Source organism: Lithobates pipiens, unplaced genomic scaffold (assembly GCF_037356315.1).
Source record: "Lithobates pipiens isolate NorthernLeopardFrog02 unplaced genomic scaffold, aLitPip1_a1.2 Scaffold_23, whole genome shotgun sequence".
Taxonomy (NCBI): Eukaryota; Metazoa; Chordata; class Amphibia; order Anura; family Ranidae; genus Lithobates; species Lithobates pipiens.
The window spans coordinates 185,337,965-185,410,053 of NW_027507785.1; positions in this window are offsets into that span (position 1 = coordinate 185,337,965).

Genomic DNA, 72,089 nt, shown 5'->3' on the forward strand with positions numbered 1-72,089 from the left:
TCCTCGGGCAACAAAGCAGGTACATTCCTAGCTCGTAGATTGAAAGCCAAGAAATTACACTCCAAAATAGAATACTTAATAGACCCCCGCTCAAATGCCAAAACGTTAGACCCGAAGGGCATTGCCAATGCCTTCGCGGCTTATTATAGCAAGCTATATAACTTAAAAGATGACCCTGAGACTGTGAAACCAAGGCCAGATGAGATACTGTCTTTTCTGTCCTCTCTTCAGCTCCCTGAACTAACTGAAGACCAATTACTGGATCTGAATGCCCCAATCTTCCCCTCAGAAATTTGCAAAGCGATTAAATTGCTACCCTCAGGGAAATCCCCAGGACCTGATGGTCTATCGCATGATTACTACAAACAGTTTCATGAGACACTTAGTGCGAATCTCTCTCCGGTGTTCGCAGCGGCTGCAGCCTCGGCCTCCTTCCCAGCATAAATGCTACAGGCCCATGTTGTAACTATTCCTAAACCTGGTAAAGATCCAGCCTGTCCAGCTAACTACAGGCCTATATCCTTGCTCAATACTGATGTCAAGCTATATGCAAAAATCATCGCTCATAGGTTATCGTCTATATTGCCCACCCTCATTAACCCTGATCAAACGGGTTTTTTGAAAGGGCGCCAAGCCTCTGATGCAACCAGACGGGTCATTAATCTGATACAATATGCTGGGTCCGGTCGGGTGCCTTCTCTGCTCCTCTCCTTGGATGCGGAGAAGGCATTCGACCGTATTCACTGGGGGTATATGAAAGCTACGCACGAAAAGTTTGGTTTTAAGGGTTCTATCTTGACAACCATACTGGCACTATACTCCGCTCCCTCAGCACGGGTCTACACATCCAACACGTTGTCCTCCCCCTTCCCGATCACAAATGGAACCCGCCAGGGCTGCCCGTTGTCCCCAAGTATCTTTAATCTATTGATAGAGCCCTTGGCACAGGCAATAAGATCTACGGACGAGATTACAGGCTTCAATCTGGACACCGACTCCCATGTTATCAATTTGTTCGCGGATGACATTATCATCTTTCTGACAGAACCTAAAACGTCCCTAGCTGCAACACACCAACTTCTTAGCACCTTCAGTAGAATCTCTTACTATAAAGTTAATTGTAGCAAATCTCTTATCCTCAATATAGGTGTTGACCCTGATTTATGTAAAAGCCTGCAGAACTCTTTTGCCTACACATGGAGTGCAGGAGAGATCCCTTACTTAGAGATCCAACTGACTGCTGATGTTAATCAATTAGCTGACATTAACTACTCCTCCCTGATTAAAAAACTTTCCAGAGAAATCCAAAGTTCCACCAGATATGAACTCTCTTGGATGGGCCGCCTTGCGGCTTTTAAAATGTTTACACTTCCACAAATTCTATACCTGTTCAGAACATTGCCTATTCTCCCTAAACGTTCCCATTTCGTGGCGCTCAACAGGTTGATGAGGGCTCAGATATGGAAGGGCATGAAATCTAGAAGTTCCCATGCTCAGCTGCTAAAACACAAATTTGCTGGTGGTATGGGTATGGTTGACCTAAAAGACTACTGGACAGCCTCACAGCTGGCCCAAATTAGAAGCTGGTTCCGATCAGAGGTATCCAATAGATGGACCAATATTGAATTAGCAGCTACTTCCACCTCGGCCCTGCTAAACCTACTGATAGCCGACTCATGGAAACCAGGCCTGATCACTAAACCGCTCCTCTCTATCCAGGCCTCTCTGGAAGCCTGGAAAAGCTTTATAGCAACTAGCCCACCTCCGACACAACAACACCTTGTCTCAACCCCGATAGAGGTTTTAGAGTTACTGATCTCCAACATGTCTCTTCGAACATGGAGGGATCAGGGCATTCTGACTCTGGATCAACTATTCCTAAACCACTCCCCTAAAACATTCCAATCACTCCAAACGGAATTTGGCATACCCAACACGGACCATTACAAATACATCCGCATCCTACATTGTATCTCTTCTTTGGGCTCGACAAAACTGCCAGTATACGCCCCTGGTTGGCAATACTTCACAAGTATAGAACATCCCAAAGCAAAGGGAACTTCGCTTTTTTACAATTTTTTACAGAACAAACTTGTTTTCCAGAAAGCCACTCCACACTAAAAATGGGAGTCGGAGTTGGGGTCCTCGTTTACCAGAGCCCAATGGGTTGCAGCCTCTAAATCGGTTTACCAGGCCTCAAAATGTGCTAACCACTGGGAGTTATCCCATAAAATTACTTTGCGGTGGTATCTTACCCCTTATAGACTGTCCAAGTTTCTCCCGTCGCAGTCCCCACTATGTTGGAGGGAGTGTGGGGGAGTGGGACAGATCATGCACATCTTCTGGACCTGCAAACACCTGACGAGCTTTTGGAACAAGTTGTTTCGTGTCATCTCAGAGATAACTTGTATTCTCACCCCCCCTACTGCTGCCCTAGCCATTCTTAACATAGGTATAGAACAATTCCCACCCGACTGTCGTAAAATAGTAACCCATATCCTCCTAGCAGCCAAATTACTTATCACTAGAAAGTGGAAAACAAATCAGGCTCCTAGTGTCCTTGAGGTGGTTAATATGGTATGATATAACTATGTATTTGAGCGTATACTGGCGTGTAGACAAGGACATGTTCGTACATTCGAACTACATTGGAAACTATGGAATGATTGGATCCAGAAAGGCACTGGCCCATAGCCTCGGGTAGTATGTATGATGATGACCCCGACTACCAATTTCTGATGGTATAATTATACCCACATGCTCCGTATTGTAACAATGTGGATTTGTACTGGTGGCTCTCTTCTAGGCTCACTTTCTCTTCTTTCTTTTCTCTCCCCTCTATCTCCTCTCTCTTTACCTTCTCCGTCTTCTTTTCCCCCTCCTCCTTTTCTCTTCCCTTCTCCCCCAATGTTAGCTGCGGTAAGCACATTTTCCTCCTGCTACCTATTACCTCGCTCCAGGGAGTTCCTTGACATACCAAGTTGCCACCCAGAAACAGAGTAATGGTCCTGGAACTACCTGCCTGATCACTGATGTGCCTAAGACATGCTATGACATATACATGTTCTTACTTTGTATGTTTTGATACTTCTTTTTCTGTTATAAGTATGTTCTAATACCTGCATACTATGCAATGTATGTTATTTTCCCTTTATTTCAATAAAAACGAATTAAACAAAAAAAAAGTAGAAGCCATAGCCAGCTTCCAATTGGACAAGGGGGAGTCCCAAGCTTTTCTTAGAAAGGAATCTGCCATCTTGTCCATTGCATCCTTGTGCACCCCCATGTCTCCAAAAGCTAAATCAGTACGCCTTGATACCTGGCAGAAGGCTGCATCAATTTTTGTTTTTTTTGTTCCAAACGAAAGACTCGTCCTCTTCTGGGTCCAGTTACACTCCTTTTTTATCATCTCTGTTAATACCTTGGCTGGGAATGCTCTGTGCTTAGTCCTTTCTAGCCCTTAATAATTTTTTTAATTTCATTGATTTTTATTTATATAAACAATACATGCGTATGTAAGAGGTTGAATGTTGTCTGATATAGAAAAACATTTACGATAAGTGACAATAACCGTTACAGTGTAGAGTAACAGTATCAAGCATATCTGAACTAAATACAGTATGCAATGATGTTTGTCTGGTGCATTGTATTGTCTACCTTCCTCAGACACCCCATCTGGGAACTAACTGTTTCATAAGGGGGGGAAACAACACACCCAGTTTGTAGTTTGCGTTATGTATGGTTTAATTGGAATTTCAGTTATAGAAAAGGAAACAGCAAACAGAGAGCAGTGACAGAACAGTGTATAAAAGATCATTATTGACTAGGAGATACAGTCTAGCAAACTTTGTGTTACTTTGAAAATAGCAAGCGAACATTCAAAGAGATCATATTTTGTTATTTTTGCCTTTATTCCTATATGGGTGGCTTATGCTGTTTTTTAGTTTGAAGCCAGGGCTTCCAGGCATTGTTGTATTTCATAACAGTATTCTTTTGTAGAGCGGAGCTAAATTCAAATTCTTTAACTAGAGTAAGTTGAAACTTGACATCTGTAATATTTGGAGTTAGGTAGCTTCTCCGTTTGCACATAATAAGCAATCTAACTCCAAATAATATGTGCATTACCAGTGTTCTGAACTTTTTTGGATAAGAGTCTATTCCTAGGCTGAGAATGGCTAGGGATGCAGAGGGGTTGGAATTGTGTCAGTGATGTCTGAGATAAAGGCAAATACCTTTTCCCAAAATGGGTAGATGTGAGGACAGGCCCATAGGATATGAATTAGGGATCCTTTAGAGGAGCAGCCCCTCCAACATTGATTGTCATCCAAATCTGCAAACTTGTACATTTGGACTGGGGTAAGGTGCCATCTATGGTGGAGTTTTTGTGAGAGTTCCCAATAGTTGATGCACTTAGAGGTTTTCTGGTTGTATTGTATGGCTTTGCACAGGGGTGGACTGACCATTGGGCCACTCGGGCACTGCCCGAGGGCCCCATGCCACTAGGGGGCCCCATCAGGGCTGCCAGTCTCAGTAAAACCAGGGACAATATGTAAAAATTTGTGTTTTTTTTACATCTGTCTCTGAAATGTCCCTTACCAACATCCTTTTGGTCTAAAAATCCAGAGATTATAGCTGCCCCACCTCTCCAGTACCTTCTGAGGCAATAGAAACATGTCTGTGTATACTGTGTGATTGTATACTGTGTGTGTGTGTGTGTGTGTGTGTGTGTGTGTGTGTGTGTGTGTGTGTGTGTGTGTGTGTGTGTGTGTGTGTGTGTGTGTGTGTGTGTGTGTGTGTGTGTGTGTGTGTGTGTGTGTGTGTGTGTGTGTGTGTGTGTGTGTGTGTGTGTGTGTGTGTTTGTGTATATGTATACTGTGTGGCCCCATAATCTCCTATTGCCGGGGGCCCCATGAGTTGTCAGTCCGTCCCCGGCTTTGAACCGCCGATAATCAGAAAACATGGTTTGTAGATCTCTTTCCCATCTTTTATATGTTAATGTTTTAGCAAACTGGTCTTTGTTATGTAAGATGTTATACATAAGAGTGATCCCTTTAGCTTTGAGGGAGGTAAATGACCAAAACTACCACACTTTGTGTGGTATTTTACCATATGGGTAGAGTTTTTTGTAGATAGGAAGATATTTGCCTGTACATTAGCACTCCCTGTGGATGTATATTATGTCTTTTTTGTAGATCTGAGAATGTTAGAGGTTGATTGCTGTGCAACAATGAAGTTAGTGGTTGGTATCTTATGTGAGACCAGTGATTTAAGGATAGATCAGGTATTAGGAATTTGAGGGCTTCCATCGGAATGGGTATGGTTTGGTCATCATCTGGTGATGGGGAGTTCAAGGATAAAGACTTTCATGCTGCTACAGCAGCTGAAATTGTGGGATAATTTATGTCCTTGGGTTTAATTGGGAAGGTCTGGGCTAAAAGGAGAGAGCACAGTTTGCCCTCAGCAATAAACAATTGTTCTATGTGTTGTCATTGTTTGTTGCAGGTGGATGTAAACCAATGTCTGATTTGGTCAAGAGTCACTGCAGAATGGTAATCTTTTATGTCAGGGAAGCCCATTCCTCCTATAGATTTGTGTTTAATGATGGAAGCATACGGACAACAGGGTTTCTGATCTTGCCAAAAAAAGAATCTCAGGGATCTTTTGAAGGTGGTAAAGAATATATCGAGTAAGACAATAGGCAAAGCTCTGGATAGATAAAGAAGTTTTGGTAAAGTGAGCATTTTTTTTAAAAGCAGCTGTTCTGCCTGCCCAAGAAAGATATTGTTTAGTAATTAATTGGAGGTCTTTCTTGCAAGTCTGCAGAAAGGAAATATAGTTGTATGTAAACAAGTTGGAGGAGGGAGACACCCAAGTAGGGCATGGAGGTAGTCACCCATTAAAAGGGGGCTATGGATTTTACATGGGGTTTAATAGCATCAGGTACCATTACACTTAGAATATTTGACTTGGTCTGGTTTACTTTATAAAATGAACAAGAGTTAAAAACGTTCAGGATTTCTTGTATGTGAACCAGGGAATAAGCCGGGTCTGTTAGTGTTAGATTTGAGTCATCTGCGAATAGGGTCATTTCGTATTCTTTAACGCAAATTCCCATTATGAGATTTGAGAAGCACATTTTTTAAAATAAGAGTTCCATAAATAGCATAAAAATTAGTGGGGAGAGGGGCAACCTTACCTAGTGCTGTTAGTGATGGTAAATGGGTCGGAGAAGGTTACATCTGAAAGGACCCGGGCAGAGGGTTTTGAATATAAGGCTAATATGGCTGATACAATATTGCCCTGAAAACCAAATTTACTCAGGGTGTGCCGCATATAGCCCCATTGGATCCTATCAAACTCTTTCTCTGTGTTTAACATTATGAATAGAGATGGGATACGATTGGTCTCAGCGCAGTAAAGAAAATTTGTTATTTTGCGTGTGGCATCAGGGGCTTGTCTACACATTGGGAAGCTGATCTGATCTGGGTATATGAGATGGAGCATGATTGGAGCTAGTGTTTGGGCTACAAATTTTGCATATAGTTTGAGGTCAGTATTAAAGAGATGGGGCGGAATTTGGATGGGATGACCGGCTCCTTCTGCAGTTTAGGTAAGGTCACAATATTTTCAGGTAACATTTCGTCAGAAAAGTCGCCTGAGGACACAGCAGCATTGAACACCTGACATATGTATGGAGCTAGGATGTTGTCAAACAATTTATAATATTCGGCCGAAAATCCATCTAGGCCAGGGGTTTTGCCAGTGGGGAGTGTCGATATGGCTCGTGTGATTTCTGTAGCTGTGAATGGGCTATTTAGAGATGTAAGTTGGTCAGGAGATAATTTGGGGAGCTTCAGTGGGTCTAGGAAGTTTTTAATGTTGGCTTTGGTAGGTTGTGTGGTTCAGGGGTTGTCTTTTAGGTTGTATAGTGCCTGGTAATATGCTAGAAAGGCGTTGGCTATGTCCTGATGGTATAGTTTGCCACCACTAGTGGGATGTACAATGTAATGCCCCATACACATGAGTGGAATTTCCGTTGGAAAAATCTTGGATGGTTTTCCAATGGAATTCCGCTCAAGCTTGGCTTGCAAACACACGGTCACACAAAAGTTCTCTGAACTTTCGACCGTCTAGAACACGGTGACGTACAACACTATGACGAGCCGAGAAAATTAAGTTCAATGATTCCGAGCATGCATTGAATTATTTCCAGCTTTATTTACGGCCGCATAAAAGGTGGTGCGTAATTTCAACATAAATTTAGCATGTTTGGTATTTAGGAAGGTTCAAGGGTCATTTCTGGCTTGGAATATTTTATCACTAATTGTTGGCATGGGTACATATGAGTGGAATTTCTGTTGGAAAAATCTTGGATGGTTTTTCCAATGGAATTCCGCTCAAGCTTGGCTTGCAAACACACGGTCACACAAAAGTTCTCTGAACTTTCGACCGTCTAGAACACGGTGACATACAACACTACGACGAGCCGAGAAAATTAAGTTCAATGATTCCGAGCATGCGTTGAATTATTTCCAGCTTTATTTCCGGCCGCATAAAAGGTGGTGCGTAATTTCAACATAAATTTAGCATGTTTGGTATTTAGAAAGGTTCAAGGGTCATTTCTGGCTTGGAATATTTTATCACTAATTGTTGGCATGGGTTTGGTTTTAGTTATCAGTTCTAATTTGGTTATTTTGTCTAGTAATTCTGTTAGCTGCTGTGTCTTTTGATGCTTGGCTTGAGAGCTTAGTTTAATGAGTATACCGCGTATATATGCCTTATGGGCTGATACTGCAGTAGATGGGCTTGAGACTGAAGGTTCTTTTAACTCAAAATTCTTTCAGCCAGCTTTAAATGAGAGTGGTATTGGTGGGGATTGCCATTAGATGTGTATCGTTCCTCCAATTGGTGGCAAAGGAATTTGTAGGTTTGTCCCCAAGTGTCAGTGAGACAGGTGCATGGTCTGACCATGTTATGTGTTGGATGTCTGTTTCAGTGGCATCTTGGAGAATTTGTTTGTCCCCTACAAATAAATAAATTCTGAAATAGGTGCAATGGAGTTTTGAGAAAAATGTGAAGTTCCTTTCCATGGTGTGTTGGCATCTCCAGGTATCGAACAGGTAGTTGGCATAGAGAAATTCGGTCATAGTCGCTGGACGAGGTTTCTTGGTAGACTGAACTTTAATGTCAATGGAGGGATCTGGTGCTATGTTAAAGTCTCCACATATAAAAGTCTACCCTTGTTTAAGGTTACTCACTTTTTTCCACAGTTTGTGGAGGAATCGTAGTTGACCCAAGTTTGGTGCATAGATGTTTACCATAGTGTATATGGTATTGTTAAAGCGGAGTTCCACTCTAAAGTGGAACTTCCGCTCATCATAACCATCCCCTCTCCGGGGGCCACAATTGGCACCTTTCAGGGGGGGGGGTACAGATACCTGTATAATACAAGTATCTGCACCCACTTCCAGGCATAGATAGCCGCAGAATCTGCGGATATTTATGCCACTTCCTGCAGGGCCCCCGCTGTCTGCTGGGAAACATGCAAATCAAAGAGACAGCAAGCGCAATAGGGAACCTTGCGGCTTCACTTTCTGATTCCCATACCCAAGATGGCGGCAGCAGTACCCGAGAGCCGATCGACAGATCGGCTTCAGGTGCAGACATCACGGGCGTGCTGGACAGGTAAGTGTTCATATTTTAAAAGTCAGCAGCTGCAGTATTTGTAGCTGCTGACTTAAAAAAAAAAAAACGGCGGAACTCCCACTTTAATTTCACTGATTAGGATGATTTATCTTCCTTGAGGGTCAGGAGTAACAGAAATTAGTTTCAATGTTACTGTGTTTTGATACCTATGAGTACTCCTTTAATTTTGTTTTGGGAGTTAGCAAAAAACATGTGCAGGAAGTTTTTTGTGAGACATGGTGGGAGTTTTAGCCTGGCAGAAGTGGGTCTCTTGTAGACATAGAATGTCACAATTAAGTTTGCATGCTTCTAACCAAAGAGTGTACCTTTTCCCAGGGTGATTTAGGTCCTTAACATTTAAGGACGTAATTTTGATCGGCATGGTAGGAATGTTTGAGCTGTAAAGGTAGAGGAACAGATAATGGTTCCGATGAGGATCTCTCTGCTGAAACGGGACTAAGTTGTATGAGTCCCAGTGTGGTGTTGTTTGGGTGTTGGTGTGATGTAGTAGTCAACTTACTCTTTGAAGAGATGAATTGGTTGCTTCCAGTAGAGGCAGGTTAAGACAGATCTGACTTTAAATTCCACTGCTGATGAAGAATAGGTTTAAATTGTAGGCTGTAAGAGAGTCGAAATCAAGGCAATATAAGGATAAACAGTGTTATAACAGTAGGAGAACAACAGTGTTACCATACACATCAAATTAGGAAGAGTAATATATCTTTGTGTGAGCGGTGTATATCACAACTTATATTGGAGTTATAAGGCTACAAAAAGAAAAAGGGCTCTGGTGGGCATCCCAGGTCTTGCATGTAAGCCTGGGGTTGTAGAGGCAATTCAGGTAGTCTTATCATCAGAAAGTTCGAAGTCATCCCAATCGCCAGTGTTATGAATGCGATGGTTGCGGTTATGTTGACGTTGTTCCAATGGTTCCAAAATGCGCCACTGGCACAGCAGCAAGAGGCCTTCACCCAGGTTGCAGACTGAGTAGGACTTGCTGTCCTTGGTGATAAGTTTAACCGAGTGACCCCACTTGTAAATTTATTTGGTGATTACGGAGGGTTTTAGTGAGAGAGGACAGATTATTGCGCTGCAACATGGTGTATTTGGATAAATCTGCAAAGAAAGCCAGAGTGCTATATGGCTGGGGGTATTCATCTGGATTTCACGGGGCGTGCATACATTTTTCCATTATGTGGAAAAAATATATCTGTACAATAGTGTCTCTAGGTATAATATCTGAGTGGTGCTTTGGTTTTGGCAGGTGGTGTATGCGATCAACAATCAGTTCCCCCAGAGCGGTATCAGGGAGGAAAGCAGAGAGTAGCTGTGTGAAGTATTCTTTTATTGCAGATTGTTGGACGGATTCTGGTATGCATCTTATCTTCAAATTGTTCCTTCTGGAACTATCCTCCAAATCTGCTATTTTGGCTTTCATGCACGCTATGTCCTCTAAATCTTCCCCCTGTGCATCAACTAAGCTATTAAAAGAGGAATGTCACTTCTTTCATTTTGGTTTCTATGGTAGTGACTCTTTCACCTAGATATGATACTTCAGATGTAAAGTTATGCATCATCTTAGTGATTCCAGAGTGGGTAGAGTTTTGCAGTGTGAGAAGCAATTGAACTGGTGTTTACATGGCTCAGAGGGTGTTTACATGGCTTAATCATGGCTGATTAATAAGGTTCACCTCATTTGGATGTTCTCCGTCCTGGTTCAGCTTAATTTTGGATTTAGCAGGACTCGCTGAGGGGGTGGAAGCTGAAGAGAAGCTGCCTGTGTGCTGCAAGCGAGTATGCGCTCCCTCTGCCGGAATCCCCTTTGAGTTTGTGCAGGACAAGCCAATGCATTATGTGCCTGCATTTCTGCAGGCACCATCTTGGAGTTCTTTCCTGCTGAGTGGTGGGTAAAACTCGGTGAGCGGTATTGCTTCCTTTTGTACATGCTGATGGAGGTCCTGGGATTTGGATAAGGTGCTGGTCGGTGTAGTTGCTGTTATCTGCTCTTCGCTATTGCCCTGGATAGTTGCCGTTCCCTGGAGCAGATTCAGAAAGTAGCCATCATGGTCGGCTTCCAGCCACGCCCCCCACCCTTGATACATTTTATAGTGTACCGATAATTAGTTTTTTTCCTCTTATATATCCAGGGTGGTATAAACTGCCTTTAATAGGTCCTCTACTTCTTCCAATATAAGTTTGTACCTGTAGGCCCTTGTCTCCTCCTCTACATCCTCCTCTGAATCCCATGTTGAGGGGGGACACTGTCTCACTCCTCCTCTGACTCACTTTCCATCTGTTTTGAAGTAGAGGGCAGAGGATTGGAATGGGAGGTCTGGCTTTGAGCGGACCTCTGACCCTGCTTCTTCAAAAGGGAGTGTACTGTCCTTAAAGTTTCTGCAAGTTCCTTTCTTACAAAAGAGAAAAGTCCCTTGCATTCTTGCATCAACTCTTCTTTCACAAGTCCTGCAATGCAAGACCTGCAGAGTGGCTTGGGCCAGGGCCAGGAGGCTTGGGCCAGGAGGCCTGGAAGACACAATAACAAAAACATGCCTTACTAGGGGCAAGGCTCTGTGCTACCGCCACCATACATCCTGAAGAGGGAAAGAAAGAGAAGGGAGGAGAACCTAGACTTATATAGAGCTCCCCATCCCTGCTTAACTGTAAAGAACCATCTTAAAACAGTGAGCTGCAGGCTTCTTTAAAGAAAGGCAAACTAATACAAAAAATGCCCAGCATGTAAAGATAAGAGGTATTACTGTACCTCTTCTACTTGGCTTAGCTGGGGTTCTAGGCACCTGCATCCACCATCCCCACTGACGGCTCCATCTCCTCCATCGCAGCACAGCGACAGCTCCAATTCCTGGGCTTTTTCAAGTTTAAATCCTTCCGATGTCCCCGTGCTCGAAGGCCGGAAGGAAGTCCCAGCCAGAAGACCCACCTCTTCCTCTTGCATTCCAGTGGCTGGAAAATACTCGCCGCTACATGTTTCCGGAAGACCCACCCGTCAGAAGTGAAGTCACCCAGCGACTGGGTCTCAGAGCCATCATGCTGAGAGCTAGGCACACCCATGGCCCCCCGAGTACCTGGAGTGAGTGCTTTCCGACAGGCCATGAAGAGGTGGAGCTGCGCTCTCTCCATGGTTCAGATAAAATGTATGTCAAGGGCGCTCAGAATATCAGGACCAAGTAGATAGTCTAGGCAGATGTTACTAAGCCATTGGGGATGGTAGCAGCTTTTATAGTGAAGAAAAGAGACAGATGGAGGGTATCGTGCGGAAGCATTGGCCTTTGCTGCTTCAGGACGAGCATCTTCTTCCTGTCCTATCTAATAAGCCCAAATTTGCCTATAGAAAGGCCCCTAATATTAAAAGTAAGGTGGCACCTAGTAAACTTAAGGGTAAGCCATTACCCCCAGGTTATTCTCTTCCAGCCTTTCTTGCCATCTTGGGCATATATCAATGCTGCAAGCCGCTATGTAAGACCTGTCGGTTTGTTAAACATGGCCAGAAGGATTTTTGTGTGAAAGGTAAAACATACCCTACCAAGGGTTTCCACGCTTGCTCCTCTGACCATGTAGTCTATTGTTTGACATGCCCATGCAGCCTTCTTTATGTTGGGTGAACTATCAGACCATTATGTAAGCGATTTGGCAAACATTGCCGTTTCATTACTGATGGATTAGACACTCATAGTGTCCCCAGGTACTACCTTGAATACCATAACAAATCCACTGATGGTCTAATGTTTTGGGTTATTGAGGTGATGCCTAGAGACCCCCCCCCCCCCCCCCCAGCTGAATGTATGGTTAAATGAGGATTTTTAAATCAGTGCCATACTTTAGAATTTCATTCACCATTACATCCTCATTTTCACATGTATGCTCATTATACAGTGACCATATTCCCCTTAGGTATGTCCTCTGTTGGCCAATTGTATTCTGTTTTTCCTATAGGTGTGTGTGTGTGTGTGTGTGTGTGTGTGTGTGTGTGTGTGTGTGTGTGTGTGTGTGTGTGTGTGTGTGTATGCGTGTGCACATAGTGATTCATCCAACGGACATTTGTGTTTTTTTTTTTTTTTTGCATCTATGCATTTTTTTTTCATCTATGCTTTTTTTGCATCTGCGTTTTTGTATCTATGCGGTTTTTTTTTCATCTATGCATTTTTTTTGCATCTATGCTTTTTTTTTTCTTTTACGTCCGTTGTCATTGTTCTTGTGTGCACATGCAAGCACACACATGTATACTTATGTACTTTATGATGTCAACCTTATATGAATTTTACATAAACCACATATATATATTTTTAGCATTGAAGATCTTAGCATTTTATATGTAATATGACTGAAATATTCCATCAACTCCCCCTTAGTGGCACCTGCTATTGAGGAGCAATGTACGGTTTGACCATTTTATATTTTTCCATTGATTTTAAGTTCCTGTCCTTATATGTACTTTTGTAATGTCCTGCTGTATTTGTCTTGCCGTTTTTCGTGTGTGGGCTGTATCCCGCACTGTCTTTGTTTACTGTGCAGTTCTATGCCCATGGATCATACTACTTCCTGGGCTGCTGCAGCATTGTTTTTCTTCCCTCATCACCGCCCATAGCCTCACCCACAGCTCCGCCCATAGACTATAAGAAGCTTAGCTTCTACAAACCTGTTGTCATTGGCTTAAAGAAGGAACCAATCAGTAGTTCCGAAACGCTTCTCATTTTTATGACATATTTCCTGTTTGCGGTTCATGCTGGTTGTCGTCCCCTCCCGCTGATGCCATTTCTGAGATTCCTGCTCCACACTGACTCAGACGGTGCAATTGCTTCACCAGTTTTGCCAGAACCTGGGGTGTTCACCTGCTGGTTATCCTGGGACCTTCTGCTGCTGCATATCATTATCCCTGGAAAGCTGTGATTATACACTTGGACCCCCTGATGCCGGATCACCTGCTTCATACATCCACGTTTTGCCTCTTCTTATCCTTGATTCTGTAAGTGTTTTTAATCTTGTTTGGGGATATTAAAAGTTTTAATTCTGCACTTAGAGTCACCTTTTTTCTTTCATTTGCTCTCTCCATGGTACTGTCCTGGAAGGAGAAGGGAGAAAATGACATGTTCAAAAGACTCATTGTACCTCATAGAATATATGTTGGGGTGTTTACTTTATAAAAGGAGGTCATTTTTTGGACGTTTCCATTGTCCTGGTGCTTCAGGGCCTTCAAAAGTGTAAGAGGTAGGCCGCGTACACACGCGCGGACTGTTGGCCCAACCTTGTCCGCTGAACAGTGTTTGGGCAGTGTTTGGGCGGACAGTCCGCTCGTGTGTGGGCTTTCAGCGGACAGTTTCAGCGGACAGTTGGACGGACAAGGTTTTACGGAAATTCCGAAAAACTGTCCGCTGAAACCTTGTTTCAACGAACAGTCCGCCCGTGTGTAGGCTTGTTCGTCAAACTAAGTTCCGCGCATGCTCAGAAAGGATTTTCAAGCCGAAAGTTATAATGCAGTGTATAGGACGTCGTATTTTGCGTCCCGTCGTACGTGCCGTTCACGTCATCGCGCACGGTTTCAGCAAACTGTTCGTTCGTCGTGTGTGGCCATGTCCGTCCATGCTAAGTTTGAGCAGACTGTTCGCTCAAACTGTTGGACGGACAAAGTTGGGCCAACAGTCCGCGCGTGTGTACGCGGCCGTAGTCTAAAAATTATACAAAGAAAAAAAAATGCAGTGCTGTGTGATACTGAACCTTACAAATTAATAGAAAGTGCCTTAAACAATGAAAATCAATATTGCTAAAAAATTTAACTATGAAAAAAAAAAAAAAACAATATATATAATTTTATTTTTTGTGTGTGTGTAACAAGAAAGCTCACAGTGAATTTGTTTATAGTATTATTCTTTTATAACAAGTGTCCAAAAAAAGAGAGCTTTTTTTTCTCCAAATTTTCATCAATCCACAGAGACAAAAGCACAAACTGGGGTATTATACATATTATTGTCCAAAAAGTGACTCCAGCGATGACAATCCTGATCAAAAGGGGGTGACTTCACACATGTGCCTCACCCCCCACATTAGTACGCACACCCACAACAGTGTGACTTAAGTCCGGGGGGGATCTGAGGAGGACAAGTGGTTGGCCCTGTGTTGTCGCATGTGGGGCAGGGGCCAGGATGGTGGAGGATACATGCTTGTTTGTGTGGGCTGCTGACACATACGGGTTTGGAAGTCATTTGGAGAGGAATCATACGCTTTAATGCTTTTGTAGTTTGGTGTGCTGGGGGCACCTAAAATGTGTGAGTACACAGATGTTATGTTTTCTAAATATATTTTTCAACTGGCGATGGTGCACTGTCCAGCCTGTTTCTTGTTTTGAAGTTCGGAAAAATCCTCATCATTATTTATGTTTGAGTGTGTTTACACAGAATATTTTAGCCAAACACATTTTTTGGCTTAACGCACAGTGATCATTAAAGTGGTTGTAAACCCTTACAAACCAATTTGACCTACAGGTAAGCCTCGATTAAGGCTTACCTGTAGGTCCAAGAAATATCTCCTAAACCCATACAGTTTAGGAGATATTTACCCGAATACAGCCACCGCTGTCTACGGCGCATGCGCCGTAGACATCGGCACGCAGGCGCACTGGGCAGGCCGTAGATCGCGGCAATATGGCGCGAGTGTCGGCTCCCGTGCGCATGCGTGGGAGGGACGTCATCACGGCTCCAGCGAATCACAGCGCCGGAGCAGCGAGACCCGGAAGTCGCTCCGGGATACATGGCAGCGGCAAAGAGGAAGACGGAGGAGCGCTTCGGGGGCTTCGTTCTCAGGTATGTTATTGCTATGCATACTAGCTCATTATGCCTTTGCCTTACAGGGTGTTTTTTTTTTGCCTTTACTTCCTCTTTAAGAATTTTAAGATAGCACTACACTGGTTGAAGTTTAATTGAAGCAGTACCACTGCCTTTTATATAGCAGCACACTGCCATGCCCACTCCTTTAGCTGACCATTTGGGCTACCTAATAGTTTCTTATAGCTAGGCAGTTCAACAACTAGCTAAAAGGGATCACATGGCAGGCTGACAACACTGCTGCTAATAAAGAAAGCAGAATCTATTCACTTCAAATATCTCTGTGCCCTATATTTACTCAGTGTAATTGTATATTCTCCATATCTCCTCCTGCTTATTGTTTATTACACCACCAGTTATCAGATCAGAAGTAATAAAAGGAATAGCTCTGATATGAGAAAGCAAAGCCATATCACCTACCGAAATGGCCACCTACACACAGGCACAGTGTGGAAAAAGGCATGGCAATTCAGTAAAAAAAATCCAGAATCCATCACTCTACTCTTTTCCTGTCTAAATCTAGGGGTGGCGTGGCCTTATTATTGATCAGTGCTGGAATCTGTACTATATCTATAAAGCAGTTCATGTTTAACGAAAGTTAATAAGCAGAAGACACCCTATGTGTTACATTTTTACGCTCTGATTTATGTTCTGGCAACTGCCCAGGATGATATTCTCAAGGTTTTAATCCAAACACTAAACACTGGGCACATCTCTGGATAAAAATTGCAGATCAATAATGTATGAATTGTAAGATTTCCTGATAGTATAAATCTAGCTTCTTGAAGTATGCATTCTAAAAAAATTGGTTTATTAAGATATCAGTAGCTTACACCACACTTCCAGCCACTTTCCACCAACCTCTTTTTCTTATCTGGAAAAGGGAAGATAAGCTGTTGCTTTGCCATACCTTGCAGAGGGGTACCTTGTCTCCCTTATCGTAGTTGGTGATCTGTAATCAACTTGCTAGTGCCTAGTTGAAGTATTTTTAAATTCAACATTATCTCACTGTTAATGTACCCATGACTGCCTTAACTAGACCAGATTTTGCAAGTTTTCTGTCTCAGTCTACCGGGCCAGAACACTTCTTGTCTCAAATATACCAAGTCTTCCTTAAAGCCTCTCTGCCACACACTCCACAATTTATGACCAAATGAGAACAGGAACTTAATATTTCTGCTGAGGAGTTTGATTGGGATAAGATACTGACTTTTGCCTACATAGCTTCCATATCTTCTTGTGCACAGGAGCACAATTACAAGATCCTCGCTAGATGGTATTGATGCTCGACCACCCTACACAATATAGACCCATCAATTTCAAACACCTGCTGGAGATGTTTACAGGCCCTAGGCACCATGACACATATCTGAAGAACCTGCCCTCTCATAACCCCTTTCTTGGACAAAATATTCACACCTTTACTATGACTTAGTTGGAGACAGAATAAATAACTCTTCTCTTATTACTTTACCCAGATCCTGTAAACAAAATTTAAAAAGTGTTCTTCCACTTTTTCTAAACTCTGCATGTACTGTGATAGCTAGGGCATGGCATAAACCTCATGCTCCCTCCTTTGCAGACTGAGCCTGCCATTTAGAAAGTATGATCTTCTGGGAAAAGGATCAAATTGATGACTACACCCTCACCTGGTCAGTGTGAAATCATTCCTGACACTCCCACAAATTTGCCTCTTATCTCTGAACCTACTGCTCTATTCTTCGTTAACCTGTGTGGGGTATCTAGCCCCGCTGCCCAACATGATGCTTGTATCCTGTATGTTCTTAAGTCTTGTCTTTGATTTAACTTACCCTTCTAACCACTATTTTTTTTTCTTTTTCTTTTCTCTTCTCTTTTGTCTGTATTTTTCCTTGGTGCTTTCTATACTGGAAGGATTATTCCTCTAGTGGGACTTTAAAAGGTAAACTACTCTTGTAAATAGAGGCATAGGGTATGAATATAAGATGTTTTATTTAAATTTAAAGGTGATAGTAGATGAACACAATCTACATAAGGACAAGTGGAGATACAAAAAAAAAACAAAAAAACAAGTGGATATACAGGATGCACAAAATCTGATCAAAGAAAAAACATGCAAGACATAAGGTACAAAGCGGTTACTCCTTGCTTCCTGGACCGTGGTCACATTGATCTGGGTATTTATCGCCCTCTGCGGGAGAACTTCCTCATGGGCTCTCGTTGGTCACCCCCTGTCTGGACATTCTGGAGCCAGCTGGACAGCTAGCACCCCATCCTCTTCTTCCTGTTTTAAGTGGATGCTAAATATCCCAAGCAATACTTTATGGTCACTCTAAATAGAACTTTTTAAAGCGGTTGTATACCCGCTGAAGTTTTTATTTTTTTTACTCACCTGCAAAGGAAAAGGCATAATGAGCTAGTATGCACCACATACTAGCTCATTATGAAATACTTACCTTGGAACGAGGCCCCAACATCTGGCCCGATCCATGTTCCCTCTGCGTTTCTTCTGTGTATCGCGGCTATGGCGCTGTGAGTGTCCGGAGCCGCGATATCGTCACTCCTGCACACGTGCACGGGAAATTTCTTCCCGGCAGGGTCCAGCATCTGCCGGACTTTCAGCCGAGAAACCCCTGTGTGCATGCGCCATTGCAGTCAGTGGCACAGAATGAGGGGAATATCTCCTAAACCTGTACGGTCTAGGAGATATTTTTTTTACCTACAGGTACGCCTTATTATAGGCATCCCTGTAGTTAAAAGTCCCAAAATTGACTATACAACCACTGTAAATGACATAAGTATGCATTATTTTTTAATGTCGCTACATTCTATGTTTACAACTTTTTTTTAATTTATAGACATATTCCTCATCATGGTCACAATGTTATACCCCTGAAGAAGAGTATTATCAATCCTAAACTCAAAACGTTGGGTTTTTGTCTCGTTTGTATAATCACATTCAATGGAGCCTAGATTGTACCTTTTGTATTGCATGTTTTTTCTTTGATTAAATTTGGTGCATCCTGTATATCCACTTGTCTTTTTTGTATTTCCAATTGTCCTTATGTAGATTGTGTTCATCTACTATCACCTGTACAGCCAAACCAGCACCATCACCCAATATCGGTGCTTCTAGTTATGTATTTGGTCATGGCCATATTACTGTTATATGTATTCTCAAAAGAGAGGCACCCTTTGGTCATGTGTGCCAATGACCTTCTCCTTACCTATATTGTTTACTGCCCTTCATAACCTGTGTTTATCTAATAGGTTTTTGGCTTTAGAATTGTGTGTACTGCTTCTTTACACACCCAATGTGTTAGTGTTTTCTTTTGTTATATTTTCTAAATCAGAATTTATGATGTACGTTTGCCAATATTGCACTGATAATGTATATGTCACAATGTCTTATGTTCTTTGTTTTTTTCTCATAACTTTGTTATAAGCAAATCTTAATAAAAAGAGATTAAACATAAAGTTTACCCCAATTTTTTTATTTGTGCAATGAGCTAAGACATGGAAATTTGTCCTCCTTTAATGAAGAACATTTTTTTATGTACAATAATTAATTTTGTTACTTAGCATTAAAATACACAAAATAAAATTTTAATTTTCAAGAGACAAATTCCTTCTTCAATATTTCAAAAAATACAGATTGTACTTATAAGAGTGAATCTCAAAGGTTTTAATTACAATTCAGTGGCTGCAATTAAATCTAAATAGTGGTGTTGAATAAAGATTTGGCTAATGTGGGAAATGCATGCTGTAAGCTTTAATCTACCATTCAATTTTTATTTAATTTATAAATTGTAGATATTTAGCATTTTGTTATCTATCTTCTTTAGCAGAAGCTTAATTTATTTCCTTAAACATAATTTATAATGCACATTAGCTCTTATTGTTTATCAGTGATGGGATCTGTACAACATCTATAAAGCAGTTCATAGTCATACAAAGTTAATAAGCAGAAGACACCATATGTGTTATATTTTTACGCTCTGATTTATGTTCTGACAACTGCCCAGGATGATATCTTCAGGTTTTTAATCAAAACACTGAACACTGGGCAGATGTCTGGGAAAAATAAATTGCAGATCAATAATGTATGGATTGTAGGATTTCCTGATGGTATAAATCTAGCTTCTTGAAGTATGTAGTCTAAGGAAATTGGTTTATTAGGATATCAGTAGTTTGCAGAGCGAAGCAATCATTTTTTCAGTTGTTCAATGCACTCTTATGAATCATACTGTCATAAGCCGGCATACAAAAAAGAAAACACATATGAACTGCAGTATTTTCCCCACACTGAACAGAATGGTATAAGGATAGGGTTTTGTATGAATGAATTTGTGGACAATTAGATTCTACTATACATAGTGTATTTTTTGTATAACACTGTAGAACACTGTAAACAGATAGGTAAATGTATCATGCATGGTGCAGAGCAAAAGAACATAATAAAATGAAAAAACAGTTAATCTATCCAGTGTGACATAACAAGGAGTTCCCTTCTACTTTTCTAATGTACATTCTTTTTCTCACTATTGAACTTATTTGCCATCATTTCTATTTTTTTTTTTATTTTCTGTCTTTTATATCTGTATGCCAACTGTTACTTTTTTATTTTCTTAGCCTACTGCAATTCACTTTTTTTCACCTCATTTTGCTCTCTGCAATACTTTTTGTCAAATTTCCCTACAGTGCCTTGCAAAAGTATTTACCCCCCATTGGCATTTTTCGTGTTTTGTTGCCTCACAACCTGGAATTAACATGGATTATTTGAGAATTTGCATCATTTAACCACATGCCGACCGGCGCACGCCGATCTACGGCAGGAGGATGACACGGACAGGCAAATGGACGTACATGTACGTCCATTTAAATTTCCCACGTGCCACCGCATGCTCGTGGCCTGCGGCGCCGGTGGGGGCCTCCGTGCACGCGATCGCTGGTCCCGCGGACTCAATCACCACGGGGATACCCACAATCGTCTCACGGGGAGGAAGAATCTGGAGATGCTAATGTAAACAAGCATCTCCCCATTCTGCCTAGTGACAGTGTCACTGTTCTTTGCTTACTGTGATCGCAGCAGAGATCAGTGATGTGTCATACACAGCCACGCCTCCCACAGTTAGAAACACTCCCCAGGGCTCACTTAACCCCTACACTGCCACCTAGTGGTTAACTCCTTCAATGCCAGTGTCATTTACACAGGAATCAGTGCATTTGTATAGCACTGATTGCTGTATGAATAACAATGGTCCCAAAAATGTGTCAAAAAATGTCCAATGTGTCTGCCATAATGTCGCAGTCATGGTAAAAATCACAAATCATCACCATTACTAGTAAAAAAAAAAAATATGAATACATTTTTTTTTTTACCAAAAATATGTAGAATACATATCAGACTAACCTGAGGGGAAAAAAAAAACGTTTTTTCATATATTTTTGGTTGATATTTATTATAGCAAAATGTTAAAAAGAATGTGTTTTTTTTTCAAAATTGTCGGATTTTTTGCTTATAGCGCAAAAAATAAAAAACCACAGGGGTGATCAAATACCACCAAAAGAAAGCTCTATTTGTGAGAAAAAAGGATGTCAATTTTGTTTTGGAGCCATGTCGCACTACCGCGCAATTGTCAGTTAAAACGACGCATTGCCACATCGCAAAAAGTGCTCTGGTCTTTGGCCTGCAAAATGGTCTGGTGCTTAAGTGGTTCATTTACAGAACATCTTTGAAGATTTTTTCTTATTGTGAAGCAAACAACAAATAGGACAAAATAACAGAAAAAGTCAATGTGCATAACTATTCAACCCCTAAAGTCAATACTTTGTACTTTTGCAGCTATCACAGCTCCAAGTTGCTTTGGATAAGTCTCTATGAGCTTGCCACATCTTACCATTGGGATTTTTGCCCATTCTTCCTGGCAAAACTGCTCCAGCTCCTTCAAGTTGTATGGTTTGCACTTGTGAACAGCAATCTTTAAGTCTGACCACAGATTTTCTATTGGATTGAGGTCTGCGCTTTGACTAGGCCATTCCAACACATTTACATGTTCCCCTTAAACCACTCAAGTGTTGCTTTAGCAATGTGTTTGGGGTCATTGTCCTGCTGGAAGGTGAACCTCTGTCCTAGCCTCAAATCACACAGAGTGGTACAGATTTTACTCAAGAATATCCCTGTATTTAGCACCATCCATCTTTCCCTCAACTGTGACCAGTTTCCCAGTCCCAACTGCTGAAAAACATTCATTGTGGGGATGGTGTTCTTTGGGTGATGTGATGTGTTGGGTTTGCGCCAGACATATCGTTTTCTTTGATGGCCAAAAAGTAAAATTTTAGTCTCATCAGACCTAGGCACCTTCCTCCATACATTTTGGGAGTCTCCCACATGCCTTTTCACAAACTCAAAGCTTGCCATTTTGTTTTTTGCTAAAAGTAGTGGCTTTCTTCTGGCCACTCTGTCATAAAGCCCAACTCTATGGAGCATACGGATGATTGTCGTCCTATGTAAGATACTCCAGTCTCTGCTGTGGAACTCTGCAGCTCCTCCAGGGTTACCTTAGGTCTCTGTGTTGCCTCTCTGATTAATATCATCCTTGCCCGGTCCATGAGTTTTGGTGAGTGGCCGTCTCTTGGCAGGTTTGCTGTTGTGCCATATTCTTTCCATTTGGTTATGATAGATTTGATGGTGCTCCTAAGGATCATCAAAGATTTGGATATTTTTTTATAACCTAACCCTGACCTGTACTTCTCAACAAGATTGTCCCTTACTTGTTTGGAGAGTTCCTTGGTCTTCATGGCAGTGTTTGGTTAGTGGTGCTTCTTGCTTAGGTGTTGCAGCTTCTGGGGCCTTTCAAAAAGGTGTGAGCATGTAATGATAGATCATGTGACACTTAGATTGCACACAGGTGGACATCATTTCACTAATTATGTGACTTCTGAAGGTAAATGGTTGCACCAGAGCTTTTTATGGGCTTCATAAGAAAGAGGATGAATACATACGCACATGCCAATTATTCGTTCTTTATTTGTGAAAAATAGCTTTATGTATATATTATTTCTAATTTTACTTCACCAACTTAGACTATTGTGTTCTGATCCATCACATATAATTCAGATTAAAAAAAAAAAATGAACTAAAGGCTGCAATGTAACAAAATTGGTAAAAAGCCGGGGGGGGGGGGGGTAATACTTTTGCAAGGCATTGTATATGCTGCCTGTCAAAACCTTGTTTTTATGTCTCCCCTATCAGTGTATAATGTCTATGTAAGAACCATCAAGAAAATGCTGCTTAGGAAGGTCGGAAGGAAACTCCTATCTGTTTAAATATGAAAATGGGTGAGATTCATAGCAAGAATGTACAGATGCATAGTGCAAAATGACAGTCAGAGGCAGCCAGCAAGAAAAGCAAATTAAGCCAAATGTCATATTGAGGAAAACATTCAAAGACTGGAAAAACAATTCCGATACTACAAAGACACAAAAGTGAAAGTGGCATATGTAGCTAGTACCCAGAAACAAATGAAGAAGAAAATGCTCCATACAAGCTTTTATACTGGTTGCCCTAACTCTTTATGGGGTAGAAGGGCACAAACGGTACAAGTAGGAACAGACCCAGAGGGGTTGATTTACTATAACTGGAGAGTGCGAAATCTGGTGCAGCTGTACTTGGTAGCTAGTCAGCTTCTAACTTCAGCTTGTTCAAATAAGCTTTGAGAAAAACTTAACAATGATTTGTTTCTATGCAGAGCTGCAACAGATTTTGCTCTCTCTCTCCAGCTTTAGTAAAACAATCCTAAAGAGTAAAGCAAACATCAATGATTAGAGCAGGAACATAAATTATTTATGACAGCATTAACTGAAACTGAGGGTAATACTAACAAAGGATATTAGACTGGAGATTACTGGAGCAGAGGGCAACCAAGCAGCAAAGCTAAGTTCACCTTTATGTAGCACAACCCCTAAGAAGCTGCAATTAATTTGGGATCCCCCACCCAATACAGCCAGGCACACCAAATTTTCATGAGCACTCCAGAGACAGAGAACAGTCAGTGACATTGTTTTTGTTATTTATTGAGGGTTATAATTTAAGGGTGGTAAGTTATGGGATGCTCACTTGACTTTAGCAAACTTCAACAACAAACTTCAGGGACACTTTTACTTTTACTATATACAGTCTCTATATACAGTTTCACTTCTTCCTCGAACACTAACTTGCTTGCAGAACCCAGCTGGATCATCGTGTGAAGATCTGACAGGCGCTCAGTCAGATTAGAATAAATGGCCCATTACCTGCAGGAACCCAAGCCCTCTTGGTTGTGTAGCAAATATAACAGTGTCCAGCTTGTATTACTCTTCCTGGTGCTACTGATTCCAGTACCACCTCTTCAGGCACTCAGGAGATCTCCCAGTAGTGCTGACCTGCTTCTGCTGTCCTCTTTCCTTGCTCCCGTTCCTCCAGAACTGGGCCATGGCACCATTAGGACATCTCTAGTGGGCATACAGCACTTTTTGTCTTTACGGGACCCCAACAGGCCATCCACTTTTTCGGCACACCCCATCAAGGATATCCTGAAAGTGATTCAGAAGAGTAGCCCTCCTGCTGTAGCTAGCAGGCTTCCCATCATGGGGCACAAATTTCGGGGAATGTCCGATATATTTTCCAGGTCTCCCTTTGAGTTGCTACCTAGCTTAGTGCTTGAGACAGCAATGTATCTGGCATTTTATGGTTTCTTTAGGCCTGAGGAGTTTACATATTCTGGGTCAGGATCCAGTATACTTTTGGCAAATCAGCTAGTCAGGTACCCTGACTACTTTCAGTTGCATCTGCATACTTGCAAGATGTAGCAGAGGCAGCACTGACTTTCAAATTTTCCACTATTGCCTCTCCCTAGTGCTCCCCTCTCTGCAGCTCAGTTCATGCATCATTGCCGCACCCTACTGTCCAATTTGGGTTTGGACCCCAAGGCTTATTCTGGCCATTCTTTCAGAATTGTGGCAATTTGAAGTCATCATGCTTCTCTAGATATATCCCGGATCCTCTAGTCGAGATGTCACAGGCTTTTGTTGTTTTGACTGATTACATGTTACATTTCAGTTTTGCAATAAATCTTTGATAGCTTCATCCTACTCTCTTTATTTTTGCCCCCTTTTACGCATACTGACCACGTGACCACGGCACACCCCAGGTCAATTCTCAGTTTCTTCTTCCTTTCCTAAAACAATCCACAAGGAGACTCCGAATACAAGTGTAAGGCTGACCGCAGCCTGTTTTTTTTTGGAGGAGTCGGGCTGCATAAAGCCTGCTCTCCATCCCCCTTCCCTGTCGACGGTGGCTCACGTATCCCAACCACCCTTTGCCTTCTTTATTTTACTTTCCATTTAAATGTTATAATTGGGTGTGCCCCCTTTTAGGTATACTGACCATGTGACCACGGCACACCGCAGGTCAATTCTCAGTTTCTTCTTCCACAATCCACAAGGAGACTCAGAGTACAAAGGAGCAGTGACTCTTATCCAGAAAATATTTTTTTTTGTTTACATCCCTGCTGTTTTTCCCATAGGTTTACTGGGTCTGCACCTTACCCCTGTTCTTTGTTTCATCATAAATAAATGGCTACATTATGAGTGATCTTTGAGCTTGTCCTACACATGGAAGCAGTCAAAATGGCACTGCAGTCTCAGACCCTGCTTCCTTACAGCAGCAGAGTTGACATTACATAGATCTCTGTCACATACCTGACAGAGGAGCCTGATGTGCTGTGGAAAGGCCTCACGTACAACCCTGGTTCAAGGGTCACCTAAGTTGAGAACAGTGGCCACAAGAGCCAAGTCGTGTATGAGTGCCTGGATCATCTTGTGTGCAGCAGATGTGTTCCCAGAGTAAACCAGCGGGTTAGTAGCAGGTGCAGACAGCTCAGCTGATACAGACAAGAAGTAGGAACAGGAAGCAGGTATATGCAGAGCCACGGAGTCACTGATGCACAGTCAGAAAATTGAGGTCCGGTAACAGACAATCAAGCAGATGTAACGACAGGCAGAGAATAGTCAGGATTCAGTCAAGGTTTGGCAACAGGATATCAAGCAATAGAGATGTAAGCGTAGTCACAAAGCAAGCTGGGTTAGGCTAACAGAGTAATCGTAGTAAAAAATGAGCCGGGTCAAACACAGGAAACAGAACATGATCTCGGGAACAGGTAATCACAGGTTCAAGCTGCAGATCAGACAGCAAGGTATGTGCAGTTGAGGTGTTTAAATGAGGCAGCTTGGAGCCATACACTGAAATCATTCTGCAACATTGTTAAGCCTTAGATGACCCCTGTGCTGGGTGGCAGATCCATGACAATCTCCCTGACGATCTATCGGCAGCTATAGAACACCTGGGGGTAGCCTCCTCTCCCTCTTACTCCTCCTCACCTAGCCCACTATGTGCAAGCCTTGCTAAAGTTTGCATCCAGATGGATTACAGTCTTCAGGAACACAAGGTGAGCAATGGGGATCCTCCTGATTTTGCCTCTCTCACATAAAATTTCTCAGCTGAAGTCCATTCCCTTGGTGACATACAGTGTCATCACATTGAGAACTTTGTCAGGGACGTTACTACCATAGTTAATGTCTTAGTTGATGCCCATTATGACAGACTAGAGGAATACAAGATGTTGAAGGCTAAAATAGTAAACCTAGAGAAGAGGTCATGCCATCATAAACAAAAACTCTGTGTGGTCCCTGAAACAATCTTTCCAGTGGACTTAATGCTTTATGCCAAGAAAATGTTTACTGATTTGCTTCCTAACACTACACTACACTCATGAATTTAACAATTGATTGCATATGCCACCTTACCTCTATCTGCTAGATACAGTTCTTAGGGAAGTGCTCATGAGAGTCTAATTTTTTTTCACATCAAGGAGCACCTCAAGGTCCCTAGGGAAGTTACCTGCTTCATATGAAGACATATAGTTATTTGTAGACCTCTCTAAATATACCCTTGAACTAAGGTAACAACTCACGACTATCAAAAAAGCGCTCCACAATCAAAAACATCTACAAGTGGGGGCACTCTACAAAACTGACCATAGAAAAGAATGCACTTCTGAGGCACAATCCCTGATCCTCCATCCCCTGCAGGCTCCTGTAACCTTCTGTACTCCAGAAGAGTGAGTCCCTAGATCTGGAAGTGCATTACTAGCAGAATCACCAAGTAAATGTATTTCTAGACTTCAGTGACCTCTGGTCATAAAGGTTTTACAGTCATCTTTGCAGACTATGGTAATAAATTATAGAAATGGTGAGGTATAAGAGACGGGATAATTTCGAAATCTGGAAAGGTTAATTAATATGGATCCCTGTTGTCTAATATGTGAATAATATAAGGGTACATAAGCCATTAATCAACTTCAATCTGAAATATAATTCTAGAAACTAGGTTGTGTTTTATCAGAATAATACCAACAAAGTTCAATTGAATAAAGACTATCCTGTGAAACCTGATAAATAGTTTTGTTTTCAAGTGCAGAGCTGTAATTTACTTGGTTATCCTCAAATACTGATTCAGTAATACATTTCCTTATTCTTCTCCATTTGTTCTTTATGGACCAATAAATTAATATTAATGTACTGTTTATATTCAGCAGCCATATAGATCGAATTAGAAACCCTTCCTTACCTACAGACTCAGACTTGTTTATGCAATTCAATAAAGAAACAGTTTAAAAGCAGAATAATCAACAATTTCCAAATGACTTCTTGACTGCGTGCTCCATTATAATTAGTAATTCTGCAGAGAAGCTGAGTTTGTGATGTATTTCCCTGGTTTCCAACTGTGTCACTGCTGAAGATCCATCAAGTCTCAGCTCTCAAGGGTATATTCATAATGACTATACAAAAAAATGAACATTATTCAAAATATGAAATGTTATTTTTTTAATACCTAATTTATTAGAAACTATGAACAATTTGTCTGGTGGTAGAGGTCATATCACTGGTATGAAAAATGTACAATATTAGTAACAAAAGTGTCAGATATTGAAAAAAAAAATGACTGAAAGGTAAAAATTATAAATGCATATGTGAAAATTGATTTGTTGATTTGCTGCATCTGATTATAATTGCTTCTTGAACAGCTTTACGCAAATGTGCAAAATAAATTGACTGAAACCACCAACAAATAAAGGGTGAATATAGAAAGAGAAAGGAGGGGTTTGTTACACTAACGCATCAATTTGCTGTTTGCTTTCAAACCCTATCAAGAGAAACTGAAATGAAAATCTATATTTCTCCTAAACTGATTGTTCCATTAATTTGCTTATTATCAAAACATTTTCTGTAGCATCCTATATAATGCACCTAACAAGGCCACTAGAGAATCATAAATGAAGCAACATTAGTTAACAAACTATCATAGACGTCACAACCTAATTAGTCCTTCACTTGCAAGTAGCTGATAATGAAAAGCTAAGATGCCATGGGCTCAAGTAATTAAAGTGAAACTTTTGACAAAAAAGATAAATAAACCATTGAAATATATATACAGAGGGGACATTTATTAATTCTGCTGCACAGCAAGGCAATGCCAAATAGCATCAGTGGGACAGATAATAAGACAGCAGCTATAAGATTGCAGCTTGATTTATAAATGTTTCCCCTTCTTTATTATAACAGTACAGCAGCAATATAAAACTTGGCCCATGTTATCAAAACCTAACTCAATGTCTATGTATCACATGCCTGAAAAAAGGGTGTTGTGTAGCCCACAAAAATGTTGCACTTAAAGAGGAAGTAAACCCATCAGGGTTTACTTCCTCTTTGATTCCCTGCAAAGGTAAAGCATAATGGACTACTATGCATCGCATAGTAGTCCATTATGTGTCACTTACCTGACACAGGAGCCAGCGAAGTCACCGCTGTCCCCTGTAGTCCAGAGAATCAATCTTCTCAGTGGGTCTCGCTGCTCCGCCGCTGTCATTCGACGAAGCCGCGATGACGTCACTCTCGTGCATGCGCGCGGGAGCTGCCACTCGTGGCATATCTCCGTTGACAGCGGCGCGCTCAGTGCGCCTGCGCACCGCTGTCTACGGCAGTACAGTGTTGTACAGTGGTGCCTGTCTTTCAGCAAGGACATATTTCTTGGACCTACAGGTAAGCCTTAATCTAGGCTTACCTGTAGGTCAAAGTGGTTTGTAAGGGTTTACAACCACTTTAAGACTATGGTGTTTACCAAATAAACAGTTAGACTTTATTTCAAAGATCTTTGGAGTACTTGTGACACATACCTTGAGGGTGGAAAAAATGCATAATTTTTTACCTACTCCAGCAGCATGTGTGCATGCCGTGGGCATTATGCTTTGCATTGCAGAATGGCAAAAATTATCCACCATCATGGTCCATGGGCACAACCTCTGCTGAACACGACCCATTTAACTGAATTAGGCAACTACTCCTGTAATGCACACTGTTGCGGTGTGATGGCGAGTGTTTTGGGGGGCCAAAACTTCCTCTGAAAAGCAATCTACAGTAGATCGCACTTCAGGGGGCACTACAACTATAAAAGAGCCCTAAGGCTATGTTTCCACTATTGCGTCCCCAAAGTCGTGCGTTTTTGCCACGATTTTACCGTGATTTTTTCCCGTGACTTGAAGCAATGCCTGTGTATTCTCAAGGTCTATGAACCTCAAGTGCAGGGACTACTTTGAAGTCACTGCGTCTTTAAGTCGCACAGATATGAAGGTGGAAATCATGGGGTACGACTTGTCATGCGACTTTTCAGTCCCTAATTGCATGAAAAGTCGCACTAGTGGAAATCTAGCCCAAATGTTTATCTATTAAAGGAGACTGTCAGGCTGGGTTCACACATGCTGTCCGGTGTGTCCCTGTTCACTAAATCAGGTGCAAATCAGGTCTGAATTTTTGCCTGAATTTGCACCTGAATCTGAACCAAAGATGCTCAGGACCCATTCCAAATGTGGACCGAGGCTTCCCCGTAGCTATGCACACTCTCCTGTCATGCAAATTGGATGCAAAAAACTGTGTGAGCCCAGCCTTAGGAAAAAACTGATGTATAAAGTGGTGATTCTTAGATCTTTTCTCGCAAACAAACTAGAAGTGACAGAGCTTGTTGCTAATGCCTGCTATGAAACACTACTACTGGCCAAATGTGTAGGAGGCAAAAAAAGACACAAGTGCCTTTGCGCAGGTCCTTCGCTGCAGAAGTTTTGAGGCCAGTGTCCAGGAGACTTTCCAGCACAAAGCCCTGCCAGCTGACCATGAAGGGTAGAGGATGAGATAACTGTTAAAGGCCACACCCATGTAACATTCTTGAGAATATCTGTGAGTTTAACCATTGAAATTAAAGACTAAATATTTGTTTTATTTAATGAGCTAGATCTGTTCATCCTGTTTATCCTTTCTTCTGTCTTACCTACAAATCATACAGTTTCTGTTTTACTGGGGAGGCCTTATCTTCAGTCCCCAATTTTGGTCTAATATGCATATGTCAACAGTATCATGCTCTTCTCTAGTCTCATACATATGCATTTGCCCCTTTAGAATTCTGCCAAATACAGATACTGCTGAGACAGTCAGCTGCTTACATAGTTTTCAACTTCGCTGTACATGCACACCTGTAATTAAGCATTAAGGCCGTTAACTAATAGAAAGAATTGTGGGTACAGAATGTTCTAATAGTTTATCACTGCAGTGTTGAGTGCTAAGAAAAGTGGCCCCATAATGCATGTGCTATTTTACACATGATACTCTTATGCCCCATACACACGATCGGATTTTCCGACAACAAATGCTGGATGTGAGCTTGTTGGCGAAAAGTCCGACCATGTGTATGCTCCATCGAACATTTGTTGGCGAACTTTCCGCCAACAAATGTTTGTTGTTGGATTTTCTGATCGTGTGTACACAAGTCCGTTCATGCTCAGAATGAAGTATGAGCTGGAAGCACTCGGTCTTATAAAACTAGCGTTCATAATGGAGATATCATGTACTTCTTGTATGCCACTACGTTTGTTATTGTTGGCCAACATTTGTGTGACCGTGTGTATGCAAGACAACTTGGAGCCAACATCCTTTGAACAAAAATCCATGGTTTTGTTGTCGGAAAGTCAGATCGTGTGTACAGGGCAGTACACTATTTTCTAAATAGACTGCCAGTAGCTTTTACATTATTAAAATATATTTTATTTTTCTAATTAATTTATGATAGCATTTATCCTGAGTAGGGATGGACCAAACCCTCCCCCCCCCCCCCTGTTCGATTCGCAGCTGAATTCCCAAAAAGGGGAAATGTTCTAACCCAAACAGCGAACCCCACTGAAGTCTATGGAAGCCAAACAGGAAAAATCAAAAGTGCCCATTCTGAATGCTGAGATGCAAGTAATTTGCCATAAAAGGGATATGGGGGTCTGGGTACTGCCCTGGGGGACATTTATCAATAATCATTTTTTTTTTTTTTAAATCAATCTTTTTTTCAGGAGCAGCGATTTTAATAATGCTTAAAGTGCAACAATGAAAATGACAAATTTCTTTAAATATCATGCCTGGGGGGGTCCCTTTAATGTGCCTGTAAAGTGGTGCATTTGTAGCATATACAGAAAAATCCCATTAAAAATGACTCACGGTTACAATTGTCAGCACCCAGCTATTAAAAATTATTTTAAAAATGGCATGGGGTTCCCCCCAGTCTATACCAGATCCTTCAGGTCTGGTATGGATTTTAAAGGAAACCCCATGCCAAAATAAAAAAAAGCAGTGTGGGGTCCCCCCAAAATCAGAACCAAACCCTTAGCCGAGCATGCAGCCTGGCAGGTCAGGATAAGGGGGGATGAGCGAGCCCCCCCCTCCTGAACCATACCAGGCCACATTCCATTAACATGGGTGGCTGGGTGCTTTGAGGCAGGGGGGCTATGCACACTTCACCCAAAGCACCTTGTCCCCATGTTGATGCAGACAAGGGCCTTTTCACGACAACCCTGGCCGGTGGTTGTGGGGGTCTATGAGCAGGGGGCTTATCAGAATCTAGAAGTCCCTACAACAAGGGGACCTCCAGATCCACCCTCCCCCTTCGTACCCCTACCCATTCACCAAAAAAAGTGTAAAAGAGTAAGAAAAATAGGAAACAGTTTTTGACAAATCCTTTATTAAAAAGATGCCCGGGGGGCGTGACCGGAAGTCGACGGGAGTGGACGTGCTGTGCCAGAGCTCCGACACAGCCGCCGCTTCATCCGCCAGCATCGGGACGATCCGAGCGGGGAGAGAGCCCTGGACTCTCCCCGCTAAGTGCTAGAGCCCTCCCACTCCATCCCGGGAGGTTTTTGTGGCTTTTCTCGGCCGATCGAGCCCCGTCCGGGCTCGCGGCCTACTTTCGCCCGCCGCCGCCATCTTGGGGCCTACCCTTGCCCTGGACCTCCACGCCATCCCGGGGTCCCTGCAGGGAGGCTGAAGTCCCTCTGCGGCCACCGGGGATTGCGGTGACCGGCGGGGGTGACCTGGACCGCCCCTGAAGGCTCCCGCCGTGCTGAGGCCTACTGCGGAGCCTCTTCCACACGAGGCCGGCCGCCATCTTTAGGCCTCGGGCCTACTCGACCTAACTGCCTAGCGGAGGTGCTAGTGACTGCCGTGGAGAGGGGCTGCATCTACCCTCACCCCCCATCTGTTGTGCAACCTGCCAGGGGTCCCTGGAGAAATCCGTGCTGCTCTCTCCCGCTGTGCTAGCCTCCACCTGGACTCAAAGATACAAGAAGCAGTGCTCTGCCATCTTATCAGGTACCTTTCTGCTTTTGCCCCCACCTCCGCCTTCCTGAGGCTCCCTCTCAGCAATTTTCAGCTTTACTACCTCCGGGAGCCGCATCCTCACCCCCTCAGCCTGACCGTGCACCCCATGGGGAAGATAGGAGATCAAAGAAAGTCCTACGCTTCTGTACTTCTCCCCCAAACCTCATCCACCATGGACCGTTATCTACATAAGTCCATCCCCTCCTCCCAAATGGAGGGAGACCCTGCATTAGACCCTTCAGCCCGCCATGAACCTGATTTGAACTGTCCGGACGCTCCCTCACCCATTCTTGACCAGGGGTCTCCTACTTTGCTGACGGCAGATGTCCTGGACGCTAAGCTCCAATCCCTGCTGAAAGCTATCACTCACTCCATTACTCAGGAAATTGGGAAACTGGCCAAAGAGCTGAGGGGTGAGATTGACCAACTGGGCGGCCGCACGGACACCCTAGAGACTAAGTTTGATGAACTGGTCCAATATGTTCAAGTGTTAGAAGACGATAACGCCGCTGTTAAACACTCAACTGTTTCTCAACTCCAAACACATCAAGAAGACCTAGAGAATCGTGAACGCAGGCAGAACCTGCGGATTAGAGGCATTCCTGAAGTGGTGGAAGACAGGGATCTCCGTTCCTACCTTCTCAGCCTGTTTAATGTGGTGGCCCCCCGAATTCCAGATATTGATTGGCGACTAGACAGGGCCCATAGATCGCTGGCACCTAAACCCCCTGCAGGTGCTAACCCGAGAGACGTGGTGGTTCCGTTCCACTACTTTGACAGTAAAGAAGCACTCACACTTGCCACTCGTAACCAACCTAAGCTGGACTTTAAAGGTGCCAAAATCCAAATCTTCAATGATCTCTCACCAATCACCTTGGCACGACGAAGAAATCTGCATCCCTTGACGCTTCATCTTCAAACCCACAAGGTTCCATACAGATGGGGCTTCCCCTTTCGCCTCTCAGTGACTCGAGAAGGCACTCAGTTCTCTCTTCGTGACCTACATGAAAGCGACGCCTTTCTGCGTAGCCTTGGACTCCCCCCTCTCCCAGATGAAGAACCTACTCCACTTCCCTCTACACCTCGGCCATCAGCACTTCCTGCCCGGATATGGACCCCAGTTCGACCAAAGCCTTCTAGATCCAACCTTACCCCTCAACAGAGACCTTCCTTCAAACCCCCGACTTGAGGGACACTGCATCGGAACAAGTCTGAGCTTACCTACCCCCCTAGATGGGGCCTTGTTGGATTCTCCATGGTGCAGTTTTATGTTATTATGCCATGGCGGATCTCCCGCACTTATTCCCCGACACCCATGGGGTGCACTGTTTATTGTTTAATGCTCTTTTTTTTTCACTGTTTGCAACTTCAGTACATTGCTTTTTGTCTGTTATGTTATTATACATTCTGTTGCTATGTTTGCTTTTGATAGATGGCTGAATTGATTTTTCCAGCTATGGAAGGCGTGGGGTGGCCTATGGGCTCCTCACCCCCCCTACACTAGGTGGTCCTCGTGACCCCTGTTTTGGTCCCGGGCTCGGACCCGGGCTTCCTGGAGGTTATGTTCCTCCGGGTTTCTCTACGGATGTCGTTTTTATTTTTAGTTTTTCTTTATTTTTGTTGTTTTTTCCTTTTTTGTGGCTACTGCCCCTGCAGTCTCCCCATAGGCTGCTTTTTTTGTTGTTTTTTTTTCTTAACGTTTTTAGTTTTTGTCTACAGCCTTTTTCCGGTGATTCACAGATCCTTGTGACACCGTTTATCTGTACACGAGTTTCTTCTGGGAAGTTCTTTTTTGTCAGGCCTCGGTCTCCTTTGGTTTCCTTGGTGACCGACTGCCACAATTTGCTAGATATATGTCAATGTCGATATTATTGTCGCACCACTATCTACCAAACTGTCAAGGTCTCCCCTTTTCTCTCCCCTGGTTTCTTCTTCTCTTTTTGCCTTCTCCTCCCTACTGCCTGGGACTCAACTTCCATTGACTGTTCTATGCTTCTCTCTCTGCTTTTTCACCTATCTCCTTTGATATGTCGTTGAAGTTTTTTACCTGTAATGTGAAAGGTTTAAACTCTGTTCGGAAGAGGTGGTTGGCTCTGAAAGAGTTTAAAGCTTCTAAAGCGGACGTGATACTGATCCAGGAGACACACTTCCGTCCTGGGGGTTCCCTTAAATTTGCCAGCAAAGCATTTCCGACCTCCTTTCTGGCTTCAGATCCATCTGGCAAGGCGGGCGTGGCGATCCTGATTGGCCGCTCCTGCCCGTTGCAAATTCAATCTTCTTACCTGGACCCCCAGGGCAGATTTATTATTCTGGATTGCATGTTTCAGTCTCAACCTGTCACGATCCTAAATGTATATGCCCCCAATTCTGGTCAAGTTCGCTTTCTCAATGCTGTTTTTGTCATGTTAGATAAGTATGCACACCCTTTCACAGTGATTGGTGGAGATTTTAATATGGTTATGTCCCCAGGTAAAGACAGACATGTTTTGTTCCCCACTAAAACCCCTTCCAATGTGGACGCCCTCTCCAAATCGTTCCGCAGACTTATTAGGGCCCGACGTTTACTGGATATATGGTGCATTAAACATCCTACTCAGAAACACTATACTTTCTACTCCCACCCCCACAAACTCTTCTCTAGATTAGATCACTTTTTCATCTCCACACCCCTCTTGACAGCTGCAGTATCCTCAGAAATTAATCCTGTCCCATGGTCGGATCATTCCTCTGTCCATTTAGAACTCTCCCTATCCTCGGCCTTCCCCCGCTCCTGTCACTGGCGGCTAAATGAGACCCTCCTATGTAACCCTGAGACTAAAGCTCAACTGACCACATGCCTTAATGAGTATTTTGAGCTTAACATTGGCTCCGTCTCTGAGCCCTCGACACTGTGGGAGGCCCATAAACCTGTATTCAGGGGGCACTGTATTGCCATAAGCTCTTGACTCAAAAAAGACGCCATACACCAAAGAGCCTCGGCTCTTTTCAAACTTCGCAAAGCTGAGGACCGTTTGTTCTCCTCTCCCACGGTGTCAGGGCTTCGGACTGTTGTCTACCTACACAACCTCCTTAGATCACTTGATATGCAGAAGATAGACAAATCCCTCCTATGGTCAAAACAGAAGTTTTACGAGTACTCTAACAAACCCCACGAATACTAGTAAACAAACTTAAACCTCGACCTTTCCAAGCCTATCCTGACTCCCTTAAGCAACCCGACGGTTCCTCCACCTACTGCCCTCTCACAATGTCTAAGACGTTTGGTAACTTCTACCATAAGCTGTATAATTGTCTACTCGCTGATGATCAATACACTTTCACCCAGGAGAAGTTTAACTCCTTCGTGGAATCATTGCCCCCCCCCCCAGCTTTCCCCTGACCACCTCCCGTCTTTAAACTCTCCCGTCTCCCCTGAGGAACTAGCTGCGGTTGTGGAGCATCTTCCCACCCAAAAAGCTCCTGGCCCTGATGGCCTACCTTACTCCTACTACAAGACTTTCCTTCCATTGCTGAGTCCACACCTCCTTTCCCTATTCTCCTCCTTATTGAAAGGCACCATTCCTGACCCCCAGTTTCTCCATGCTCACGTATCTGTGATCCCGAAACCAGATAAAGACCCCTCCCTCCCAGACAATTACAGGCCTATCGCGCTGTTAAATTCCGATTACAAAATTTTCACCAAAATATTGGCAATCAGGCTGTCCCGTTTGCTACCGCAACTTATCCATAAAGACCAAGTCGGTTTTGTACTGGCTAGGCATGCTGGAGACAATACTAGACGTACTATAGATTTGATTGACTTACTAAACAAAACGAATCGCCCAGCTCTTATATTGAGCCTTGATGCTCAGAAGGCATTTGATCGACTCAGCTGGCCATTTATGTTTGCCACGCTCTCTCACTTTGGCATTGCAGGTCCCTTCGTCGCCGCCTTGAGGGCACTGTACTCCAGGCCCTCTTCGCAAGTACAACTCTCCTCCTACCTATCGCCATCCTTCTCCCTTAGTAATGGCACTAGGCAGGGCTGTCCATTATTCCCCTTGCTCTTTATTCTCTGTTTGGAACCCCTGGCAGCGGCTATCCGTAATCACCCTGATATCCGTGGGGTGCAACTACGCCAAGCAGAGTATAAATTGTCTCTATATGCTGACGATATTCTACTGACTTTAACCAGACCCCTTACCTCCCTTCCCTCCCTACATGCTCTCCTACACCAATTTAGCTCGATCTCTGGATATAAAATTAACACTACCAAGACAGAAGCTCTACCTATCCTTATTCCCCCTGCAGATCTTGCCTCTTTGCAGCGGAATTTCGCTTACCGTTGGTGTACGGCCTCCCTCAAATACCTAGGGGTTAATCTTACCTCTTCCTACTCCAGCCTGTATCATGCTAATTTCCCACCACTCTTTCGGGACATCGACCGACTCTTGCGACAATGGGACTTGTATCCCATTTCCCTCTTGGGTCGCATCAATGTCCCGAAGATGTCCATTATGCCACGATTTTTATACCTATTCGAAACACTGCCGATCCCCATTCCCATGTCCCAACTCAAAGCGACTCAGAGGTCCTTCTTCAACTTTATCTGGCGCTATAAGGCCCACAGGATAGCTAGTTCCGTAGTGCTCACCCCCAGAGCTAAGGGGGGACTGGGGGCCCCAGACCTCCTTAAATATTATTATGCTACACACCTAAAACCGGTTATAGTATGGTCCCATAGAATGTCATCCAGTGTATGGTCTGACATTGAAATGAGCATTACCACCCCGGTCCACCCCTGCTTGCTGATTTGGGCGGAACTGGAAACCTCCATACATCAACTTAGGAACCTTTCTCTTAACCCCATGCTCTTTACACTTTCTATTTGGAAGAAATGTGCACAACGTTTCTCCCTGGCCTCTCCATGTTCGCCATTATTAAACGTACTGTTCAACTCTGACATCCCGGACAGCCTGTCTTACACACGCATGCTCCCTTGGACGCGTGCGGGCGTTTTCCAACTTCGTAATTTGGTACATCCACTTACACATTCGCTCCTATCCTTCGCTGACATTCAACGTAAATTCCAGGTCCCCAAGGGTTTGTTCTATTCCTATCTTCAAATCAGACATTACTTTAGCTCCAAAAACCCAACCCTAACCTTGAATAACCCTACCCCTTTTGAACTTCTCTGCTCCCAAGGTCCAAACCAAACGAGACTCATCTCTGAGATCTACAAGTATTTACAGGCCTCTCCCTCTTTCTCTGGCCCAGGTCACCTCTATATGCGTAAGTGGTCTCGGCTTCTTGGCCAGTCCATTACCACCCCCCAGTGGCTGAAGATTTGGGAGACTGCCTCTAAATCGTCTCGCTGTGTAGAACAGAAAGAGACAATATATAAAATCCTAATGTTTTGGTACAGAACCCCACAGCTCCTACATAAATACAATCCTCGGGCTTCCCCACTCTGCTGGAGATGTCGGAAGGCTATTGGATCCCTCTTTCACATTTTCTGGGAATGTTCGCTCATTAAACCTTTCTGGTCCTCGGTCCATGTATATTTGCAAGAACTGTCCGACACCATCCTTCCTCTAACCCCAATCCACTTTCTGTTAGGCTTAGGCCGCGTACACACGGGCGGACTGTTCGCCCAACCCTGTCCGCTGAACAGTGTTTGGGCGGACAGTCCGCTCGTGTGTGGGCTTTCAGCGGACAGTTTCAGCGGACAGTTGGACGGACAAAGTCTTTCGGAAATTCCGAAAAACTGTCCACTGAAACTGTGTTTGAGCGAACAGTCCGCCCGTGTGTGGGCCAGTCCGCTGCACTTTCGAAATGAGCGGACTGTTCCCGCTCGGAAAGTCCGCCCATTTCGAGCGCGTGTACAGGTAGGCGGGGCCCGCGAAGGAGACGTCGCGGGCTCCGCCGCCTGGAATGGGCTTAAAGGGGAACCCCAATGCCGAAAAAAATCGGCGTGGGGGTTCCCCCAAAGTCCACACCAGACCCTTGTCCGAGCACGCTACCCGGCCGGCCAGGAAAGGGGGGCGAGCGAGCGCGCCCCCCCTCCTGAGCCGTACCAGGCCGCGTGCCCTCAACATGGGGGGTGCCTTGGGGAAGGGGGGCCGCGCGGCCCCCCCACCCCAAAGCACCTTGTCCCCATGTTGATGAGGACAAGGGCCTCTTCCCGACAACCCTGGCCGTTGGTTGTCGGGGTCTGCGGGCGGGGGGCTTATCGGAATCCGGGAGCCCCCTTTAAGAAGGGGGCCCCCGGATACCGGCCCCCCACCCTATGTGAATGAGTATGGGGTACAATGTACCCCTACCCATTCACCTGTGAAATAAAGTACAAAAAAAAACACAACACAGGGGAAAAAATATTTTATTGCACAGCTCCGGGGGTCTTCCGTCTTCGGGGGTCTTCTCGCCGGACTCCTCCGCTATGTGTGTGTAGCTCGTTTGCTAGCGGAGGAGTCCGGCTTTCTTCCTCCCCGCCGCCGGCCTCTTCTCCCGACTTCGGGGGTCTTGTCCCCCTCTTCGGTTCTTCTGCCGGGCCACCGCGCCTTCTTGTAGCTCTTTTGCAGGCGGTGGCCCGGTCTTCTGTCGCCGCTGCCTTCCGTTCTTCTGTCGCCGCCTTCGGTTCTTCTGCCGGGCCACCGCGCCTTCTTGTAGCTCTTTTACAGGCGGTGGCCCGGTCTTCTGTCGCCGCCGACTTCCGTTCGTGTTCTTCTTCTTGTTCTTCTCCAGGAGATGTTGACACGTCGCTCCCTCCGGCCGGAATGCCAGAGCCGCCCTGCGCTGCCACTTATATAGTGACAATGGGGCGGGGTCACATGGTATATGTCACATGGGTTGGTCACATGGGTTGATGTCACATGGGGACTATGACATCGTAAGGGGGCGGGGTCACCATGTGACCAACCCATGTGACATATACCATGTGACCCCGCCCCATTGTCACTATATAAGTGACCGCACAGCGCGGCTCTGGCATTCCGGCCGGAGGGAGCGACGTGTCAACATCTCCTGGAGAAGAACAAGAAGAACAAGAAGAAGAACACGAACGGAAGTCGGCAGCGACAGCGGCGACAGAAGACCGGGCCACCGCCTGTAAAAGAGCTACAAGAAGGCGCGGTGGCCCGGCAGAAGAACCGAAGGCGGCGACAGAAGAACGGAAGGCAGCGGCGACAGAAGACCGGGCCACCGCCTGCAAAAGAGCTACAAGAAGGCGCGGTGGCCCGGCAGAAGAACCGAAGAGGGGGACAAGACCCCCGAAGTCGGGAGAAGAGGCCGGCGGCGGGGAGGAAGAAAGCCGGACTCCTCCGCTAGCAAAAGAGCTACACACACATAGCGGAGGAGTCCGGCGAGAAGACCCCCGAAGACGGAAGACCCCCGGAGCTGTGCAATAAAATATTTTTTCCCCTGTGTTGTGTTTTTTTTGTACTTTATTTCACAGGTGAATGGGTAGGGGTACATTGTACCCCATACTCATTCACATAGGGTGGGGGGCCGGTATCCGGGGGCCCCCTTCTTAAAGGGGGCTCCCGGATTCCGATAAGCCCCCCGCCCGCAGACCCCGACAACCAACGGCCAGGGTTGTCAGGAAGAGGCCCTTGTCCTCATCAACATGGGGACAAGGTGCTTTGGGGTGGGGGGGCCGCGCGGCCCCCCCTTCCCCAAGGCACCCCCCCATGTTGAGGGCACGCGGCCTGGTACGGCTCAGGAGGGGGGGCGCGCTCGCTCGCCCCCCTTTCCTGGCCGGCCGGGTAGCGTGCTCGGACAAGGGTCTGGTGTGGACTTTGGGGGAACCCCCACGCCGATTTTTTTCGGCGTTGGGGTTCCCCTTTAAGCCCATTCCAGGCGGCGGAGCCCGCGACGTCTCCTTCGCGGGCCCCGCCTACCTGTACACGCGCTCGAAATGGGCGGATTTGCCTCCTCCTTACGTGGGCGAGTCCGTTCATTTCAAAAGTTGAGCGAACTGTTTGGCCAACAGTTGGCTGAAACAGTCCGCTCGTGTGTGGGCAAGTCCGCTCATGCAAATTTTGAGCGGACTGTTTGCCGAAACTGTTTGCCGAACAAGGTTGGGCGAACAGTCCGCGCGTGTGTACGCGGCCTTACCCTTTCCTGATCTGCCTGCCAATGTTCAGAAACTCTTAGGCTATATTCTATTGGCAGCAAGATGGGCCATACCAATCAGATGGCTGTCGCAGTCCCCACCAACACTCCCACAGATATTGCAAACACTGGAACAGATCCGCAGGATGGAGCACCTTACCGCTGTTATTCATGATACTTTGCCTAGGTTTTCCCGAGTTTGGGACTTATGGGACCATTCCCACCTTAACCCGGGACTCCCTACAACCCCCCCCTGAAGTTTATTTGATGTCTTTCTTTACCCCCCCCTCGCCAGTATATGTTCTTCCCCCGGGGATGCCTCGGTCTGGTATAGGCTCCTCCCCGGACAGAGCATACTCCAGATCCAGTGGTTGGCTATGCCTTCTTGCAGACATGTAGCTATCTGGCCTACCCACCCATTGGACTCTCTCCTGCGCCCTCCCCTCCTGACTCTTCCCCCCCCCCCCCGTTCCCCACGTTGCTAGATGCATTACTGCTTTGACTGAGCCTGTGACTTGATATTGCCTGACCAATATACCACTGTGTTTATTTTCTGTTTATTGTCTGCTTATTTTTCTTTTCTTGCTCTTTGGCCTACGGCCTGTAACATTGTTGACACTGACAATCATTTGTTGTTATACTTCCCTCTGTAATTCCTCTCTGAAAATTTTCAATAAAAATACAATTGATAAAAAAAAGATGCCCGACGGACCCAAAAAATAGAAAAAATGCAAAACATTCTGCCTCCATGAAAGGCTACCTGTCATATGCTCTCTCTTCGCTTTGACACCTCTTATATTGGCAAGGGGTGTGGCTTAACCAGGTGACTCCACCACTTCTGACATCATTCTGTTACATCGCCGAGTGGCCCCATCCCTTTCCTATATAAAGGCTGTTATCAAAACCTAACTCCATGTGATTCTTAGATCTGACACATGGTATTTTTTTTATAGTTATAAAGGATTTGTCAAGAACTGTTTCCTGTGGTTCTTACTTTTTAACACTTTTTTCGGTCAATGGGTATCGGGTACGGTGTACCCGATAAGAATTCACATAGAGGGTGGGCTGGATCTGGGGGCCCCCTTGTTAAAGGGGGCTTCCAGGTTCTGATAAGCCCTAAGACACACAGACCTGGACAACCACAGCCCAGGGTTGTAGGGAAGAGGCCTTTTCTCCAACAACATGGGCAAGATGCTTTAGCGTGGGGGGTGCAGAGCAACCCACTGCCCCAGAGCACCCACCCCCATTTTGAGGGCATGTGGCCTAGTATGGTTCAGAAGGGGGGCGCTCGGTTGTCCCCTCCACTTTATCTGACCTGCTGGGTGGCATGCTCGGATAAGGGTCTGGTATGGATTTTGGGGGGAACCCAGGCCTTTTTATTTTCACATTTTGGTGTGTGGTTCCCCTTAAATTCCATACCAGACCTGAAGGGCCTGGTATGGACTGGGGAGGACCGTATGGCATTTTTTTTTCTTTTTTTTTACAGGCACTTTTTTTATTCAGCTGTCAGCAGGGAAACCCAGTGACAGTGATGACTTATCGGTTGTTAAGGATGTGGCGGCCAGCTTTCCAGCCCTGTTATGCCTCATACACATGGTGAGAAAATCAGATGGAAAAAGTCCGATTGGATTATATTGTCGGAAAATCCGATCATGTGTGGGCTCTATCGGACTTTTTCTGTCGGAATTTCCGACGGAAAAAGTTTGAGAGCTGAATCGAAAATTTTCCAACAACAAAATTCGATCAGACTTTTTCCGATCGTGTGTAGAGAATTCCGAGTCACAAAGTGCCACGCATGCTCAAAAAAAATTTGGAGATGAAAGCTATTGGATACTGGCCTCTACGTAGTCCCGTCGTACTGGTTTTACGTCACCTCGTTCTGAACAATCGGATTTTCCAACAACTTTGTGCGACCATTTATGCAAGACAAGTTTAGGACAAAATCCGTCTGGAAAAATCTGTGGTCAGAATGTCTGACCGTGTGTATGGGGTATTACTTAACAACCAGCTTACATAATGCACTGTGCAGTGCTCAGCGCATTGCACGGTGTTCATCAGGGCTAACACCTGGCAAATACCCTGCAAATTTGGTTGTTCAGGGAAAGGCCAATCAGGTAAATGTTCTAATAGTGGCTATGCCGTAGAGTAATGGCTAGGTGCATGCCTACTGCCTACATGCAGGAGTATTTACGCATGCTTTACAGAGCGCATGCAGACATGTGTGCATGCCCAGAGTGAGTATTGGCACCAGATGGCCTATTAAAGTGTGGCATGCGGTTTCCTGTTACTGACCCGGCTTTCTCTTGACCGTATTTTGTATTCTGCCCTGTATCTTTACTCATCCAGTTCATAACCTTGGTTTTGTCCCTGACCTTGATTCTGCTTCTGATTTGGTACTGCATTGCCTGCTTGTTGTTAACCCCAGTTTGATCCTTGACTTTGCTAATTCCTGGATTCTGTTCCAAGCCACTGCCATGTTTCTGCTTGGATCCTATTCCAGCTGCAAGTTCTGCTACCTATTTGCTTGTGTCATTGAATAATCCTGCTATCCTGAACCCTCTGTTAAACCAGAGTTTTCCCTTTAAGCTTGTTATCCCGCTGGCTCTTCACCTAATACTGCTGTGCACAGGTCCTGCTGGATCATCTTGGTTATCATCTCCAGTTTGCATTTCTGCAAGTTACATCTTCTGGAACTCATGTTCTTCCTATCCCTTTCCACCCTATGTCTCACATTTAGGGGTGCTTGAGCAGGAGATATACACTTATATATTTACATAGTTAAACCAATAAACTACCCACTATGGATTTAACTCACTACTTTGATGTTAAATACCGTTGTTATGGCACCAGATGGCTGTCATAACCCTGGTATTTTCTTCAATGGCGGGAAGTCCGCTTTATGATAAGTGGTATTGGCGGCAGATTCGTAGCAAGATCACATTCATCGGTGGCAGGAGAGGTTTCCTTTACCCAGATAGGCAGGAATTCACATATGTAAACAGTGTTTAAACCATGCATGTGAGGTATCTCCATGATCGTTAGAGTGAGAGCAATAATTCTACCAAAAGACCTCCCCTGTAACTCAAAACTGGTAACCTATGGAGATTTTTAAGTGTCAGAGTTTGTTGCTATTCCATAAGCAGGCACAATTCTGAAGCATGACATGTTTGGTATCAATTTACTCAGCGTAACATTATCTTTCACAGTGTAATGCGCAAAAATGGTGTGATATAAAGTATTGCAACAATTGTCATGTTATTCTCTAGGGTGTCTGAAAAAAAATATATAATGTTTGGGGGTTCTAAGTAATTTTCTAGCAAAAAAAAAAAATTATTTTAACCTGTAAACACTAAGTGTAAAAAATAGGATCGGTCCTTAAGTGGAGCAATCTACTGATCTGGACAGAACCAGATCTTGAGGGAGTCTATTCCACAGCTCTTACTGTGAAGAAGCCCTTCTGTATTTGAAGATGAAATCTCTTTTTCTCAGCCATAAAGAGTGCCCCCGTTATCCTCTATGATGATCTTAAAGTGAATAACTCAACACCAAGTTCACTATATGGACCACTTATGTATTTATACATGTTCATCAAATCCCTCCTTAATCTCCTGCTCTGAAGAGAGAATGCATTCAGTTCCTTTAATCTGTCCTCATAACTGAGCCCCATCCATTAGGCAGGTGGGCAAAACAAAACTCTGGATAGCCGCACACTGGAAAAATACTTGAAATCCCATGTTTTATTGAAAAATCGTAGGTCACATCACATCAATAATCCACAGCAAACAGAAAAGGGTGGTGCAATAAAGCTGACACGTTTTGCACTGGAATCAGTGCTTACTCATAGCTACCATGAGCCCCATCCATGCCGGTTATCAGTTTGATTGACCTTCTCTACACTTTCTCCAGTTCCCCATTATCCATTTTGTGAACTGGTGTCCAAAACTGAAACTGTATATTCCAGTCACTCCTTTGTATAATGTTTTACTTACCTCCTCATAAAAAGAAATCAAATTTGTCTGAGAGCTTCTGTCTTTCATGAATCCATGCTGTCTCTTGCTTAAAATATTTTTTTTTCCAGCAAATATTCATCTATGTGGTCTTTTATTAAACTCTCCAGTATCTTCTCTACAACTATAGAAGTTAAGGTGATTGTAAAGGATCTTTTTTTTAAAATATCAAACATGTCATACCTACCTCCACTGTGCACCTCGTTTTTCACAGAGTCGCCCCGAACAACCTCTTCTGGGATGCCCCTGTGGCTCTCGTGGCTTCTCCCCACATCAGATAACCCCCTAGGAGAAGCACTCTCCCAAGGGGGTTACCTTCCAGGCGTGCTCCTGAGTTCAGCAATAGTGTCCACAGACACCAATGCCAGACTCGGCCCCGCCCCCGGCGCCTGTGTCATTGGATTTGATTGACAGCAGCGGGAGATGGCTTTGCTGCTATCGATCTATCCAATCAAGAGACGGGACCCCATGGAGAGATGGATAGTGCCTTCCCGCCGAAGAGATGAAGGGACTCAGGTAAGTAAAATGGGGGGATGGGGGGCCGGTGACTGCCAGGTGTTAGGAGGCATTAAAGTGAAAAAATACGAGGGTTTACAACCCCTTTACACTAACAGGTCTATAGTTACTTGTAAAGTCACTTGTAAAGATATTAATCCCTTTTCAATATAGGGCACCACATTGGCCTTATGCCAATCCAATGGTACTCTTCCAATCTTTAAAGTCTAAAAATGAGAAATAATGTCTTTGAAATGACAGAGCTCAATTCTTTAAGGATCTTTGGGTGTATGCCCCTTGGTCCAGGTGCTTCATTACTCTGTTTTTGCTGTCTAAATATTATCTGGACCATATCAATTCTGAGCCATTATGGTCTTGAGCTCCCCCATGCTCCTTTGTATACACAGAGCTGAAGATAGGCATTTTTTTCATAAACACCACCTCTATGGATTTTATGTTAAAAGGTCTCTAGAAAAAAAACCTGCAGGTTTCTGTCACTATCCATAAATGTATGTAATTGTGACCCAAAAAAACGTAAATCTTATGCCGCATACACATGACTTTTCGACGGACTTGATCCAGCGGACAATCCGACGGACTTTGCAGCTGATGTCCGTCGGACTTTAAAAATGAACGGACTTGGCCATACATGATCACTCAAAGTCCAACGGATTCGAACATGATGACGTAGAATAAGGAAGTTCATAGCCAGTAGCCAATAGCTGCCCTGGCGTCTGTTTTAGTCCATCGGACTTACCCACAGATGACCGGATTTTTCGATTGGACTCAAGTCCATCGGAAAGATTTTAAGCAAGTTTTATTTCTAGGTCTGCCGGACTTTTAGGAAGAAAAAGTCCACTGGAGCCCACACACGATCAAATTGTCCGACGGATTCCAGTCTGCCGGACCAAGTGCGTCGAAAAGTCCAGTTGTGTGTATGCGGCATTATGGTGCTGGTTTTGCTTGTAAATTTATTTCTATTTATTTTAGCAACACAAAATATCTCTCAAACTCTGTGTAACATTTGGGACAGGTATCGGTAAATTAGTATTCTCAAAGAGTGAATGTAGACCATGAAATCTGGCAAAATACGCTTCACAGATTGTATTCATTAGAATTTTCAGTAGACACTGTGGGGGTTATTTACAAAAGGCAAATCCACTTTGCACTACAAGTGCACTTAGAAGTGCAGTCGCTCAAAATCGGAGGGGAAGATCTGAAATGAGGGAAGCTCTGCTGATTTTACCATCCAATCATGTGCGTTATTTTCCTTGCATGTCCCCCTCGGATCTACAGCAACTTTACTTCCAAGTGCACTCTTATTGCATAGTGGATTTGCCTTTTGTAAATAACCCCCTGTGTAATCAAAGAAAGTTAAAAAAGCAGCACACTTTGCCATAAGTTCCCTGAAATTGCTCAAAATGCAACCTCATTCACCCCAATGCCAAATAATGCCAACAATTTACAATTCTACAATAGATTCATTACAGCTCAAAAATCACCCTAAAATTTGAAACAGTGGGGTTTATTTTCTAAAGGCAAATCCACTTTGCACTACAAGTGCACTTGCAAGTACCGTTTCGCTGTAGATCTGAGGAGAAGATCTGAAATGATGGAAAGCTCTGCTGATTTTATCATGCAATAATGTACAAGCAAAAAAATGCTGTTTTTTATTTTCCTTGCATGTACCCCTCAGATCTGCAGCGACTGCACTTCCAAGTGCACTTGCAGTGCACTTGTAGTGCAAAGTGGATTTGCCTTTAGTAAATGAATGCCTGTGTCTTCACTCGTCTAATCCCTATCACTGTCATCAGAGCTATCGTCCAATGTAGCTCTTTTCCTCTTTTCATTGGGAAACATTTGCACAATTTATGCACCGACATAAATCAGTACAAGACAGTCTTGCAGACATAAAGGAAATTTTCCACTCTCACATTTGCTTTGCTTGCAACTGCAGTGGGCTACTTGCAACAGACTTTCAGGGGCAGGATTTCTAGTCATCCAGGTCACTGTTAACTTCCCACCCTCGAGGTGCCATCCATGGTCAATGGGTGACGGGGAACACATTATATCTGTAGCCCTGACCCCTGAAGGAGCTGCTGGTTAGATTGGGCTTACCGTTACCTTCTTTTTCCTCACTTCACGTCTAGGGGTGTCCCGTGGTAGGTGGCTCAGTAACTTGAGAGACTGACGACAGATCCACTTAAATTAATTCTATTTGCAAAAAACTTAGACAATGAACAGTCTCTTAAAAAATGGGATCAGAGGGTTGGAAAGGAAGTTCAGGTACTCGTAGTGTCAAAGTCAATACTGAAGAACTTGCTTACTTTGACTGCATCCAGAGAATAGCCATTCACAACTGGATGTTCACTCAAGTTGGATAGTCCCTCTCTCACAATGCCTAGCAACCTACAGCCGTTGTTGTAGAACATACAAGGATAAGTCTCTGCCACAGACATTGTTGTAGAACACGTAGGAAAACTAAACTTGTAGAACGCCTATGTGATACCTGGATCTTTCAGCCAGTTTGGCGATATCCACGAGACCGGATTCTCTTGGGTACTTCAGCTCCTCCAGGCTCTTGCTAAGAAACCAACCCATATGTGGCCTTCTTCTGAAGAGTCCTCCCCTGGATAACGTGAAGTCACTGGGTCTCTCCCAAACCGGAGACGGCACCCAAACATCTCAGAATCCTCCTTTAGTTTCCTTGCCTCTGGCTAGCCAGCCCTGAGACCAAAAGATCAGGTGGATCCGCACCCCAGGCCATAGCCTTCCTGGGGGCTGGTCCGGAGGACCAGGACCATGAAGTCAGTACATCCTTCTGGACCGGAATCCCTGAACCACATGACATCTGCATTTTAAATACCCTCTCCCAGAAAGCACAGCAAGAGTGTCACTCCCACTAGGCGGGCTCCGAGAGAGAGAGAGTAACTTAAGCACCCAACCAGACCAGATTTCTATGCCTGCCAGAAGAGACCATGCCCCCTGTGGCCAGGCTGAACATCCCATAGTCCAGTCAGACTGATGCTGAGGTCCCAGTTTAGACAATTGTACCCAAACCAAACTGCAGTTCAGGTGGAACCTTAAAGTGGTTGTAAACCCTTACAAACCACTTTGACCTACAGGTAAGCTTAGATTAAGGCTTACCTGTAGGTCCAAGCAATATCTCCTAAACCTATATGGTTTAGGAGATATTTGCCCGAAAACGGGCACCGCTGTCTACGGCGCATGCGCCGTAGACAGCGGCGCGCAGGCGCACTGAGCGCGGCAGTTCCAAGAATGGAGCTGCCACATTTGTCGACTCCCGTGCGCATGCGCGGGAGTGACGTCATCGCGGCTTCGCCGAATGACAGCAGCGGAGCTGCGAGACGCCACCAGCAAGATGGATGCGGCGGACTACAGGGGACAGCGGCGACTTCGCTGGCTCCTGTGTCAGGTAAGTGACACATAATGGACTACTATGCGATGCATAGTAGTCCATTATGCTTTACCTTTGCAGGGAAAAAAAGAGGAAGTAAACTCATCAGGGTTTACTTCCTCTTTAAATTTGAAAAACACATAGCGCATGCTCTTCAGGAGCCAGTGCTACATATCTTTCAGAGAATGTCGCATTATGGCTGCTTTGTAGTTTGCCCTTTTACAGTGTTTGTATAGGGCGTCACTTGTCAGAGGCATGGATAGTTCTAGCAAAGCTGATGATGCCATGTAGAATGCTTTCTATTTTACATTGTTCACATTGTTTGCAGATGACTTGCCATATATATGGCACACATATTTACAACGTAGTTCAAAGGTAGACTGGCCCAGGTTAAAACTGCTACCCAAATTTGTAAATACAGTCAGGTATTTCTCTTTCTTGCAAGCACCAGAAAATGCCTTTATCTTGCCTTTGCAAAAAAAAGGTGCTTGTAGAGTCACAACCTGAGAAGTTATGGATCCCAATAAGTGGCAAACACACACTGGTGCCAAAAGCTGATGACACACTAGCTAAGTCAATGATCCTTGTTTTGTTACCAACCCCTCATCCAGGCTACCTCATCCATCAGGTACATAAGCAACAGACTCAACTGACATAACTAGCCAAAGTGATGGTGAAAACATACCAAGTACAACAGATGGTCTGAAAATCCCAAATTCAATGTACTCTATCAATACTGCAGGCAACACAAGGGCACTTTATAGTGCAGCATTTATATTAACCACTTCAGCTCCGGACCAATAAACACCTTAAGGACCAGAAGTCTTTTTGCAATTTCGCACTGCGCTGCTTTAACTGGTAATTGCGCGGTCATGCAATATTGCACCCAAACGAAATTTGCGTCCTTTTCTTCCCACAAATAGAGCTTTCTTTTGATGGTATTTGATTGCCTCTGCGATTTTTTTTTTTTGCGATATAAATGGAAAAAGAGCGAAAATTTTGAAAAAAAAAGATATTTTCTTCTTTTTGTTATAAGAAAAATCGAATAAACTAAATTTTAGTCATACATTGAGGGCAAAATTTATTCAGCCACATGTCTTTAGTAAAAAAAATGTCAATAAGCGTATATTTTTTGGTTTGCGCAAAAGTTATAGCGTCTACAAACTAGAGTACATTTTCTGGAATTTACACAGCTTTTAATTTATGACTGCCGATCTCATTTCTTGAGGTGCTAAAATGGCAGGGCAGTACAAATCCCCCCCAAATGACCCCATTTTGGAAAGTAGACACCCCAAGGAAATTGCTGATGGGTATGTTGAGCCCATTGAATATTTATTTTTTTTGTCCTAAGGGATTGAATAATGACAAAAAAAAAAAAAAAAAAATTGTTTTACAAAAAGTTGGCACTAAATGATATATTGCTCACACATGCCATGGTTATATGTGGAATTGCACCCCAAAATATATTCCGCTACTTCTCCCGAGTATGGGGATACCACATGTGTGGGACTTTTTGGGAGTCTAGTCGCGCACGGCACCCCGAAAACCAATCACCACCTTCAGGATTTCTAAGGGTGCAAATTTTTGATTTAACTCCTCACTACCTATCACAGTTTCGAAGGCCATAAAATGCCAAAATAGCACAAAACCCCCCAAAATGACCCCATTTTGGAAAGTAGACACCCCAAGCTATTTACTGAGAGGCATGTTGAGTCCATGGAATATTTTATATTTTGCCACAAGTTGCGGGAATATTACAAACTTTTTTTTTTTTGCACCAAGTTGTCACTAAATGATATATTGCTCACACATGCTATGGGCATATGTGAAATGACACCCCAAAATACATTCTGCTGCTTCTCCTGAGTACGGGGATACCACATGTGTGGGACTTTTTGGGAGTCTAGTCGCGCACGGCACCCCGAAAACCAATCACCACCTTCAGGATTTCTAAGGGTGCAAATTTTTGATTTAACTCCTCGCTACCTATCACAGTTTCGAAGGCCATAAAATGCCAAAATAGCACAAAACCCCCCCAAATGACCCCATTTTGGAAAGTAGACACCCCAAGCTATTTACTGAGAGGCATGTTGAGTCCATGGAATATTTTATATTTTGCCAAAAGTTGCGGGAATATTACAAACTTTTTTTTTTTTTGCACAAAGTTGTCACTAAATGATATATTGCTCACACACTAACCTAGCGCTGCCTGGGGCGACGCAGACCCTGACCCTAAAACCTAATTGATATCACCCGCCGGGTGATCAGGGGGTTAAACCTTTATTGGGTAATAAATGGTGGGTGCCCTGATGCTATAAAAAACAAACTAACCAGAGTCACCCGTAACACTTATACGGTGATCAGTGGGTAAAGGGTTAACTAGGGGCAATCAGGGGGTTCAAATTTTTATTAGGTAGTATATGGGGGTCCCTGGCGCTATATAAAAACCTGACGGGGAACCTAAATAACTAACTGGCTAACCAGCGTCACCAGTGACACTTATACTGTGATCGCTGGTGAAAGGGGGTGAAAGGGTTAACTAGCAGCAATCAGGGGGTTAAAACCATTATTGGGTAGTATATCGGGGTACCTAGCGCTATAAAAACCTGGCGGTGAACCTAAAAAAATAACTAGCTACCTAGCGACACTAGCGACACTGATGCAGCGTTCAGAAAAATTATTGCTTAGTGACACTGGCAAAAGGGGGTGAAAGGGTTAACTAGCGGAAATCAGGGGGTTAAAACCATTATTGGGTAGTATATCGGGGTACCTAGCGCTATAAAAACCTGGCGGTGAACCTAAAAAAATAACTAGCTACCTAGCGACTGTAGCGACACTAATGCAGCGATCAGAAAAACGATCGCTTAGTGACACTGGCAAAAGGGGGTGAAAGGGTTAACTAGTGGCAATCAGGGGGTTAAAACCATTATTGGGTAGTATATCGGGGTACCTAGCGCTATAAAAACCTGGCGGTGAACCTAAAAAAATAACTAGCTACCTAGCGACACTAGCGACACTGATGCAGCGTTCAGAAAAATTATCGCTTAGTGACACTGGCAAAAGGGGGTGAAAGGGTTAACTAGCGGAAATCAGGGGGTTAAAACCATTATTGGGTAGTATATCGGGGTACCTAGCGCTATAAAAACCTGGCGGTGAACCTAAAAAAATAACTAGCTACCTAGCGACTGTAGCGACACTAATGCAGCGATCAGAAAAACGATCGCTTAGTGACACTGGCAAAAGGGGGTGAAAGGGTTAACTAGCGGCAATCAGGGGGTTAAAACCATTATTGGGTAGTATATCGGGGTACCTAGCGATATAAAAACCTGGCGGTGAACCTAAAAAAATAACTAGCTACCTAGCGACACATGCAGCGATCAGAAAAATGATCGCTTAGTGACACTGGCAAAAGGGGGTGAAAGGGTTAACTAGCGGCAATCAGGGGGTTAAAACCATTATTGGGTAGTATATTGGGGTACCTAGCGCTATAAAAACCTGGCGGTGAACCTAAAAAAATAACTAGCTACCTAGCGACTGTAGCGACACTAATGCAGCGATCAGAAAAACGATCGCTTAGTGACACTGGCAAAAGGGGGTGAAAGGGTTAACTAGCGGCAATCAGGGGGTTAAAACCATTATTGGGTAGTATATCGGGGTACCTAGCGATATAAAAACCTGGCGGTGAACCTAAAAAAATAACTAGCTACCTAGCGACACATGCAGCGATCAGAAAAATGATCGCTTAGTGACACTGGCAAAAGGGGGTGAAAGGGTTAACTAGCGGCAATCAGGGGGTTAAAACCATTATTGGGTAGTATATCGGGGTACCTAGCGCTATAAAAACCTGGCGGTGAACCTAAAAAAATAACTAGCTACCTAGCGACACTAGCGACACTGATGCAGCGTTCAGAAAAATTATCGCTTAGTGACACTGGCAAAAGGGGGTGAAAGGGTTAACTAGCAGCAATCAGGGGGTTAAAACCATTATTGGGTAGTATATCGGGGTACCTAGCGCTATAAAAACCTGGCGGTGAACCTAAAAAAATAACTTGCTACCTAGCGACACTAGCCACACTGATGCAGCGTTCAGAAAAATTATCGCTTAGTGACACTGGCAAAAGGGGGTGAAAGGGTTAACTAGCGGAAATCAGGGGGTTAAAACCATTATTGGGTAGTATATCGGGGTACCTAGCGCTATAAAAACCTGGCGGTGAACCTAAAAAAATAACTAGCTACCTAGCGACTGTAGCGACACTAATGCAGCGATCAGAAAAACGATCGCTTAGTGACACTGGCAAAAGGGGGTGAAAGGGTTAACTAGCGGCAATCAGGGGGTTAAAACCATTATTGGGGAGTATATTGGGGTACCTAGCGCTATAAAAACCTGGCGGTGAACCTAAAAAAATAACTAGCTACCTAGCGACACATGCAGCGATCAGAAAAATGATCGCTTAGTGACACTGGCAAAAGGGGGTGAAAGGGTTAACTAGCGGCAATCAGGGGGTTAAAACCATTATTGGGTAGTATATCGGGGTACCTAGCGCTATAAAAACCTGGCGGTGAACCTAAAAAAATAACTAGCTACCTAGCGACACATGCAGCGATCAGAAAAATGATCGCTTAGTGACACTGGCAAAAGGGGGTGAAAGGGTTAACTCTAGGGGCAATCAGGGGGTTAAATCTTTATTGGGGGGTGATAGGGGGCTACCCTGGACCTAACACTAACTGTCCTGACAGTTTTTACTGTCACAACTGACACTGAATGCATTGATCAGTAAAGAAATGATCAATGCAATCAGTGACACTGTGACTGGGGGGGGAGGGGGGCGATCGGGGGGGGGATCGGGGGGGGGGTTTGTGTGCCTGTGTGTACCTACATGTCAGTGTAGTGTTGGTGCACACTTACTATTAGTCTTCTCCTCGTAGTCCGGTCAAAAAGACCGCCCCGAGGAGAATGACATCACTTCCTCCTTCCTGTGTAAACAATACACAGTGGGAGGAAGCTTCTCATTGGCCAGGAGCGATCCAGAGGGGGTGGCCGAAAACGAACGGCCATCCCCTCATCACGGAGCGCTCCTGGAGTGAACCGGACCGTCGTATCCAACGGGAGGGGGTCCGATCGGACCCCCCACCCGCTGGAAGGCAATCACGTACATCTACGTGATTTTGCCTGCCTGTGCCATTGTGTTGACGTACATTGGCAATACGGCGGTCCTGAAGTGGTTAAAGATGCTTCTATGTGACTCTCCTGCTATGACATGCCAGTGGCCACCCATGTCAGATGATTTAAATGTGAGAGAAGCAAAATCTGTTGTGCCACTCAAACTGTATAATTTGATTTGCTGGATTACTGGTGCAATTGAGGAAGTAACAATGGCCCTGATGTTCCTGATGATTGAACCTAAAGGTTTGATCTATTTGTCAAGACATTGTTTATCTCACATCTAAGGGCTGGAGACAGACACCTAAATCATTGTGTCTTGGACTAACTGTTCGCCATTTAACAGGTTCATGACAAATTTTTTACTTCTAAATATACTAGGACATTGTGCATCATGGGACACGGTTGTCAGTCTAGCACAGACAAGCACTACTGAAGGGTGTATCCTCATTCAAAGCACCCACCAGCTTCCATGTAGTACCATCGGTCTAAAGCCTCGTACACACGATCAGATTTTCCAACGGGACATGTGTGATAACAGGAGGAAAATCCGACCGTGTGTATGCTCCATCGGACAATTGTTGGCGGATTTTACGCGGACAAATGTTGGATAGCAGGTTTTAACATTTTCCTCGGACAAATGTCTGTCGTCAGGATTTTCTGAGCATGTGTACACAAGTCCATCGGACAAAAGTCCAAAGTACAAATACGCATGCTCGGATGCAAGGACGAGCTGGAAGTGGTCGGTCTTGTAAAACTAGCGTTCGTAATGGAGATATCACATTCATGACATGGCAAATTATGAAATCTCGAAATGCAGCGCACATTCTCTTCTTCTTTATAATGGGATAATAATGAAGCTGCTTAGCTGGTGATATTGACAGAGTTCTGCTAAACGTATTTCAAAAGGCTTTTTTTTTCTAGTGATATCTAGAATAATAATTTTTTTTTTTTTTTGGGTCAAGTTACCACAACACTATTATTATCTCGTAGTTTTTAAGCTCAAAGATACAACTATGTTGGTGTCTGCTGCTAATTTGACATTGCATTTTTGAAATGTACCTGCCTACTCACAAGCAAACTGTCCTTTTTTAACCACTTCCCGACCAGCGCACGACGATGTACGTCGACAGAATGGCACGGGCAGGCATATTGGCGTACAGGTACGTCCAATATTCAGTGCCGCCCTGCCATCGGGAGCGCGCCGCCGGCGGCGCGCTCCCGCGCTGGTCGGGACCCCCGTGAGTCCGGTCGCTGGGACCCGCGGACTCGATCGCCGCGGGCATCCCCGCGATCGTCTCACGGAGCGGCCGAATGGAGGAAATGCAGAGTAAACAGCATTTCTCCATTCTGCCTAGCAACTAGTGACGCTGATCTCTGCTCCATGTGATTGGAGCAGAGATCAGTGTTCACTAAATTAAAGCCCAACCCCCCCACAGTTAGTAACACACCCCTAGGAACACTTAACCCCTACACTGCCACCCACTGGTTAACCCCTTCACTGCCAGTGTCATTTACACAGGAATCACTGCATTTATATAGCAGTGATTACTGTATAAATGACAATGGTCCCAAAAATGTGTCAAAAATGTCCGATGGGTCCCCCACAATGTCGCAGTCACAATAAAAATTGCTGATCGCCGCCATTACTAGTAAAAAAAATAATAATAAAAAATTATTAATAAAAATGCTATAAAACTATCCCTATTTTGTAAACGCTATAACTTTTGCGCAAACCAATCAATAGTCGCTTATTGCGATTTTTTTTACCAAAAATATGTAGAAGAATACGTATCGGCCTAAACTGAGGGAAAAAATGTTTTTTTTATATATTTTTGGGGGATATTTATTATAACAAAAAGTAAAAAATAATGCGTTTTTTTCAAAATTGTCGCTCTATTTTTGTTTATAGCGCAAAAAATAAAAACCGCAGGGGTGATCAAATACCACCAAAAGAAAGCTCTATTTGTGGGAAAAAAAGGATGTCAATTTTGTTTGGGAGCCACGTCGCACGACTGCGCAATTGTCATTTAAACCAACGCAGTGCCGAATCGCAAAAAGTGGTCTGGTCTTTGACCAGCAAAATGGTCCGGTCTGCAAGTGGTTAAGTAAAACACATAAAACACTATTTTTTTAAATATATATTTTTCTTTAATAGTGAGCACAAGAAGGTCATATAAAAATCAAGAGGAAGGCAGCTATGGAGAAACTGTTGGAATTGGTGAAGCCTTTGTACCCCCGCGCAGACCTCAATTATGTGAAGCACAAAATTGGGAACCTGAGGAGTAAATTTAATAGGGAACACAATACGGTCCTTAACTCCAAGAGATGGGGAGCAGCAGTAGATTACATATGTTCCCAGGCTGTGGTTTTACAACATCCTGCATTTTTTGCCAGACCAGACCGAACCCAGGCCATCACTGTCAACGCTTCCTTCGGCCATTTTTTTGAGCATTCTTTAACAAATAAAATATATAAATTATACATGTTAATGTAGACAAAAACTCACCTAAGCTCTACTGCATGTTTATAGGATGATGAGCTGAATAACGGGTCTCGGGCCATTGTGTTCCATACACCAAAATTGCAAAAAGAATGCCAGCAACTCTATTGCTTCTTCTTAAATCTTTATTGAGCACAAACAGCAGTGCGACATCAAAACGCTAACATGTTTCAGCAAAAGCCTTCCTCATAGCATACAGATTTACAATAAAATCAAGTTTATATAGGAAAAGGTGTCCATGCCTCCAAGAAAAAAGGGGGCTGTACAATTTACAATCAATTAACAATTAAAATCATGTGAGGTTGGTAGAACCAGAGAAAGGGGGGCAGGGAAAGAAAGGAAAACACAGACTGAAAACTCTAGGGCAAACAATTATTAACCCCCCTGTGGAAACAAGTTATATTATTTTAGAAACAGGTTCACATCCATACTACTATTCATTCCACTAGGAAATTGAGTATTCAATCTGTGTATCCACCACACCTCCTGCTGAAGTAGGGTATGGTGTGTATCCCCCACCCCCCTCCCCAACAGATCTTCTCACCTGTTCCAGACCGCAAAACGAAAACGATTCCAGATTACCACCATGAACTGTTCTAAAATGTTTAGATACATTTGAAATATTTGTTGCATTACTATTTAGTGTCATTGTAGTGTTCTGATATTCTAATACGTACATTGTGGATAATGCATCCCACATATTGTACTTTACAAGTATTGCAATCAATTAGGTAGACAATCATCTTTGAGTTACAATTTATAAAATGTTTTACTGGATATGTTCTATCTGTTGAAAAATAAATGACAGACTTGCTTTTTCTGTGTCTTTTACACTGTTTACAGGTGTTATAATCACAGGGATAGGAGCCCACTGTCCCCAACCATGAAATGGAAGGGGGGGTGGAACGAAATAGAGAAGGTGAAAGCATAGTATCCAAATTAGGAGCTTTTCTATTGGAAAAGCTGCACCCCTGTCTTAAAATATAATGCAAAGTTTTATCCGCATATAGGACAAGGAGGCAGTGTTTTATGATAGAAACAATCTGATTGTATTGTTGTGAGTAAGTGGTCAAAAAGTGAACACCTCCCCTCCCACTGGACAAGCTTTTGCCGAAACATGTTAGCTTTTGAATATTGCACTGCTGTTTGTGCTCAATAAAGATTTAGCCTCTTTCAGCCCGCCCTGTAGCCGAATGACGGCTATAGAGCAGGCGCTTTAGTCCGGGAGGCCGTCCTTGGACGTCCTGGTGTTTACTTCTGCAATGCGCGCCGCCGCGGGCTAGCATCGGGGAAGTTTTGTGTTTGCCGTGTCCCCCAGAGACAGGCAAACACAGTTCGCTGTAAACGGCCAACCACAGCAGCCGTTTACAGCGCGATTGGTGTGTCCAATGGGGGATGATCTCATATGTAAACATATGAGATCATCTCTCAGCGCCGCTCTCCCTCCTCACACAGACAGCATGTGAGAGTGGAGAGATGAATGGCTGCAGCGGCCGTAAGTGTGAAAATAAATAAATAAATAAATAAAGTGCCATCCGCCCCAGTGCCATCCTCCCCCAGTGCCATCCTCCCCCAGTGCCATCCTGCCCCAGTGCCATCCACCCCAGTGCCATCCGCCCCAGTGACATCCACCTCAGTGCCACCTGTTAGTGCTACCTGCCCCCAGTGCCACCTGTTAGTGCTATCTGTCCCCAGTGCCACCTGTTAGTGCTATCTGTCCCCAGTGCCACCTGTTGTCAGTGCCATTTGTCCCCAGTGCCATCTGTCATCAGTGCCACGTATAAGTGCCATCTGTCATCAGTGCCACGTGTCATCAGTGCCACATAGTGCCATCTGTCATCAGTGCCACATATTAGTGCCATCTGTCATCAGTGCCACGTATCAGTGCCATTTTGTCATCAGTGCCACCTGTCAGTGTCACGTGCCATCTGTTGTCAGTGTCACGTGTCATCAATGCCACTTATCAGTGCCATCTGTCATCAGTGTCACGCGTCATCGGGGCCACGTATTAGTGCCATCTGTCATCGTTGCCATGTATTAGTGCCACGTATTAGTGTCATCTGTCATCAGTGCCACATATTAGTGCCACATGTCATCAGTGCCACGTATTAGTGGCACGTGTCATCAGTGCCACGTATTAGTGCCACATGTCATCAGTGCCACGTATAAGTGCCATCTGTCATCAGTGCTACATATTAGTGCCATCTGTCATCAGTGCCACGTATAAGTGTCATCATTGCCACGTATTAGTGCCATCTGTCATCAGTGTCACGTGTCATTGTCCTGGTGCTCCAGGGCCTTCAAAAGTGTAATAGGTAGTCAACAAGTTAGATGTGTAATTTATGCTCCTAGAACACCTGATTGCACTCCCTGCATGTTGGGCCTCTCTATGTGGCCAGGCTGTGAAAAAGTCCCACACATGTGGTATTGTAATACTCAGGAGGAGTAGCAGAATTTGTTTGGGGGTGTCATTTGTGGTATACACATGCCATGTGAGAGAAATAACCTATTACAATGACAATTTTGTGGAAAAAAATAAAAAAAATGAAAAATCTTAATTTTGCGAAGAATTGTGGGAAAAAAATAACAACATCAAAAAGCTCACCATGCCTCTTACTAAATACCTTGGAATTTATACTTTCCAAAAAGGGGTAATTTGGGGGGTATTTGTATTTTTCTGGCTTGTTCTGGTCAGAAGAAGCGAGATAGGCCACCAATACATCAGATGTGATCAATTTTGTGCAATTCGCACCACAGCTTGTAGACTCTCTAACTTTCACAAAGACCAAATAATATCCACTAATTTGGGTTATTTTTACCAAAGATATGTAGCAGTATAAATTGTGGCCAAAATGTATGAAGAAAAATTAATATTTGCATAATTTTGTCACAGAAACAAAGAAATATGCGTTTTTTTTCAAAATTTTCGGTCTTTTTTCATTTATAGTGCAAAAAATAAAAACACTGTAGATGATCAAATACCACCAAAAGAAAGCTCTATTTGTGGGAAAAAAAAGGACAAACAATTCATTTGGGTACAGTGTTGTATGACTGAGTAATTGTCATTCAAAGTGTGAGAGCACCGAAAGCTGAAAATTGGTCTGGGCAGGAAGGGTGTTTAAGTGCCCAGTAAGCAAGTGGTTAAGAAGGAGCAATCCAGTTGCCGGCATTCTTTTTGAAATTGTTATCTGCCCTACAAATCAAAACAAAATAATTTAAACAGAAGCGGCATTCTCTGCACAAAAAAGTAAAGGGTATAACAACTCAAATCATAATTAAAAAAAAAAAAAGAGAAATTGTAGGAATGAAAATCCCCAGGCCAGCAAGCTTGTTGGGGTTGTTGGGGCTGTATTTGCCACGGTCTGCCATGCTGCTGTGGTGGGTGGGGTTGCTGTGGTGTTTGTAGAGGTGGTAGAGGTGTGTCATCTAATCACAGATGTGTGTTTTAGATGTAATTTCTCCTCTCCTCCCCTTGTTGATGAGCTTCAGGATTAGCGCCTCACATATATACTCCTTTGCTCCTCCTCCATATCTCTTCTGCCTTCTGTGCATCCGGGCCATACTAATGGCAGTTGTTGCATGGCTGAGGAAGGCAGCTGTGGCCTCATCCAGGTTCCTGGTCTTCCTAGCCCTTTTAGTAGGAGGGTATAGGGGAGGAATATGCAACTCTGTCTGGCTGCTGGGCATGGGCTCATCCTGACTGAGGCTTTCCTGTGTATGAAAATAGGACATAGGAGCATCAGGAGCATCATAGAGGGAAAAACCACCCACTATACAGACCCGGAAGTCAGGAGAGAACAGCTGCAGGGTCCCTAGAGATAATGAATAATTATTCCTGCACTACTATGTATAAGGCACAATAGAGGACAAAGTTTATAGGAGGACCACCACACTTGGAGGATTATCCCTAAATGTCTTATTACAAGTACTAAGAAAGAGAGTCCATAAAACACAAGAGACAGTGTTTAGACATATGAACTTTATGATGGACTACCAATGTCGGATTTTGCACCGGAAAATGTTTGATGGGATGTTTGATTCCGACTGTGTGTAGGCTCCATCGGACATTTTCCATCGGAATGTCCATCGCACAAAATTTGAGATCTGGTTCTCAAATTTTCCGACAACAAAATCCGTTGTCAGAAATTCCGATTGTGTGTACACAATTCCAACGCACAAAATTCCATGCATGCTCGGAATCAAGCAGAAGAGCCGCACTGGCTATTGAACTTAATTTTTCTCGGCTCGTCGTATGTGTTGTACGTCACTGCGTTCTTGACGTTTTTGGCCAACTTTGTGTGACTGTGTGTATGTAAGACAAGTTTGAGCCAACATCCATTGGAAAAAATCCATGGATTTTGTTGTCAGGCATTAAAGTGTTACTAAACCCAGGACCCTGTATTCACTATATCTGGTCTCCCACAGTACACAAAAAATGGAAATGCAATTATTGTAGTAAATATAAACTGCTAGTGGTCAGAGGGGCAGGGGCGCCAGTGACATTCGGAGGCATTCAGAGCCATTTAGAAACATTTGGAAACACTCCATTCCGAGTGTCTCCGAGTGCATCCGAGTGGCTCTGAGTGCTCTCCGAGTGTTTCCAAAAGTGTCTGGTGCCCCCCAACATCTGGTTACATGCAGTACTGCATACAATAGCAGTGCCACTGGAATGGATTATCTGCGTTTATTTCCTATAGGGAAACCCGCTTTGATATATGAATGCATTGGATTACAAGCATTTTTCGTGAACGAATTATGCTCGTAATACAAGATATCACTGTATTATCCACTTTTACTTGATTTGTTTTATCTTCTATCACATGCATGGCTTGATTTGCACAGTTCAGTATTATTTGCACTGTATGACTAATCACGTCTGCATATCTTACCAATTATCACATACTGTATTTGCACAATTGTTCGCATTACACCTTATTGCTGGATTTGCACAATATTAGATCTGTTTTTTTTTTTGGACTTTAACTACTTTAATGAGTATTGCACATATGTATTAATGGTATTTTTACACTTTACAACAGTGCAGTACCATCCATTATATTTTATGAACGTTATAGCTGTGGGAACATTACCAGGTGCCTGCAGCAGTTTATTTAGTTTGTTTTAGTCTTTCTATTCACTAGGAGTGATAGCAAGGAAGTACACCATATATTTACAAGTGGTTAATGAATTAAAGAATGCACGGGCATATGTGGAACTAGAGCCTAAATGTATTTGTATATTATAGCTAAATCTGTAATTAAATATGCCAACAAATGCACTGGAGATAATAAAACTATAGACCTGGTTCTGGTTCCCAATATCGCTGCTTGGAACACAAGGCTGAACAGAACTGCAAGACTTTTAACTCTAATGCCTTGTACACATGGTCGGACATTCCGACCACAAAATCCGTCAGATTTTTTCCAATGGATATACCCATATACCAAAATTAGTGGAGTAAAATCACAAACCTATTTTTTGAAAATCGATGCATTTATGGAAAATCATAATCTGAAAATAAAATTGGAAAATAAAAGTAGCCCTATCATATGGCTTATATACTGTACATTACATTTCTATGTAAATGCCATCAAAGTGATTGGATGGTATTAATCCTTTCAAGTAAAAGTCAGATTTTTTGTTGTTGGTAGTGCAGGAATACATTATCAACAAGTGTTTAACTGTATATAGAGCAGCTCATGCTCAGGTCTCAGAATACAAAATTAGTAGCAGAGGAGGCCCATTTGAGTTTTCCAAGTCTGCTTTATTCATTGTTTACTTAAATCTTAAAGTAAAAACAAAGGGCTAATTTATATGCATCAATCCACCTACCCAAGACAAATTAGTCAGGGCCACCATGGAAAAGGAGCTCTGTGTGTAATATTGGCATTTTACATGGGTAGTATTGGGAATGGTGTTAAGAAGAAGGATGGTAAATTGTTTCAAATGTGATGGTATATGGGGGCATAGGACATTGGACACAAATCATATAGCTATTTTTGGTGGTACTATATAAGCCACTGACAACTAATGTTATTGGACTGGCCTCATATTAGAGGTAATATGATTAAATGACTATTATTGTTAACAACAGGTGTGTGTTCTATCATAATTTTACTAAGGGGACCTGTGGTTTTATAGTTACGGACCTGGCTACCACCACATATGCCATTTATATCCATTTCAACATGAATGATCAGTACTCTCAAATGTAGCCTCTATTTGTGGTTTTACTTATTATTTTTTTTACATTTTTAATAAAAATGTTAGGTGATTAGATTATCTCATTGTATTTCACAACTTAATTAGTTTCTTGAATTTACTATGGCTATCTACACTTAAATCTGTCCTGTGAAGAGGTTACATCAATATTTATTAACAGAGGCTGCATTTCCTGGAATAGGAAAACATTTAGCAAGTATTACTGGCATGTACAGTAGATGGTTGACTCCCTCAATCCTCACTGGGATCTTAACCCCTGACCTTCTGCCACATACAATCTTCTGTTGCGCTGCTCTAAAGATAATTTTGAAACTACTTTGATTAGTGTGCAATTGAAAGATCCACAGGACAAAAATTTGAAGAATGACATAACTAAACTGCAGTTTTACTACAGATATGCTGTTTTTTCATCCATACACTTTATTACCTATACATTTGTATATAGTACTTTATTACTCCCCATAGTACTCGCTATACAGTATAGTGAGTACTGTGGGGAGTAAAAAGTACTATATATAAAAAAAAAAAAAATTATGGAGGTAATACAGTATATGGATAAAAAAGCAGCATGTTTGTAGTAAAACTGCAGTTTAATTATGCTATTTTTCACAATTTTGCCCACAAATTTGGGGTTTTCACTAGCTGTAAGTCATAATCATCAAAATTAAAAGAAAGAAATGCTTAAAATATATCACTCTGTGTGTAACGCATCTATATAAAATATGAGTTTCACTTTTTGAACTGAATTACTGAAAAAAATCAACTTTTTCATGATATTGTAATTTTATGAGATGGACCTGTATGCTTTATATGCATGTATAATCTTACAGTGGCCTTAGTAAATATGAGGTGCCCAATCTTTTTTAAAGCTTAAAACATAACTTGTTTCCATTCCGATGCAAGTAACTTGACCCATATTTTAGAGGACTCCAGAGAGAATGTGTTTACTTCCACACCACACAAACAGCAAACACTGCCTTGGAACTACTTATGTTTGCTTCAATAAAATTATGATAGGAAGGGTGGCGTGGCTAACAGCTGGAGTGCATGCAGCCCTGTGAAGCTCCAGAACAGCGAGTGGTAAAGGACCAGCGGCACCGGATTTTTCATCCCTGTCACTGAGGAGCACGTGCTGAACCAGCTCTCAACAGCATGGGGAAGCGAAAGTACAGGGATTGGCCCCGTTAATGTAATTATTCTTCCCAGCAGCGGGCAGAAGACTCCAAGATGACACTGGATCTCTCTCCTCGGCAGCAACAGATGGAGGAAGGAGACAGGGCACTCGCTCTCTGGCAGACCTCACAGGTTCAGGTAACCTCTCCACACCAACAGCCCTGTTAAAGTGTTTGTAAACCCTTACAAACCACTTTGACCTACAGGTAAGCCTAGATTAAGGCTTACCTGTAGGTCCAAGAAATATCTCCCAAACCTATACGGTTTAGGAGATATTTGCCTGAAGACGGGCACCGCTGTCTACGGCGCATGCGCCGTAGACAGTGGCGCGCAGGCGCACTGAGCGTGGCATCCTCGATGACAAAGATGCTGCGCAATGCCGCGTGTCTCGGCTCCCGTGCGCATGCGCGGGAGTGACATCATCGCGGCTTCGCAGAATGACAGCGGCGGAGCTGCGAGACCCCACCGAGAAGATGGATGCGCCGAACTACAGGGGACAGTGTTGACATTGCTGGCTCCTGTGTCAGGTAAGTGACACATAATGGGCTACTATGCGATGCATAGTAGTCCATTATGCTTTGCCTTTGCAGGGAATGAAAGAGGAAGTAAACTCATCAGGGTTTACTTCCTCTTTAAGCAGAGGAGGAAATTAACTGCTGGTGAAAGGTCAGAGCTGGGTCAGAGGCAAATGGCAGCTGAGTTGCCAGACCGTAGGTATGAAGGATACCTTAACTCATTCCCTACCAGTGGGCAGCCAATACAAAATACTGCTATGAAGAAGATTCTGTTGTCTCTGAGGGGATCTTTACAACATGACATGGCTGTTTTCATGGGACAAACACAGAAGGAGCTGGATTCTGAAGGAGAGCGAGTGGATCATGTAGAAAACAAGATGTGGGAATTTACTCATTATGAGTTAGTAGACACCCATAAAGATCTAGAGGAAGAATTTAAAGTGTTTAAACTTAAGGTGGCTGACCTGGAAGACAGGTCCAGCAGGAACAATATTACATTTCATGGGATTGCAGAGTCAGTCAGGGCAGCGGACTGTGCCCATTTATGCAAAGCATGATAGCCAACCTGTTGCCCTCCATACCTCCTTGCTATATCATCATAGTTCGAGCACATAGGCTCCCCAAGCCACCATACCTTCCTGACAGGATCCCCAGGGACATCATTGCCGGATTCACTTCTATCATATCAAAGACCAAGTCATGCATGTCACACGGCAGCATCCATCTTTGCCAGATCCCTACTCAGGGATAACCCTGTATGCAGATTTATCTCACACCATCATGAAAAACCTGACTCAAATTACTAAAATATTACGCAACCCCAAAATCATTTATCGTTGTTGATTTCCTGCCAAGCTTCTTATAGACAGGAATAATGTTTCCCACGCTGTCATCTCACTGGAAAAAGGACTACATCTCCTGCGCAGATGGAATCTCATCCCAAAAGATGAAGACAAATTTGCAGACGATCCTTCCCAAGGAGCGACAGTCTCTTTCCGGCACACCTCTCAAGGCTGGCATCCTATATGCTTTTTTGCCAATTATATTGCCACATTAAAGAGTTTTAATAGGGTAAGATTTTTCTATGTAGGGACTTCAATGCTGTGATGAATGTGTCTATGGATTCCTCCACTTGTACTGTGAAACAACGCCAAGGCCTGAGCCCCTTTTGTCTTAATGATGATTTATACAACCCTTGGTGTTGTCTTCATAAGCCTGAGAGGGACTAGTCATACTTCTGCCCAGTTCACAACAGTTACTCAAGAACTGACTTCTTTCTCAATGATAATGTCACGTACCTTACAGCGGAGTCAGACTGCTGGGGGTGGCCTCTTGAACGGTTCTGGTCTCAACACCCCTAGAAGTGGGGACAGGGAGTGTTGAGGCAGCGAAAGGGTGCAGGTGCCTGCGGATTTGGAGATGAAGGCTTGAAGACACTGGATCCTCATGGAGGAAGAGGCGTAGACCGGTCACCGGAGGGATTCAGCGGAAGCTAAACAGGTATGAGGAAAACACTGCACGTCAGGAACAAACAAGGTTGGCAACTGGCTGGCAACGAGGTACAGGAACGAAAGGCAGGTGCTTAGTCAAGAATGAGCAGGGGTCTGGTAATGTGCTGGCAGTGAGGTACAAAATCAGGAAGCAAGCCGAAGTAGGAAGTCCAAGCCGAGGTCAGCAATAATCCAGGAAGTAGTAAGCAGGGATGATCCAAAAGAATAGTCGAGCAAGCTGGGTAATCAGGAACAAGGTCACAGGTACAAACAACGATCAGGTATCTCAGGGACAAGCTGAAGACGATCCAGCACTGGTATCAGGTCAGGATCCTATTTATATAGGGTGAGATGTGCCAGGAATGGTGGATGTGGCTGTGCGTGCGTGAATACGCACATACGTTCGGTTGGCGAGAGTGCGTCCACGTGTTCGTATTGGCGTGCGTCCGTTCGTTCCGGAACTCATACGCCTCTGACGGGACACCGCGCATGGCCCTTTGGACGAAAGGGAACTGCTGCTACATGGGGACGAACATTCACATGGTGAGTTCCCTGACAGATAAACAGTTTTGCAGCAAGTGTCAGAGGCTCTCATCCATAATATCACGTGGTTGGACCACACGCCCGTCACACTAGATATCATGGATGCACATGCCTGCCCATGGTCTAGCCTGTGGAGGAATAACACTTACAATATGGCCACGCCACAGTACCATGAGGAACTCCCAACCAAACTGTAAGAATACTTTTCGCTCAATGATGATGGCGCCTGCTTTGCCAACATAGTGTGGTGTGCCCATAAGGCATATATTGAGGGGCTAATGATACAAATGGCACCCAGAGAGAAGAAATAGAGACAGCAGAATCTTTATTCTTCATTAAAAGAAATAGCTGAGCTGAAATCCCAGCATAAACAAACACAACATGTTACCTCCATGATCCCCCCTTGTCTTACAGCATGCAGGGAGGAGTTGCGGCAACTACTCATTTTGAATTATGACAAATACTTTAAGAAGTTAAAAATCACTTACAATTCCCAGAATAATAGGGTCAGCAAAATCATAGCCTCACAACTAAAACAACGGCAAGCAAAGACTAAAATTTATAGCTTACAACATCACTCCTCGGGTAGATTATTTCATAACCCCCAGGAAATTGCTGAAGTGTTTGGTGTTTATTACAAATCCCTGTATAACCTTAAAAATTATTCTGATATGCCTCAGCCACTCGAGGAGGATATAGTGGAATTTCTCCACTCTATTAATCTCCTGTCTGTTTACGAACCTACACTTTCCATAATAAACTGCCCCATTACAGCCTCAGAGGTACTAGCTGTTGTCAAATACCTCCCCCTGAATAAATCTCCCGGGGCAGACGGGTTATCAGCCAAGTACTATAAAGCCTTCTCAGACATATTATCTCCCTGCTTTACTAGGGTATTCAATGATGTTGCAACCTCTGGTACCTTCCCAAAGTAAATGCTCCAGGCAGTTATAGTTATTTTGAAACAGGGAAGGAACCCAGCCCTCCCACAAAATGTTAGCCTATTTCTTTGATCAATTCTGACCTTAAGATCTATGCCAAAATTTTGGCTTGTTGTTTGTTGGAAGTCACCCCCCTCTTAATTGGGTTAGACAAAGTTTGGTTTGTTAAAGGATGCCAGGACTCTGATTGGACTAGGAGGATTATAAACCTCATTGAATATGCTGAAAAGTCTTGTAAACCCTCCCTTTTTTTGGCCTTGGATGAAGAAAAGGCTTTTGATAGGGTTCATTGAGGCTACCTGCATAGAAACCTTAGCGAAATTTGGCCTGCCAGGGTTCATCTATTCTGCTATAATGGCTCTCTATACCAATCAATTTGCTCGGGTGTTCACATCAGGGATGCTATCCGCAAGCTTTGATCTAACCAATGGTACCCACCAAGGATGCTACGTATTCCCTATAATCTTTTCCTTACCAACTGAGCCACTGGCTGAGACTACTGTAGGTCCACTACCCTTGTGTCTGGTATCAAAGTAGGGGCTTATGAGTACAAACTCGGCCTATTTGTGGATGATATCATCCTGATGCTATCAAATCCACTATCCTCCCTTGCTTCTGTGCAGGTTGTCATACAGACATTTGGAAAGACTTTGTATTATAAAGTTAACACAAGCAAATGCTATGCAATTCCCATAGGTTTTTCAGACTCCAATGTTCCCATGTAACTGGAATTCCCCTTCTGTCACTTATCTAGGCATCCAACTGACCTCTCTATCAGACAATCTGTACTGTGTTAATTTCCCTCTTTTATTAGACCACTTAAACTTAAAGCTGCAGCCTATCAGTAAAGGACATCTTTTATGGGTGGGCAGAATAGCTACATTTAAAAATGCATATTCTCCACAAACTGCTCTATGCATTTAGAACTCTTCCCATAATAAATTCCCAATACATTCTACCAACAATTTGACAACTATGATTGTGAACTATATTTGAGCAGGTAAAAAACCCTAGGTAGCTATTTTGTCATTAGCGTCACCCAAACATCTAGGAGGTCTGGGTCTCCCCAATATTTTGGCATACTACCAAGCTGCCTTACTACATCAAATAAGGTGGTAGGGCCTCTATTGAGTGGGAAATTACCCCTGGCCATGACCTCCCTGCTCTTGCTAAGACTCCATACTCATAAGGCTTCAAGGCCTGATTAACCTACCATAATGGCCACACTAATCGCATGATCCTCTTTATTGTGTCTACACTTGAAACCAGATCAAACCTACAAGGTCAGCGTGCCCCTCAAAGCATATGAATACCTGATTCCTTTCTTCTCTGCCTACAGGTGGGCAGAAAGGGGTCTGAACTTTCTAACACAATTAGGATTGTTTGAGGATCTGTTTACACTTTATTAGTGTTAACCTTGTATTAGTGTTACCTTATATTAGTGTTACCTGTATCAAAACTAGCTGTACGGGTTCACTCTCACTCTCCTTTATTTTATGTTTGGGTACTCTGTGATAAAGAATGCACCTGCCAACAGTCTGATCCCAATGGGGTGGCAGGTTAGGACCTTGGACAAGGTGCCCCCTCTATCCCAATTAATGTATTAAATTTGTTGTTACGGAAGCTACCGGTACTGGCTTTTAAATTAATTTATTTGTACGTGTTTTACACTAATTGTTGACTTTACAGAATGTCTGTACTACTTGATTCTAAATCTTCAATAAAAATTATTGTTAAAAAAAATAAAAAATCTGAAATTTTATAAATTTTATAAAAGCCATTAGAAGTTGAAAAAAAGAAAAAAGCTATGACAGGAAAATGTTCACCAAATTTTAGACCCCAACTTTGGAATATTTTTTTTTAAATTTGAGGTTAAAAAATATTGTTTGGCTGTAATATTTGCATCCAATTTATAATATCTTACCTAGGCACCATGGGACGAAGCCATGGAAATACGTAACCTTCCTTCCTATTTTTTTTTTTTTTTTTCATTTTCCTCCAGTGTTTCCAACTAGGAGTGGAGGGGGCACGTTGAATAAGCAGATCTTGTCTATCAAGATATTGTATACCCGTTACAGTTTTTTCAAAGTAAAACAAATGATTTGTGTGTACAGAGTCTGGAGGGCTAATTGTGTTTGGTGGGCTACCTGTTGACGGGGGCAGAGCCGGTGGCCAGAGCGGATGGCAGCATGAGTAAACTGCTCTGACACAATGGGCGAACCACAGCAGCTCACAGCAAACAAAGGCACCCAAATTTGGTATCCACAGCAAGGGGAGACTTAGGAGACTGCCCGGAGAAGGATGTTCAAACGAAAAGAGAGAGAGAGGGCCAGAGGAAACTCACTGAGTTTTTCCCTCCTGTGACGGAGGGGCAGACTCAAGATGGCACCAGTGTCGGGAACACAAACATTCTCTGCCATCCGAGGGCGAGTCGCCTGTTACAGGCAAGCCACTTCCCTCATCAACATTTAACAACCCTGTGAAACAAAAACAGAGGCTGGGGTAAGAGGGGGCTGTGCAGGATGACATGGGAATGGAGGCGGGGGAAATGGACACAGCCTCATACACACAGCAGCTGGATGCAATCCCCACCACTGGACAGACCATCTCAGACACTGCCATGAAGGAGATGCTATTAACACTGAGAGGTGTCCTCCAACAAGATATGTAATCTTTCATGAAATCTACACACAAAGAGATAACAGCAGTTAGCAACAGAGTGGAGTATGTAGAAAGAAAAATGGAGGAATTCGACCCTGGCACACAATGAGCTAGTGGATGCTCACTTTGATGTGGAAACAGAAATCAAAAACATGTGCCTCAAAATGGCAGGTGTCAAGGACAGGGCACGCAGGAACAACGTTAAGTTCAGAGGGATCACCGACTCCATTAAACCAGCTGACCTGCATTCATACCTCCAAAAGCTCATGGCAACTGCTCTCCCATCTCTAGGGCCTGCTGACATTTTTAAAGATAGAGCTCATAGGCTGCCAAAACCGTCCTACCTCCCTGAAACCATAAAATCCTCTACCAGTGGGGTTTCCCAGTCAAACTGCTAGTGGAAATGCCCAATGAAATCACATTGCATTGCTGGAAATAGGTATGAAGCTTCTACGGAAATGGCGGTTACTCCCTATGAAGGACAACCCTACAGACCCTGAACCCTTCCTGGAACAGCGTCAACATCACCGCCAAAACAGGAGGGCAGATAAATATCCGACATAGAAAGTGTATACAGGTCGCATACAAGCTTAACTATCCTCCTCAGGGTCACGAACCCTTGATGCCTTTCTGGTATATCATCTGCTTCTGTGACAACTAAACTATCACCCGCTGTTTGGCTGACTTAAGTACTGTTAATAATGAAGTTGTGATTGCTATCAAGGACTCAAATATAATTTTCTCTATTACAAAAACATATTGACCCTCAAGGCCGTTTCACTATATTGGTGGCAGAACTTAGTCATACCATCTACACCTTGGTAAATGTGTACGCAACCCAACGTCAGACCTCAGAATTTTATACATAAGGTGATTAAGATTGCTAAACAAATGCAGAAGGGTAATTTATTAATTTGCAGAGACTTCAATATGATTTTGAATGATGATCTTGACTCCTCTTCAGTGGTTTGGAGATGGAGGCCTACTTTAGGATCTCTATGCATGGAAAAGAGACTTTTTGATCCATGGCATTGCCTTCGAACCGCAGAAAGGAACTGCACATACTTTTTAATGGTCCATAACAGTTATTCTAGAATCTACTTTTTTCTTACAGATGTGTTTACCCTGCAAAATGTATGTAAAGCTAATATTCACAACATCAAGTGGTCAGATCACGCCCCTGTGACTATTGAGGTTGTGAATACCAGCTCTACTTCCCACAAACCCCTATGGTGAAACAACATGTTCCTTCTATCTCACCCCCGGATTAGGGATGAGATTGAAGAGAAAATACAGGAATATTTCCACATCAATGATTCGGGTGAATGTTCCCCAGTGACAGTTTGGTGTGCACATATGGCATTCACTAGAGGAACCCTTATACAAAATCGCTTCCAGAGAAAAGAAAAGCTACAGTGCATAACAAACTTGCATAAATCCATAGCTGAATTAGAAGCTAAACACAAAAATTCCACAACCTCTTCTACCCACATACTAATAAACCTCACCTCCTGCCGTGAGGAGCTATGGCAGGAGCTTAGAGGGGCCTATGATATATACTTTAAGAGACTAAAAATTTCATTTTATTTACAAAGTAACAGGGCAGGGAAACTCCTAGCATCCCAGGTCAAAAAGCGACAAGCGCGTTCCAACCTCACTCAGATAAGACATCATAAAACTAGCGCCACACTGTGCAACCCAAAAGACATAGCTAACACATTTAAAGATTATTATTATTCCCTCTACAATCTCAACAAAGACCTATGTACTCACCAACCTACAGACATAGAGATTAATGATTTCCTCCAGGGAATGCTCCATTTGCCCTCGATAGATGGTACCACACTACAAAAATTGAACTCCCCCATTACCAATGCAGAAGCAGTCATAAAAACACTCCCAATGCATAAATCACCCAAAGCAGACAGATTCTCTGCCGAATACTACAAGGCCTTTACTACACTACTTACTCCTAAACTAGCTGCAGACTTCAATATGACAGCGAGGTCCAGAACCTTCCCGAGTGAAATGCTCCAAGCAGTCATTGTCACTCTGCCCAAACCAGGCAAATACCCGACACTTCCCCAAAATTTCAGGCACATTTCTTTATTAAACGCAGATCTGAAAATTTACACCAAAATCCTAGCCAATAGATTAATGCAAATGACCCCATCCCTCATAGGATTAGACCAAGTCGTCTTTGTAAAGGGTAGGCAGGCACCTGATGGGACTAGGAGGATGCTAAACCTATTGCGATTTGAAGAAATCACCAAGGAACCTAGCGTCTTCCTAGAACTAGAAAAGGAAAAGCCTTTGACAGGGTCCATTGGGCATACCTGTCTAGCACTTTGCATAAATTTGGCATATCTGGTCTGATTCACAGAGCTATAATGTCACTTTATTCCAATCCTACTGCCCGAGTCTATACCTCCAGCTCACTCTCTGACTCATCTGCGCTTTCAAATGGGACCCGTCAAGTATGCCCACTGCCCCCAATCATTTGTCCTTGGTTATAGAACCTCTGGCAGAATACATAAGATCAAATGAAGATGTAAAAGGTATCCACATAGGCACTGAAAATCACAAACTT